At 38.9% G+C, this 52,978-nt stretch overlaps 4 protein-coding genes across 5 annotated transcripts; 2 read left to right on the top strand and 2 right to left on the bottom strand.

The window, feature by feature from the left end:
* Window positions 1-9,363: 9,363 nt before the first annotated feature.
* Window positions 9,364-13,520, top strand: LOC106354120. Of its 2 annotated transcripts, XM_048772233.1 has the most exons (4): window positions 9,364-9,867; window positions 10,072-10,940; window positions 11,022-11,618; window positions 11,903-13,520. In XM_048772233.1, exons 2-4 carry the CDS (start codon window positions 10,074-10,076, stop codon window positions 12,431-12,433), a joined length of 1,995 nt encoding a protein of 664 aa, XP_048628190.1. In that variant the 5' UTR covers window positions 9,364-9,867; window positions 10,072-10,073; the 3' UTR covers window positions 12,434-13,520. The 2 variants fall into 2 exon arrangements, with proteins under 2 accessions (XP_048628190.1, XP_048628189.1); XM_048772232.1 differs by lacking the exon at window positions 9,364-9,867 and having other exon boundaries at window positions 9,979-10,940.
* Window positions 13,521-14,508: 988 nt separating this feature from the next.
* LOC106449764 lies at window positions 14,509-17,890 on the bottom strand. Its single transcript, XM_048772239.1, has 2 exons — window positions 15,148-17,890; window positions 14,509-15,048 (listed from the first exon to the last, which is right to left on the bottom strand). The coding sequence occupies exons 1-2, from the start codon at window positions 17,126-17,128 to the stop codon at window positions 14,744-14,746; spliced, it is 2,286 nt and encodes a 761-aa protein (XP_048628196.1). The 5' UTR covers window positions 17,129-17,890; the 3' UTR covers window positions 14,509-14,743.
* Window positions 17,891-25,683: 7,793 nt separating this feature from the next.
* On the top strand, window positions 25,684-28,767 carry LOC106451598 (TPR repeat-containing thioredoxin TTL1-like). Its single transcript, XM_013893547.3, has 6 exons — window positions 25,684-26,773; window positions 26,847-27,042; window positions 27,123-27,632; window positions 27,707-27,911; window positions 27,984-28,090; window positions 28,174-28,767. The coding sequence occupies exons 1-6, from the start codon at window positions 25,956-25,958 to the stop codon at window positions 28,324-28,326; spliced, it is 1,989 nt and encodes a 662-aa protein (XP_013749001.1). The 5' UTR covers window positions 25,684-25,955; the 3' UTR covers window positions 28,327-28,767.
* Window positions 28,768-44,281: 15,514 nt separating this feature from the next.
* LOC106453731 (glycine-rich protein 23-like) lies at window positions 44,282-44,650 on the bottom strand. Its single transcript, XM_013895947.1, has one exon. The coding sequence runs from the start codon at window positions 44,648-44,650 to the stop codon at window positions 44,282-44,284; it is 369 nt and encodes a 122-aa protein (XP_013751401.1).
* Between the last annotated feature and the right edge of the window lie 8,328 nt (window positions 44,651-52,978).

Below are 52,978 nucleotides of genomic sequence, written 5' to 3'. Positions count from 1 at the left end.
GTGCATTAGTAAGACCAAATGGCATGACCAACCATTCATACAATCCTAGCTTGGTTTTAAATGCAGTTTTCCATTCATCACCTTCTTTCATTCGGATTTGGTGATAGCCACTTTTCAAATCTATCTTAGAAAAGACACATGAACCGTAAAGTTCATCAAGCATGTCGTCTAGTCTAGGAATGGGATGCCTATATTTTACCGTAATGTTGTTGATGGCACGGCAGTCCACACACATGCGCCATGATCCATCCTTTTTGGGGACAAGTAGAACTGGGACGGCACAAGGACTGAGGCTTTCCCTGATGTAACCTTTCTCCATAAGGTCTCCAATTTGTTTCTCAAGTTCCTTGGTCTCCACCGGATTGGTTCTGTAAGCTGGCCGGTTAGGTAGAGACGCACCCGGAACAAAGTCAATCTGATGTTCAATCCCTCGTACTGGCGGCAAACCCTTTGGGTTTTCATCTGGAAAGACATCTGAATATTCCTGCAAGACGTCTAGCAAATCACTCGGAACTTCCGGTGCAAGGTTAGAAGAAGTAGAAGCCATCAGAGATTCTTTGTACACAAGTAAAAGAAAGGGCTTTTGGGAGTAAAGAGACTTCTTAACCTGACTTTGTTTGATAAAGAAGTTGGAGTTCCGGATTGAGGACTCAGGTTTGTCCGGTTTGGACTCTTGTTCACGGTTCTTTTTGAGTTGGAGCTGGTCTTGATGGACCTCCAAGGGCGAGAGTGGTACAAGCGTGATCTTCTTTCCTTTATGGTCAAAGGAGTGCCGGTTTGTGTAACCATCATGGACGGTTCTTTTATCAAACTGCCATGGACGTCCCAACAGAACATGACAAGCATCCATGGGAAGAACGTTGCACACAATCTCGTCTTCATAACGACCAATGGTGAGAGGGATCGTGACTTGCTCCTTAACATACTGTTCACCAGTTTCATTGAGCCATTCCAACCTGAAAGGACGTGAAAGAGGTCGAGTAGCTAGACCTAATTTCCTGACAAGAGTATCACTAGCAACATTAGTACAACTCCCACCATCAATGATCAAAGAACAAACTTTTTCAGAGATTAAACAACGAGAATGAAAGAGATTCTCCCTTTGTTCCTTTTCATTGGTTTTGGGCTGAATACTCAAGGAACGTCTAGTGACCAGTAGTGGTCCGTGAGCTGGATAGTCAAAGCTATCTTCATCATCAAAGATCGGCTTAGAATTTGGATCAAAGGTCGGGTCATGGTCGTTGTCCGTGTGGCCGTTCGCGTGGCCGTCCGTTTTATCGAAGATGGGTTCGTCCCAAGCCTTCCTAGCCACAAGTAATGGTCCGTGATGTGGGTAGTCAAAGGACTCCTCTTCCTCGTCAAAGATAGGACCAAGATCCTCCTTGTCTTCTTGTTCATCTTCGGACTCAACTTCACCATTTTCCAAGAGAATCATCACACGCTGGTTTGGACAGTTCTTGGCATAATGTCCTAGCCCTTGACATTTGAAACATCTAATGTCTCTTGCTCGGCTTGAGGCGTCTACTGCCTTTCCTTTGTCATCACGAGTGGACACATCAGTTTTAAAGGCAGTATGTGTTGTGATAGGCGACTTACCTTTGTCTTGATAGCTTAGCTTAGGAGCATAGGCCGGTTTAGGAGAGTAGGCCGGCTTAGAAGTAGTGGCCGGTTTTGAGAAACTCCTTCTCTTGAGTTGTTGCTCGATCAAGATGGCTTTGTGTAGCATCTGTTCCACACTTCCATACTCTTGAAGCTCCATACGATCTTGGATGTCACGGTTGAGGCCTGAAAGAAAGCGAGCCATAGTGGCGTCCAAAGGTTCATCCGTGTCCGTTTTGGTAATCAAAACTTCCATCTCTTGATAATAGTCTTCCACAGATTTGGTTCCTTGAAGCAAACGTCTTAGCTTCTGGTGAAGGTCGCGGTGATAATGGGTTGGCACAAATCGTTTCCTCATCAACAAGGTAAGCTCATCCCATGTCTCAATCGGCCGCTCACCTGTTCTCCTCCTGTGGGTCAACACTTGATCATACCAGTTAATAGCATAGCCAGAGAATTCAGTGGCCGCAAGCCTTACTTTTCTAAGTTCAGAATAGTTTTGACAATCAAAGACATGCTCAATTTTTCTTTCCCACTCTAGAAAAGCATCAGGGTCGTTTTTACCATCAAAAGGTGGAATTTTCAATTTCAATCCGTTCAAACTATCATCAGTACGATTGTTTCTAGCAAATGGATTGACATCACCTGGATTTCGAGTTCTATGACCTCTTCTTGGTCGGTAAGCGGATCTGACCTCGTCCTCTTGGGCGTCCTCATCAGGAAACTCATCATCTGACCGGGTATTCCTTCGCGGCTGATTGGTTCTTGTCCTTGATCTAGGATGGGACTGGCTTACTTGAAGTTCGTCAAGCCTTTGATGGATCTGCTCTAGACCTGTGTTTATAAGGTTAGAAAAAGAATCATTCAAAGCTCGCATCTGAAGATTAGACAGTCCAGCAACTGAATTTCCGGGACGGTTTTGTTCTTCATGGCTACTCATGGTTCCTGAAATTTCTTAAACACAAAACGTTAGGATTAAAACTCACACTCTCAAGTGTTTGTTCCTCACCCACACACGTGTTTCTCTCGATTTAAAAGTGATCACTCAAGTTTCCACTCAAAGTTCTATGAAGAACAGATCTCGGAATCTGGATGGCCAAACTTAAGCAAAACACACGGGAACTTTAAAGATAGAAAGATAAGAGATTTGTTTTAAAAGAATCCGTTTTAACCTCCTCAAAGGCTGGATTTCTCCTCAGCCAGCAGGCTTCCTCTTCCACCACCAATCCACAAAGTAAACTCTTTCTTTTTTTTTTATAATATGGATCTTGCTTGTTTCTTTTTTTTTTTTTATAAGTGGATGGTAATGAGGGGCCCGGATTCAAGATAGACAGATGAAGAAGTGTTTAGAAGAAAATGGAAGATGAGAAGATGGATCGAGATAGAGAATACCAGAAGAGTGGCTCTGATACCACTTGAAGGACCCTAAGATCGGATTGCCCTCGACTGGATTCGTTTGGATATGAACTCCGGAAAGGAGAACTGATGGAACGTTGGGTCGCACAAGGGTTGCGGATGTTCCCTTGATATTCCCGACTTCAATGGCGCTTGATATGACTCACAAGTCCGCCAAGGAAGATCTCGAACTGGTTGCTTGATATGACTCACAAGACCAACTAGTTGAGAAGTGAATTGCTCGGATATGACTCACCAAGACAATCGAAAACAAGTTCTAAAGAGAACAGAGAGTTTAAACTCAGAAACTTAATCCAAAATGATCTGATTTTATTAATGAAATGAAACACTTATTTATAGTACAAGTAGGAGACAAAGGGGCTACTTGACTAGAAGTTTGAAAGACAAATAAAATTAAAGACATTTGACTAGAATTTTGAAAGACAAAGAAAAAGACTCTTCAATCTGCGGACTGGTCAAAGTGACCCTTCGGCTTGTTGAACCGCGGCCAGGAGCAGGACGGTCGCGGGCCGGTCCGTCTGTTCCGTCTTGTCCGTCTCCTGAACCATCTTCGACCATAATCGTCCTAAGTCTTCTGAAAGATGAAGAATCTGTGCCTTAGAGAGATTTGGATGATCAAAGTGCATGAACTGATCAAATGGATCGATCAGTTCGTCAATACGGTCGGTACGTTCCAAACGTGCGAGAAGAGAGAAGTCGCGTCCAGTTCCTAGTTCGGCTCGGCCTAAGTTGCTTCTGGCTTGACCGTCGGTCTGAGATTGGCGAGTTGTCCGAGAGAGAGATGATCCAGTACGGTCAGTTCGGCTGATAGGTCGAGGATCCAGTCTAAGCTTCTTCCCGTCCATCCGTGGATCGATCCGGTACACTGCTCGGCCTTGGTTGGGGCGATGAACCTCGGTTGGAATGTCCTGACCTTCCTGATGGTCGAGTTCCTCGGACTGAGGCACATCAACGTAGCGACCGAGCACGAACACGCTGCTCGGTCGCTACGTAGCGACCGAGCACGCACACGCTGCTCGGTCGCTACGTAGTGACCGAGCTCAAGCCAACTCTCCACTCGCTACATAGCGACCTGTAAGGCCTCAGAAAGGTCCTCCTTTGGGTTCTCTTTTGAATCCTCGTCGAAACGCTTTTTGTTTCGTCTCAATCGGAGTTTCCGTTGAGATTTTACGACGAAAACAAGTGGGACTCGTCTCGGCTTGCTTCCACTCGCTACGTAGCGACCTGTCAGACTGTCAGTCGCTACGTAGCGACCTGTAAGGCCTCAGAAAGGTCCTCCTTTGGGTTCTCTTTTGAATCCTCGTCGAAACGCTTGTCGTTTCGTCTCAATCGGAGTTTCCGTTGAGATTTTACGACGAAAACAAGTGGGACTCGTCTCGGCTTGCTTCCACTCGCTACGTAGCGACCTGTCAGACTGTCAGTCGCTACGTAGCGACCTGTAAGGCCTCAGAAAGGTCCTCCTTTGGGTTCTCTTTTGAATCCTCGTCGAAACGCTTTTCGTTTCGTCTCAATCGGAGTTTCCGTTGAGATTTTACGACGAAAACAAGTGGGACTCGTCTCGGCTTGCATCCACTCGCTACGTAGCGACCTGTCAGACTGTCAGTCGCTACGTAGCGACCTGTAAGGCCTCAGAAAGGTCCTCCTTTGGGTTCTCTTTTGAATCCTCGTCGAAACGCTTTTCGTTTCGTCTCAATCGGAGTTTCCGTTGAGATTTCACGACGAAAACAAGTGGGACTCGTCTCGGCTTGCTTCCACTCGCTACGTAGCGACCTGTCAGACTGTCAGTCGCTACGTAGCGACCTGTAAGGCCTCAGAAAGGTCCTCCTTTGGGTTGTCTTTTGAATCCTCGTCGAAACGCTTTTCGTTTCGTCTCAATCGGAGTTTCCGTTTAGATTTTACGACGAAAACAAGTAGGACTCTTCTCGGCTTGCTTCCACTCGCTACGTAGCGACCTGTCAGACTGTCAGTCGCTACGTAGCGACCTGTAAGGCCTCAGAAAGGTCCTCCTTTGGGTTGTCTTTTGAATCCTCATCGAAACACTTTTCGTTTCGTCTCAATCGGAGTTTCCGTTGAGATTTTACGACGAAAACAAGTAGGACGCTTCTCGGCTTGCTTCCATTCGCTACGTAGCGACCTGTCAGACTGTCAGTCGCTACGTAGCGACCTGTAAGTCCTCAAAGGGTCCTTCCTTTGCGTTCTCCTTTGAATCCTCTTCGAAATGCTTTTCGTTTCGTCTCAATCGGAGTTTCCGTTGAGATTTTACGACGAAAACAAGTGGGACTCGTCTCGGCTCCCTTCCACTCGCTATAGCGACCGAGATGACATCCTCACTCGCTATAGCGACCTGTCAGGCCTCAAAGGGGTCCTCCTTTGCGTTCTCCTTTGAATTCTCATCGAAACGCTTTTCGTTTCGTCTCAATCGGAGTTTCCGTTGAGATTTTACGACAAAAACAAGTAAACCTCATCTTAAACTCCTTGCCTTGTTTCTGCTCACCCTACCTCCATCTTTGCGTTCACTTTCGAATCTCGATCGAAACGTCTCTTGTTTCGCCTCGATTGAAGTTACCATTGAGACTTTACGATATAAAAAAAAAAAAAACTGCAAAGACCTATTTTCTCGCATGGATTCAGATTCATCGTATAAAACGGCAATGGTTAACTTAACACCTTAGCCGCCTTAACTATACGATTACGTTGGACCTTTTTACAAAAATCGACGTCTTATCTAAGGAGAAGATAACAGTCAAGTTCGGAAGATAAATGTCAAGTTTCAAAGGATAAACACCAATATCGGAAATGGCGAACATACACGAGAATAGGAAACAAAAATGAGCACGCAAAACTGAGAAGGGACAAAACTGCATCTTCGAGAGAACTAAGGTATTTCCGACTTGAAATTTTTGAAATCAGACTTGGAATTTTCGTAGGAAATTACTTTGAGGCTGCCATAGAACTTTAGGAAACGTAAAACCTAGGCGGATAGTCTAGCGAACTAAGTTTTAAGCGATCGTCCCGCTCGGTCGCTACGTAGCGACCGAGGGCTCGTCCCGCTCGGTCGCTACGAAGCGACCGGGCTCGAGCCAAAGTTCGGTCGCTGTGTAGCGATTGAACCTTTCCGAACGTCAATACGACACCAGTTCTTGCATTCTCGTCAAAACCTTCGAATGCTATCTCCCGAAGACCGTAGCAAGCTCAGTCCATGTTTCCCGCCATTCTAATTCATCGATCAAACTTCGCGGATTAGAAACCGCGGAAAACTCGTAGTAAACGTGTCGAGTCGGAAGACGGCCCAAAGGGACCTAAAACACGACTCGAGGCCCATCCTATGATTTTCCTAACCAAAAGCCCGTAAACCACAGCCTGGTTTACGCTTGGTCCACAAGGAAGGATAAATGTCAAGTTTCCGCGGATAAATACGGAAGTTTTGAAGATAATTGTGAAGATCGGGAAAAATGGAATATCTCCATTTTTATGCTATGACGGCTTAAGGGCAGAAGAGTAAAAGCGTAAACCGACCTTGGAGCTAGTATATAAGGAGTCCTAGTCGAGGAGCAAGAGGGAGAGAACTTTTTAGACTCGGAATTCTCTGCACTTAGAAACTTTAGGCTTTATTCTCGACAAGTTCGGTTTCTATGACTGGCACTCAATTACTAGACGAACTCGCCGAGGCAGTTCGATCTCTTGTCCAGCTCTATCAATTGAACTACGTTCGGCTTGATCCTCGAAAGGGGTACGTAGGCAGCCTTTAACAAGGTTCAGTTAGAAATCAATCAAAAACCTTTTATTTATCTTTTTCGTCTTTTGTTATCGAGCTGCGACTCAAATAGGTTTGAGCTTTTAGGCTGCTAGAACTAAGTAACTCGCTGACAGCCTTTGCGGCCAAAGCTTTTATGATCCCTTGTAATGATCGCAACGCTCTTACGCGGACTCGAAATAAGATCTAGTGTTTTCTCTAAACTCGTTTGTTATCTTTTCATGATTTCCGCATATATTCGATCACTTGTCGTTGGCTCTCGCAGAGATCCGGGACCTCTGGGAAATTAGGGTTTTCCTAGTTTCCTTATTTAAACAGAAATCGACAGTGCGAATTTCGGTTCCCACACTACTGCCAAGACAAATGTGAGGAGCATACTGGGAATCAACAATGAAGGAGGTCTCGGAAAGTATCTTGGTCTCCCGAAACAGTTTTCCAATAAGAAGAGTGACATGTTTACTTACATAGTTGACAAAGTTAAATCGGTGGTTCAAGGTTGGAAGCAGAGACATTTATCACCAGGTGGGAAAGAGGTCTTACTCAAATCAATTGCTCTCGCTATGCCTATCTTTTCAATGAATGTATTTCGACTGCCAAAAGCAATCTGTGAAGAAATAAACAATATCTTGGCGAGTTTCTGGTGGGGTTCAAGTGATAAAAAAGGTTTACATTGGTATGCTTGGAAACGGGTTTCAGTCCCAAAAAGAGAAGGAGGTTTGGGCTTCAGAGATCTAGAGAAGTTCAATCAGGCTTTGTTAGGAAAGCAAGTATGGAGAATTCTACAAAATCCTACATGTCTAATGGCTCGGGTTCTAAAGGCTAGATATTTTCCTGATGAAGACATACTCACTGCTACCTTAAAGAAGAAGGCATCCTATGCATGGAAATCGATACTATTTGGAAGAGATTTGGTACGTCAAGGCTTACGCTATATTGTTGGAGATGACTCTTTAATTAACATGTGGTCCAATCCGTGGCTACCTGTGCATCCTCCCCGTCCCCCTCAGCAAGGATTCAGCAAACTCAAGACGTAAAGCTTAACACTTACTTCAATGAGAACAAGACCGATTGGGACTACCAAAGAATAAGAGAAGTGGTAACTGAAGAAGATTTCAATATCATAGCATCACTTAAAATCAGTGGGAAGACAAGACAAGATTTATTGGGATGGCATTACAATGAGAATGGTTTGTATTCGGTTAAGTCAGGTTATTGGCTCAGCACTCACTTACCTACAAATCAGGAGATACTACCGGTGTTTGGAGATCCACAACTTAAACGGAAAATTTGGAAACACAAGATGCCTCCTAAACTCAAGCACTTTGTCTGGAAACTGCTATCAAGGTCTTTGGCGACAGGAGATAATCTTCAACGTCGACATGTTATACAACAGCCAGTATGTAAGCGCTGCTGTCAGGACGTTGAAACTGAACTTCATTTATTTTTTCAATATCCTTATGCGAAGATGGTATGGAGGGGGTCAGGTATTTCTAACATGATAATTAACGGTCAAACAGCGACCTTTGAGGAAAGGATGGACGCTTGTTTCTCATGTTGTACACCGGGAATGGCACATCTACAAGAACTGCCTTTCTGGATATTATGGAGGTTATGGAAGAGTAGAAACCACTTAATTTTCCAACAGAAGCAGATACATTGGAAGATATTACTTCAGTTGGCAAGGAGTGATGCAATGGAATGGAAGGATTATACTTGGGAGAGCTCAGGATTCATCAGATTGGGTAATGTTTCTTCATACAGTAGATCAGATCATAAGTTTTGGAGAAAACCACCGGAGGGATGGATAAAATGCAATGTCGATGGAACCTTCCTGAGGAATACAGTTGAGAGTAAAGCTGGTTGGGTGTTGAGGAATGATAGAGGAGTGTATATGGGTGCAGTTCAATGTGTTGGAAGGAAAGTTCAAAGTCCTTTGGAAAGCGAAATGCAGGCAATACTCATGGCAATTCAATATTGTTGGGGCAAAGGATACAAAAAGGTGATAATTGAAAGTGATTGCAAAAAAGCTATTGATATTCTACAGAATAGAATGCTACACTTCGATCTATATAACTGGACAAGAGAGATACACTGGTGGCAATCAAAAATGCAGGAGCTAAAAATACAATGGATTCCTCGAGAAGCAAATGGTGTAGCAGATAAATTGGCAAAGGAGCATAACCCTAACGCATCACCTTTCGTTTTTCATTCATATGTTCCAACTTGTATTTCTTCTATGCTACATGCTGATTATGTAAACTCAAGGTTAATTTAATAAAAGAATGACGTTATAAAAAAAAAAACTATACCTAATTAAATGAGTAATAGTATGATAATTTTTGTTAAATATAAACCCTAGGTTTTGATCTTCATGTGAAAACCAACAAGAGGTTAATAACTACGATGATTTTTTTATATAGTTGTATTAATCGAAACAAATATACCAATATGTTTCTACACATTACAACAAACATGCTAGAGTATTCAGTTACAAAAAAAAATACCCATATGAACTTGTTTTCCAATTTCTTTTGAAGATTTTTTTTTCAAGAAGTTTAAATCGCACAGCACCACTATTGTATTTAGGGAAAATTGGATAAATAGGACACTTTGAACTTGGATTTGTCACATTAGGATTTCTAGAAGATATTTTAGGAAAATAGGATTTTAGATCTTGTAAAATACCAAAGTACCCTTAATTTACCAATTATGTTGAATTTAAATTATAAATTATAATAATTTTCGTAATAAATTTTAATGTTAAAATTAAAATCCATAAAAATTAAAAAAAAAAAAAACACTAAATGGGAAAAAAGGAGACGCGGGATGCCGCAAACCTAATTCCCCTTTCTCCTTGTCTTCTCCGTCGTAGACTCGTCGCTCTCCCACGGCGATTTAGGGTTCAACGGTGAGAAGCTCTGTTCTTCGTCGGTGTTTCATCAGCCCGTGGTCTCTACTCTCGTCTCCGTCACCATCCTTTTCGATCTCACTGAAGACACAACGGCTGCGAATCGTTCTTCCTCTTCGTCGGGTCAAATCGATTTTCGAAGTGTTCTTCCATCAATTTCGCCTCTCAATCTCACAATTCTTCACAGAAGGTATTGGATTATATCTATAGATTCTCATATTAAACGAAATCGAAGTGTTCTTCCATTAAAGCTTGATTTTTTTTTAAAATGATTTGGCGTGTTTCTTAAACTAATTTTGTTTCACGGATTGGTTAAACATCTTATACATTATTATTTGTGTGATGATATTGAAACCTTTACATGTTGAACTAATAATTTTGTCACGGTTTGTAGCTATGTCTGAGGAGCTACCGAAGAGGCTTTTTAAGGAGGGCGAGGAGCCCCGAGTTACTCAGATCAACAACAACTGCAGGATCGACTACATAATCCGAAAGTTCCAAGCGTGGCTGCCAAAGGAGTTGGATGTCGTGAAGAAAGACCCGGTTTTTCATCAGATTTTTAAGCTCCATGAGAATGGTCTTGGATACTCTGCGAGGGTGATACACAGCTTCTTGTGTAGGGAGCTGGTGACTTTCTTACAGCACAAGCTATGGTTTGTCTTTGCGAGGAGACCGCTTCGATTCTCATTGCAAGAGTTCCACGCCGTAACCGGGTTTGAATGCGATACTCATATCTCACTTGAGGAGTTTGAAGAGTGGAAATATGATGGTGGTTTCTGGAGCAAGGTTTTGAGGAGAAAAGATGGAACAATTACACTCTTCAACCTGTGGACTAAGGACAAGGAAGCTGTAAAGAAATGGAGGAATGCAGATCGCATACGTCTTATCTACTTGGCGATCATTCTTTGTGTGGTATTGGCGAGAGATGAGAAGGCTAATATCCCCCTGAAGTACATCGCGGTGGTCATGGATCTTGACAGAGTTCGAAGGTATCCTTGGGGAGTTGCTGCTTATGACCTTCTCTGCAAATCCATAGCCAAAAATCGTTCCCAACTGAAGGAAAAGACCACTAGCTATGTCTTGGATGGCTTCTCATACGCCTTGCAGATTTGGGCAATGGAAGCGGTGCCAAAAATCGGGAAGCTTTGTGGAAAAAAGCTGGATAAGGGTTTCAAGGACGGTCCTAGATGCATAAACTGGATGGGAGCTGCGAAGGTGTCATATGAGGAGATCATTCGCTTGGAGGAGATTATTACACCCAAGGTAATTTTATCTATTTATGACGACTCTTTCCGGTTTGAAATGAGTAGTTAGTATCTAACTGTATTTCCCTTTCTTGTGTAGGATGACATCTACCCATACATCTCATGGACAGGAAATTATGATGTTGTCAAAGCTCAGGCGTTTCGCAGAGATGATGATGTGGAGGATGACAGAATCAAGGTTCTGATGGAGATGATAAAGAAGGGGCATGATTTTAGTGAGCATGTTTGGGAAACTGAAGAAAATGAAGTGATTTCTTTATCTCTCGATGACGAATCAGCTGTGAATGATGAAGCAAGCGTGAATGTTGAAGCAGCCGAGAGTGATGACGACTTTCAGACTCCGAAAGGATCAAAAAACGTTGGTTCTAGATCAAAGAGGGGTAAAAAGAGGCTTCCCGATCGTGGTATGGAGAAGAGAAAGCATAAGGTTCTCGCAAGTGGCGCAAAGCAAGCTCCTTTTAATGAAGACATGAAGGCTTTTATGACACAGTTGTTTGAGCACAACTTCTCTGGAATGGAACAAAGGATACAGAAACAGATGGCCGAGACATTTGAGCAGATGCGGACAGAGCTTAAACAATCACGTAAGGAAGCCAGCGTTGAAGTTGAGCTTGGAGAGCCTTCACCGACAAAGCCATCGACGAGCCAGGCACCGTTGAGGAGGTCCACACGCGGGGTAAACAAACACTAGTCTTCACCATCCTCTTCAATGTTATTTTGTCTTGTTTAAGTTCGTGGTTTGCGTGTCTGTTTGTTTTATTGGCATCTAAGTTATCGGCCTGAATTTTGTTGTACTTTATAAGGTCTCGGTTTGTATGTGTGCTTGGTGTGTAAGTGTCCTTGGTTTGTAAGTGTCTTGTTTGAACTTATGTAATGGTCTGGAACTTTTATGTAAAATAATTATGTAATGATAATGTATTTTGGTGTCTCAATTATTGCTTATTTGTCATGAAATAACAGGATGGTTCCGAGACTACATTCGATGTGAATTATAGTGAAGCAGATGATTTGGGTCGCGGGATAGGTACACAAGGGGTTGAAGGGCTTTCTCAGACGTCGTATGTGCCAGGCTTTGATCCATCTCAGGACAAAAAAGAAGAAGACTGGTGGACTCCAATGACTTCGGTCCGAGGTTCAGTGGATAATCCAGTAAAGAAAGAAAAGACAGAGATGAATACAGCTCCACCGCCGTCACAGTGGGAGAAATGGTGCAAAAGAAAAGGTCATGGACTTCAGCTTAGCGATTCACCATTGCCAGAAGATGCTTCTCCGCAGGCGTCACTTTATTATATCTCCGAAGAGTCATGGAAAGGATTCACGGAATGGGCATTAAAGCCTATACCTTTAACAATTGGTCCTACATGCTTTAATTTGTCTGTAGCTACAAGAGTAGTAAGTGCTGGAAAATGGCTTGGAAACGAGGTAATGAATCTTGTACTAACCTTTAGTGAATTTATCTTCCTAACACTTCTTATATGCTATATTACTTAACTTTCATTGTAAATTTTTAGGAGATGGATGCGGTTATGTTTATATGGCGTGTGAACACTACATTGAATCGTTGGGCCCCTCGGCGTGTTGCTTTCATGAGTGCTATGTTTTGCCTCCAAGTAGACGCTGCATACAAGAAGTTTTTACCAAACAAAAAAGCCTATCAATTGCCTGATTTCCTTCTTGGGTACGGCAGAGGAGAGCTTCCATCTCATGGGCGGACTGATCTAGTTTGGGGTGTTGATGTTGATCGACTCTACTTTCCTCTGTTTGTAAATGGTAACCATTCAGTTCTTTTTACATCCTAGTATACATTTCTTCGTTTACAAATTTTTGTGGACTCGAACGCAGGTAATCACTGGGTTGGTGTCTGTGTCAACATCATTGAAAGAAAAGTGGAAGTCTTTGATTGCGGTCGGGGAAAGAACAGACAGTACGTTGAGAAGTTTGCTGCTATCATTCCTAGGATAGTGAAGTCCGTTGCACCACAAGAAAGACAGAAGCAGCTACTCCTCTCATCATATTCTATCGTGGATGTGCCTATGAAGTTGAGATTGAACAAAAGTTGTTGTGATTGCGGTGCATACGCTCTGAAGCACTTGGAATGCTCGCTGCTTGGTCTTGACGTCAGTTTAGTGGATGATGAAATCATTATGGGTTGTAGACAGAAGATTGGAGTGGACTTATGGGAGGCTGCACACGACCCCATCTTTGCTGAGGTTATGACACGATATGTGCCTTCACCATGGGAGAGGTCTGAGGTCTTTGACCTGGAGGATGATTGATTAACTGTGATTTTAGTAGTTTGGTTTGTTAGAATTAGAAAACAACTTTGGCTTTGGTATTTGATTTGAATTAAGAAACAACTCTAGCTTTGATTTTGTATAAATTATGAAACAACCCTATAAAGAACAAAATCATAAAAACTGAGGACCCAAACCCTAAACAAACCCTTAACTAAAACCATAACCATAGACATACCCTAACCAAACCCTTAACTAAAACCATAACCATAGACATACCCTAACCAAACCCTAAAACCATAATACAATCATGATTCTTAATCATACCCTAAACAAACCCTAAATCTGTAATTCATAGTCAAACCCTTAACCCTAAACAAACTCTAAAACCATAACCGTAGACATACTCTAACCAAACCCTTAACTAAAACCAAAGTACAAATTAATCCAACGCCTCAAACACACACCTATTTATTGATTATTTTTGTACATTGGTCACTATCTAAGTACGTCCGTCCACTATGTTTGATAGATGTTTAAACACTAATTTAGAGGGTTCAAAGACAAAGTTCTTGTGGTGTTATCGATAAATTTAGTGACTTTTTCTGCTCTGCCTTAGCTAGAATACGCGTTATGGGAGTATGAAACGACGTAGTTTTGGTTATTTTTTTGACCTAATCTCTTTTCTTCCTCATTCTTCCTCGATAGAGAGATTGCAGCGGCGAAAAGTTGGAGATCGACTCCCTCATGTCTTCAGTAAATTCTTCATTCACTACAAGAGATCGCCTCGCGAAACAACGGGGAATTCCCACAAGATGCAATTGCGGTGAGGCAGTGAATCGTTTCACTTCAAAAACAATTCAAAATCCGGGAAGATTATTTCATTGTTGTCCTTTGGGATCTCAAAAGGTTAGTCATGTTATCATATAACTGTCTCGTTGTTGTCCGATGAGAGTAGAATTAGTCAATCTAATTGTGTATTGGATGTTACTGATGAAGGACAAAACCCACTTGTTCAAATGGACTGACAAGTCAGTTGTTGAGGAGATTGAAGACTTCCAAGACCTGTTTGACGTGTTACTCGTTGACAATTCCGAGTTTCAGAAATCAGTGAGAGCTGGTGAGGCCATGATGACACGCCATGAGAGTAGAATTCAAGAGATGGAAGATGCAATGTGCCATTGCGAAGAGAAGACCTCGGAATGCATTAGGGAACTTAGGGGCATAAAAGCTTTGTTTGTGTGTTGTTTGGTGATGGTCTTCTTGTACCATATCTATGCATGATGTTCAACAAAGGCAGCGACTTCGCGCACAACTACTTTTATGTGCTTCCTCAACTTGTTGTTTCTTTTTTTCAAAGTTAAGACCATGTTTCTTGTTATTTCGAGGTGATCATCATCTTCTGAAACGAATTATTTTGCAATTACTTTGGTTATTACTAGAATAAATCGATTTGTCTCTATAGTTTAGCAAATACCAAATTGTCAAATAAGTTCTTAAACAGAAGATCAAATTGTTTCAAAAGCAATAAAGAAAAAAACAGAGACAGATGCAGACACATAACAAACTAGATGGGTAAATCGCATGTTCCTCTCTTGTGTCCTTCAGTTCCACAACGGCTACACTTATGCTTTTTATTCTTCTTTGATCCTTGAGAAGATGCGATCTTGTCTTCTACTGATTCATACCTTCTCTTTACTGGTCGACCAGCACTCTTTCTTGTCTTTGGTGGTAAAACCTTTGCAAGTTTAACCTCAGCAGGGACATTCCATTCTGACTCTACAACTGCTATTGGATTAATGGAATCTGCATAGGCGGTTCTCCACGCTGCAGTGCTGTATAAGGCGTCAGTGAATCTGTGCACTTCCATACCTGTCAATCTCAAAAAAAACTTGATCAATATGAAGTCTATATGATGAAAATCCCGAAAATAAATAATTCTCAAGTATTCATGTGTTTATACTTCCATACCTCGTGAATAAATTGCAGGAATGGCGTGTCGGCAAGGAATTTTTCCTATATCATACTTACCACATGTGCATGTTCTTCTTTCCAAATCAACATGACAATCATATATGTCTCCTTTTACAACCGATCTGAAGTTGTCAACCTTGTAAACCTGGAATCCTTTTGCCTTCACAATTCTCCTATCAATCTTTCTCTCCACCTTAGCGGTTAAAGGATCTAGATGCTTTGAGCTTAACAAGCGACGCTCATAGAACCATCGAGTCAACAGTTCTCTTATACTATCAAGCAAAGGAATAACCGGATATTCTCTAGGTATTCTAAGAACTGAATTTATAGACTCTGCAGGGTTCGTGGTCCTAATGTCATACCTGGAGCCAGGGAAGAGAGAACGAGCCCATTTGCGCACATCAGCCTCCCGTAGATATCTTCCAAGCTCAGGACTCATATCAAAAATTTCGGTGATACGTTCTTGAAATTCAGTGTATCTATATGCCCGTGAAGCCTTTTCCACCAACGCAGTCAATCCTTTTGTCTTGAAAAATGAGACCACATTGGTCAATAAGTGATGAATGCAAATTCCATGTGCTGATCGAGGGTAGACAGTCCCAATAGCTTTAGAAATAGACGCATTTCTATCTGAGACAAAAGCTAGGTCTTGACAATCAGCAATAACCACTTTCAACTGTCTGAAGAACCACCCCCATGAATCGTCATTCTCTGAATCAACAACCCCAAATGCAATCGGATACAAATTAGAGTTACCATCTACAGCAGTAGCAACAAGAAGTGTCCCTTTGTATTTATTTTTCAGAAAAGTTCCGTCAACGACAATCACCCTTCGCATTGCATTGTAGAATCCTCTAACTGATTGCCCAAATGACATAAATAGATACATGAATCTTCCCTTCTCATTAGTTTCATAGTGAGTATGCGTACCAGGATTTGCTTCTTTAATCATATGCAAATATGCTGGTATTTTAGAGTAACTGCGATCTGGTATACCTCTAGCAGCTGCAATAGCAAACTCACGAGCTTCCCAAGCGTGCCAATAAGTAATCTCACAACTATGCTCCATTCTCATAAATTGAATGATGTCATTCGGTTTTGGGCCATCGTTTGCATCATCAAATCGATGTTGTATCAGAGTCCCAATTGTTCTTGCTGATGCTGTTTTTCCGAATTTCCTTTTCTTTGAAGGAGCACATGAATGTCTTCCATCACATTGGTTGATCATGAAATATGTAGACCCATCTATTCCTTCTGCACGCACAGTCCAGTTGCACAATGCATCCTTACATCGAATATACCACCATTTTCTCGTGGATTTGATAACAGTGTAATCGAAATTATTCTTCATCGCCAAAATTTCCATTGTTGCCTTCAGAACCCCTTTACTTGTGAAAATTTGATCCTTCTTCACGAAGTCTCCTCTCCAAGCTCGACCATCCTTATCACTGTCTCCATTGTTTTGACAAAGTTCAATGTTTTCACTCCTTAAAGGACCGCAACCATCTGCAGCGACATGATTCGTTCTTTTAACAAAAGACTCCTTTGACGGCTTGACAAACTCTGCTCGATTTATCTCAGGAACTTCTTCATCCTCAACATTACTTGAATCACAAGGCTCCTTATTCAAATCGATATTGACTCGTTCCTTTTGATTTACACCAGAAACAGAGAACATCACACACAAGGTAGTAGACGATTCCCTCTTTGCATAGCCCACAAAATTAGATGCTTGCCGATCATTGGTGATAATAATAGGAGGATTCCCTTTTTGATTCAACAACGAATAACTGAACTCGGCATTAATGGCATTATGGTCCACCCCATAATCCTCACACACCATTATCTTGAGCTGCTTCAACGTAGTAGTAGTTGCTAATGTTACCATTCGACCACGCCTTTCTTTGTCTACCACGAAACTCCAGTCATCACCGCGACTACACATCCATTCACCCGATTTGACATAGATTAGAACCATGTTGTATTGATAGAGAAAAGAGAGATGATTATGTCGATGAAGAAGAGAGAAACACAAAGAACGACGACAAAAGATCGTGGGAGAAGGAGAAAAACGTGGGAGAAAATATTCTTGGAGATATTTAGGGAAGATTTAGTTTAGATTTAGGAAACATCTTTAACCGATTATGGAAGTTTCCATATTTTTCGGATTTCCTGTAGAATGTATAACCTATGTAAGTCAGAACACAGTAGAGTAGATGTGAAACATATTCTTCCCTAGGCGCCACATAAGGTAAAAGACAGACCATATCATGGCTCCAAATATAGATAGGGTATATCAACGCATTGTGGCTACATGTCGTTATCAAGCTAAAGGTATAAGAAAGACATCTTTCTTGATTATAACGTAACGTAACCTAGCTTTGGTTAGAATATATAAGAAAAGATAGGTTACGTTGTATACCAAAGATATATCTATGTATAAACATTAGTAGCCGAATTCTAGACTAAGTAGATGACCAGAATGAGTATTGTAACTGTAGCTAGAAGATGAAATAAAATATGATTCATTTTAAAAAAAAACAATTTAAACATATATATTGTCATACTTATGTTTCCAATAGTTTTGATATTTTTTAACATTTTTAAAATTCAGTTTACTATTTTTTCTATTAAAAAAGGGTAAAATATGTCCAGAATTGTCCAAAATATCAGAAATCCTATTGTGACAAATAAAAGTTCAAAGTGTCCCATTTTTCCAATTTTTCCTCGTATTTATCACCATCATTCATAGCCATTTGCAAGACTTTTTCAAAAAAAAAATGCATTCATAGCCATAACTGCTATAGACAATGAACAATTCAATATTTATAGGACACTTGCATTTAAATGAAAATCCTAAGCTGGATTCAAGATTCATAGAACACTTACTCTGAATACAACCCACAAGATTATATGTAGAAACGCATTTTTCCCCATCTCTGTAGAGTCCTTAAATAAATCCATCTCAGTCCATTAATATTTCACGCAGATTATTGGTTTTACGTGTTACGAAAACACCTCTTTTTAATGAAAGATGACATCAACATTCATGTTTATCACTATTGAGAATTTGTTTTGGCTAGGAGATTGTCCCAAGTGTCAACGAGATTAAAGAATCTACTCTATTAAAAAGGGGAGGGAGGCTTTTGAATTAAGTATTGTTAGCTTCTTTTTTTTTGTTACTTGGCTTGTTAGCTTTTTTCTTTTCATTTTCTTTAAACACCTAACTTGTTCCAAAAGAAACCACCATCTATTTTATACATGATGGCATCTTTACAAAATATACGCACATAAATACGTGTGGTTCGAAGCATATGAAGAAGTATAACGCAAGGTGTCGGTATATTCTCTATGCTTAAAGAAAATGTTACGGTTGTAAAAAAAATGTTACGTAGAAATGCATCAATTTGGGCATTATATGGTTAAATCATACTTTCAAAAAACATTGTTATAACTTATATATAAATACATTGATTGGTTGAGGGGGTAACATAATATATATGTTTGATAATACATTTTTATAAACAATATTATCTGGATAAAAACATACACAAAATAGTAATATAGTATCATGCAAGTGTCGGTCTACCAAACCCACTATTCGACTGCCATAGTTATAACCGCTCCATCATCAATAAAGCTATACTTTCGCATACGTATAAGTTATAACTGACTCAAATGCTTTGCTTTTGTTATTTGATGTGTATATATACACAGAACACACTTTAATTGCCAGATCTTTAATTAATTTTGAGTTTTTGACATTTTTTTTGAACTATACAGGGATATCATAACCCCACAGAAGTAGTCTACACTAGTCATGTGTTGCCACGTGTCGGTTCTTTGTCTCTGCCGATGCATAAATGTTAATTTTTCAGTGACTTTACCATATTAAATTTTTGCTTTCAAGTTAATCACCATCAAACCACAAGCTCTGATTTCACCGGGGTTTTGACATAATTGGTCGAAGAGAAAAAGTGGAAGCTCATATGTTAATAACCGAATCTGTCCGAGCTGTTGAAAATTTACAATGACTACAAGAGATGTATATATCTATATCACAAGGTACTATTCTTTCCTGAATTTTCTCATCATGTACATGTTGATGATGTAAAACTCACATCTATTATTGTTATCTTTTGGATTTGTAGTAGAGATTTTAAAACTTGGTTAACTAATTTAAACGTTAAAACTAGCTTTATAAGCTGAAACTAGTAAGTTTAGTTCAGATTTTGATAATGATAACACAATGATCGATATGTAATCGCATTTAGATATGATATGTACATGTAGGCGTAAATTGGGTATATACGAAAGTGTTTAACAAAGATGGAATATTATTCGTTTCAAAAAAAAAAAACATGGATCATTATAAGGACAGAGGAGACCAGAAGAAGAAAGAAATCTCGTGCGAAAGATGCCAATAGAGATGCGTTGCAAGTGCAACCTACGAGGCACTTATTACATTGATGTGATTATTGATTTCTTTATTACATACCCAAATCTATCTAGCTTTTTGTTTATTAATAGATTTTAATTTACATTACTTCTTTACACTATATAAAAACATTTTATCTCTGTATAACTTTAAAAAGATTACTTCATTTAAATTATCTCGAAAATTATTAAAAAATATTTTGATCATTACTTATATATTAGACTGAATAAAACATGTTATTACACATAAGATTGTTCACCATTAAATAATATTATTTAATTATATATATATATGTGTATATATATTTATTTTACTATAGATATCTTTTAAAATCTTATATATATTATCAATATTTAAAATATTATTAAATGACCCTCTTGCATTTATGCACAGATATAAATATTACAATGTATATATATATATATATATTATCATAATTTATTATACTCTTTTAAATATATATGTGAATTTTCTCATAAATATCAGTTCAGTTCAGTTATTTTTTAGAAATATTAGATCACATTTATTCTTTTCAGTTATGCCGTATTTGTTTCAACTTTAAATTAACCTTTTATTTAATTTTTTTTGGTTTAGTGTCTTCGATTTATAATATATTTTCTTCAGATTATTTATAATTTGACATACCTTAATTTTGAAAATAAATAGAAAATAAATGCGATTCGAAGTTGCACAAATGAACATAACTGAAAAATTTTAAAATTTCAACATATATATATATATATAAATTTCTTACATAAAAAATAAATAGTAATAATTTGTTAATATATCGTATTCACTTGTACATTAGTTTTGAGTCATTTGTATGCACAAAATTAAATAAAGTATTATAAATAATACTATGTTACTACTTAGACATTTGTTTTTAGTATAAGAATTTGAATCCACTGATTTACTCATTATTTGGGATATTGAGAGGTATATATTTGTATAAATGAACCAGAGCTATTTAAAATATTTTATCTGATCAAAATTATACTAATAGAAAAAAATTATTTATATTTTAAAATAAATAGCTAAATTATTTTGTGAAATTATATATATATATATATGTATTTAAAACTTATAGATATTTTATGCTGTTTTATGAAAATTTAAAGAAAATAAAATTTAAATTCATTATGTATGTAAAATCTATGTATTCTACAGAATAGTTATTTTTATTATTTAGGGGATTTTCTAAAAAAAACACAACGAAAACTAAAATTAATTTTTTTAAAGAAAAATCAATTAAGAAAAAGTATACATTAAGTGGATTTTCCTGTTGATGTCATATTTTTAATTGATTTTGAAACATTAAGTTCTCAGATATTGTCTTCTACCCCATATGTTTTCTAAAATATAAGTATATATATTTTTTTATCTTTCACATAAATTAAAATAACATATTAAATTTTGATTATCAATGTATTTCTTTTGTAATTAATATAATTTTAATAAACACAATTATTATTTTTGAATTTTACAATATAAAAGTATGTATTAGAAAAAAATTAAACACATAAATCTTTTCGAAACAAAGATAGAGAAGAGAGAGCAAATGGTGATTTATTATAGGTTGTTGATATATTTGTTATTTTTTCACCCTAATTATTTGTGGTTAATTTTTATGTAGTAAACAATTTTATTTTTATCCTATTTACATTAAAATTTATCATTTTTCATAATTTATAAATAGAAACTTGTTTTATTTGATTTGGATACAAAATAAAAATAAAATTTTAATAGAACTTTAATTATTTTTAAAGAAATTTAAACTTAATTTTTCACAATAATAAAATATTATGATTCACTTGAATTTTACTCAATTTTTGTTAACAAAAAAATCAATAGTATAACATAAAATACTCCCTCCGTTTCAAAATAGATGATGTTTTAGAGAGTTTTTGATGTTTCAAAATAGATGATGTTTTCATATTTCAAGGTATCTTTTAACTTTATCAAAAACTGTGTAACCAATTATATTTTGTAGTATATTTTGTGATTGGTTGAATAATTTTTAATTTATATTTTAATGATACTTTTTAGATAAAAAACAAGTTTCTTAATATCTGTGTCCCAACCTAAAACTTCATGTATTTTGAAACAGAGGGAGTAGTAAATTAGGGTGTTGAACAAAACCCATTGTATGATATAAATTAAAATGTATATTGAATTATTATGTAGATGAAAGAGAAAATAATGTGTAATCTTAAAAGGTAAAATTTAGGATGTTGAATATACAAACCATTGTATATATGGCCATATTCGTTTACCTATCGCGCGACCTGCAACCTGCAACTTGTGACCTGCGACTGATCGCAGGTTGTTGTTCGTTTTGCTGTCGCATAACTTGCGACCTGTGATTGGTCGCATGTCGCTTCGTAGGTCGCAAGTCGCAGGTTGTTGTTTGTTTTGATGTCGTGGATTCCATTCAAGCCGTCCGAAAAAACAGTGACTAAAAATTAAGAAAATTTTGATCACGTGACTGGTCGCAGGTCATAGATCGCAGGTCACGCGACACGTAAACGAACATAGTTTTAGTCGCAGGTCGCAAGTTTAGTCACAGGTCGCAAGTTGCAGATCGCGCGACACGTAAACGAACTATTCGCATGTTGCAGGTCGCACGACCCGTAAATGAACATGGCTAAAGTGTTTTAAAGTGTTTGACTTTGAAACATTAAAACTTGTTCTCGAAATTTGTATTATTATAGGAGTGAACTTCTTACAAATAACCTTGAAGTGAATTTACGTGCCTGTGACTGTGACTTGTATGACATTCTCTTCATTTTCATTTAGTTGCTAATACAATGAACTTATCCATCTAATGATTCTAATCAATAAATCAATAAGAAGTAAGAACCAATGTGGACACATATGTCGGCTTTTGGAAACTACTGTTATTTTCTTTATTCGCTGTAATCAACTCTTAATTGACCTAACCAGAAATAAACAAAGGCTTTATGCTAAAAATCAGTTAGATAAAAAACAATTATGTATTAGTACATGTTTTTTTTGATGAAAGACATTGTGTTTCTAGGACACATCACAAATACACATAGATTGTCTAGAAGCGTTGACGTCACTTCCCATAAGGCGCGAGTGGGCCTTTAGGATGTTGTAAGCCCCGAAGTACAGAAAACGGAACAGTACCAAAAGCGATTTTTTTTCATAAATATACTTATTTATAATATACTAGTTGCATTTCCGCGCTTCGCGCGGGATGTATTATATTCGGTTAAACATGAGTTTTGTTTGTATATACTTATTGGTTTAGTTATTTTATAAATTTATTCTTTATTTTTTAAAAAATTCTAACATATATACTATTTATCATTAAGTATATTTTTGTATTTTTAGATATGTGCTGAATTGGTCTCAAGAAGTTGAAACTATGCATGAATGTTCAGTTTTCGGTTCAGTTCATGTTTCTTTTCCTCGGTTTTTATTTTTTTGGTTTTAGAATTATAGGAACCATTCAATTATTTATGAAAGTTTCTTTAGTCTTGGTTTGGTTATTTTGGTCTTTAGTTTAGTTCGGGTACCAATCATAAGAACCAACTAATATCCAATAAACTTTTGGTTCCAATTCGGTTCTGATTTTTGGTTAATTTTGGATAATTCGCATAAAAATCAGATCTTTTCAGTTTTGGGATTTAATATTGGATAATCCATATAAATTTTAATATTGAAACAAATACTATTTGGATAATTCTGTTATTTCGGGTAACTTAAATAATTTTAAATATTTTGGATAAATAAATATTCAGGTATTTCATATTTTATTAATATTATTTTTTGGTAATTTAAGATTAAATATAATTTATAATTTAAGTACTCATTCATTTTTCTGTTCGGTTCTAACACGGTTTTATTTTTTCAGTTTTAGAAATATATGAACTGCTCGGTTATTTGTGAAATATTTCAGTTTCAGATTCATTTTTTTGTGGGCTTCGATTCGGGTTTTTCTTCTTAATTAATATGCTGAGCATAGTTGAAACCATAGTGACAGTGCATGTTTTGTTATTTTTTGTTTGCACATTTTTATTGTATTTATTTATTGCATATGTTCAGTGGTGGCACATATTTTTTATTTCAATTTTTCAGGTATTTGGTTTATAAATAATTTTTTAATTTTTTGGTAATTTTATAACTAAATAGAATTACTATTTTAGGTTCTTATTTGGCTCTATGATACGATTTTGATTTTTCAGCTTCAAAAATATATAAACCGATCGATTGTTTATGAATTTTGGTTTAGTTTTGGATTGTCTTTTTTTGTTGACTTCAATTCGGTTTTTGGTTTTTAATTTATATGCACGCATAGTTGAAATGTAAGTGGTGTCACATGTTTTGTTATTTTTTGTTTGCACATTTTTTTATTGTAATTTTTTATTTGTTGCATATTTATTGTTATGGAAATAATGTGTGTTGAGAGACACAAAACTTAACCCTCATTGTAAATATGTTTTGGGCAATTCTGTGTGATTATGTTTTTTTTGTGTTGTGCCCAGGGGCAAAGCCACTCACAGAGTTAGGTGTACACGTGCACCCATAAAAATTTGGATAATTAAAATTTTGTTGGTTAAATCTGCATAATGCTATTAGATAATGTGGTTAGAATCATCTAGTGCACCCACAATTAACCCATGTTCGATCCTTAGATAGTGTTTTGTATATTTTAAATTAAATGTGCACCCAGTCTAAAAGAGTTCTGCATTTGCCGCTGGTTGTGCCTTTATTTTGAGAGTGAATGTTATATTATGATATCTAGGAAATCGTGTTATAGAAAGAATTTTATGGGGTTGATGTTATTTCATGTGATACTTTATACTTGCCATGGTCCATGAACCGCGAGTCACCAGAGAGCCTCGTGAAATTATCAACCATCCATCTCACCTTCTTTGCGTTTACCTTTCATCTACCAAGAGCATGTCAACGCCCACGAGTTCACCTTCTTTCTTCGCATTCCAAGCCTCCCCAACAGGAGCAATCGCACCTCGACTGGTTTAGGACAACATTCGGCTTTCAATTCAGTTAGACGTAGGTCACTGTGGGCAGATAGAGGATGTGGAATTTTTTTTTTTGATAAGAAGAGAGAATGTGAAATGATTTGATAGAATTTGTGATTTTTAGTGAATCCAACTATGGTATTTATGGTTATAGGTGTAGTTTTCAGATGTTTCCATGGCGGTGTGAGTGAACTAATGCGAGAGAGTGGAGGTAGTGATGAGAACGACATTAATGAGATCATTATAGTGGTTGACTGAATTTAGAGGAAAGGCGTTATGTAAACCGACAGTTTTTGTTGGCTAATTTGTTCCGACAAGATCGAAGAAGAAATACTTTTGGACCGAGATTCTGGAATAATGATAGGCCCAAACAAATAAATCAAATGCAACATGATGCTTTCGTAAGTAGACGACCCATTTTTCAGAAACAAAGAGTGAGGAAACAACGCCACGTGTCACATTTTGGAATAACCTTCGCTGAGGTGGCGCATTGTGGAGCCTTTCTAGTCAACTTTATTAGTATAGATAATGATTTTCATAAAACAATATTTTGATTAAACGATAAAGAGAAAAACTGAAAGATAAAAGCAAAAGACAAAACTATAGACATGTCTCGTGAAGCAATAAGTGAAAAAGAAGTGTTATTCTTTGTACACCATTTAATACAAAGCTATTTCCTACTCATAAATCACAATATGATCTTATAAAATGGGCGAATAATTTTTTTCTTATAAAGAATAATATATATATTTGTATTACTACTCAATACAAAACAGACATATTTATGATTTCTAAATTTAATCCGGTTAATTTAGAATGTATTATTAACTTTGCTTCCGACTTTTAATATTCTTATAACATGCAACATTAATTATATGGAACTATATGATATAGAATTTTATCCATGACTTCAAAAGTTCGTTAATTCAGTCGTGTCATGTATTAAATTTATTAATACCATTAGCTTTCCAAATTTTATTTTATTTTATTTTTCTATGTAAAATAATTCAACCTTTTTCTTTCAAACGAAATAAATAAAATAAAATATATGTTTATGTGTTATTTAATTGTCAATATTCGGTCTGCTTCTCCTCCATCTTCACTCCTCTTCTCCTTCTTCTGTGAACATTCTCTCTCTAGACACTCACATTCATTCTTTGCTTCACTCTTTTAAAAATCACGAGATCCCCATCTCTTTCGCTTTTCCTTCCCATGCCTTTGTTCAGAGTATCCAATCCTCCTTTCATCTCCACTCTTCTTCGCCGTCTCCATTGACGACGCTAATACCAAGAAACCTCTATTAGAGTGTTCCTCTTCGATCATTCACTTGGTTCGTTTCTTCACCGGTTTTAAAAAAAATGTCACATTCAGGTAAACCGGTTATTGAATCTAACAACCGTCTCCGTGATTCATTAACCTCCGACATCAATAAACCGGACTTTCGTGAGCTGGATCTCGGTTCGCCGGTTTCTCCGCTTCGTTCTCAGCCACGTGGACTCACTACAACCACAACCACTACAAGCAGCAGCAGCAGCTCTAGCTCTTCCGGATCTGTGACCGGTCGGATTAGACATGCTCCGGTTACCGGAAGATCCGGTTCGGTTACTGGTAGTCAATCCGGTTCGAGATCGGACTCGGTTACTTCAAGCTCACAACAACCACTCATCTCCTCCTCTGCTACTTCTCCATCTACGGCGGCGGCGAATGTACTTCCCACCGGAAACATTTGTCCCTCCGGTAAGATCCAAATCACCGGAATGACACAAAGCCGCTCCAGAAGCGACGTTCTCGGATCCGGCACTGGAACGTACGGCCACGGTAGCATAATGCGAGGCGGAGGAGGAAGCAGTGTCTCTCCGGCGAAACCCATCTCCACCAGACAAGCACTGAGCTCGCCGGTTACTGTCGGTGGCTCCAGCAGAAGCAGTTCGGATCCAGAGGAAGTGAAGAGAGTAGGCAACGAGATGTACAAGAAAGGTCTGTTCAGTGAGGCTTTGAAGTTGTACGATAAAGCTATAGCTTTATCACCGACAAACGCTGCTTACCGGAGCAACCGTGCCGCCGCATTGACGGGTCTTGCTCGAATCGGTGAAGCTGTGAAGGAGTGTGAAGAAGCTTTGAGATTGGATCCAAACTATGGAAGAGCTCATCACCGTTTGGGTCTTTTGCTTATTAGGTAGTTTCTTGTCTGAAACTCAAAAGCTGTTTGCTGCTTTGTCTGAAACTTCATTGTTGTGTCTCGCTCGCAGATTAGGACAGGTTGATAGTGCGAGGAAGCATCTTTGTCTTCTTGGGAAACCATCAGATCCTATGGAGCTGCGGAAGCTTGAAGCAGTTGAGAAGCACATGAGCAAATGTGCAGATGCGAGGAAGCTCGGTGATTGGAAAGCTGCTTTGATGGAAGCAGATGCAGCTATTGTTTCTGGAGCTGACTTTTCTCCACATGTAAGAACTCAACTTAATGTCGGATTAGATAGAATCAGAACCGGAATCAAATGTTATGTCTTTGACTCTTAAACATGCAGCTAGGTATGTGTAAAGTAGAAGCACTCTTGAAACTCCACCGCCTTGATGATGCACAATCAAATCTTCTAGAAGTTCCCAAAGCAGAGCCGTTTCCAGCACATTGCTCGTTCTCTGGCATAGCCTGTGAAGCTTATACGTACTTTGTCAAAGCTCAGATCGAGATGGCTCTAGGAAGGTTTGAAAACGCAGTGATGGCTGCTGAGAAAGCTAGCAAAATCGATCCACGGAGCAACGAAGTTGCCATGTTACACAATACTGTCACATTGGTTGCTAGAGCTCGTGTTCGTGGTAACGATCTTTATAAATCGGAAAGATACACGGAAGCAAGCTCAGCTTATGCAGAAGGCCTTAGGCTTGATCCGTGCAACGCTATTTTGTATTGCAACCGAGCTGCTTGTTGGTTTAAGCTTGGAATGTGGGAACGTTCGGTTGAAGATTGTAACCAAGCGCTGCGTTTCCAACCACGTTACACAAAGCCTCTTCTTAGGAGAGCTGCCTGTAATAACAAGGTACATAAGAAGCCGGTTCTTTCGATTAGTTTGGCTTGTAGTTTGTGCTTGAGGTTTTCTCTGTTGAACTGTAGATGGAGAGATGGGCAGCTGTAGTGAGTGATTACGAAGCGTTGAGGAAGGAACTACCTCATGACAAGGAAGTTGCTGAATCTTTATTTCATGCTCAAGTGGCATTGAAGAAATCTCGAGGAGAAGAAGTTTTGAATATGGAGTTTGGTGGTGAAGTTGAGGAAGTTTATAGCCGTGAACAGTTTAAAGCTGCCATGAATCTACCAGGTAAAGAGACATGACATATAATTGTCTAGTTGTCAGTGATATATTTTCTTGATACCTTGTTATTGAACCCAGGAGTTTCGGTTATACATTTCTCGACGGTCTCTGATCATCAATGCAAGCAGTTATCTCCATTTGTAGACTCGCTATGTACTCGTTATCCTTCTATACACTTCCTCAAGGTAAAGTTACATTACTCAAAAAGTATTTCATAATAATTCAACTTAGGAAGCTATTGTCTCTAAACCTATCTTTTTTTGGTTAGGTGGACATCGATAAATGTCCTTCGATAGGTAATGCAGAGAACGTGAGGGTTGTACCAACAGTGAAGATATACAAGAACGGTACTCGAGTAAAGGAGATTGTTTGTCCAAGCAAAGAAGTATTGGAGTACTCTGTGAGGCACTATAGCGGTTAATACTAGAAAAATTCACTCTTCTAGGACTCCTCATTACCCTTATGAAACTTCTCAAATAATTCCACTTGACTTCTTAAGATGCTTCATTAGTGTAGAGTGTCAGCTCTTTATGATTTGTTCATTCATTCTCCCCTCTTTATTGCCCTGTGGATCTGTCTCTCTTCTCTTCTTTCCATTCATTTTTCTCTGCATAGGCTCCTTCGTCTAGTTTCACTTGTTTAGGTATTGAGAGATGATGCTAGTGGTTGGAGATTACTTTGTGTACATAAGAGAAGTTTGTATGTGACTGAGGAAAGGGGCTTTTACTGTAACGGGCAAAAGAGGACTATTTGGATCCTTCATTTTTTTCCTTTTAGAGTTAAAGAATGTGAACCATCTTGTCATTTTAATTCTCATCTTTTTCACAACATTTTCATCAATAAATAACATAATTTTTATTCATTTTCTACAATTGCATTTTATTTTCGTACATTCTAACCACATTCATGAATAACTCCATCTAAAAATACTAGAATTTTGTATATAATCTAACTTTTGTAATTAAACACTATATTTGACTGTTATTATTAACTTTCAATTAAAGAAAGGGAGATAGGTGATTGATATAAAAGTTGGGTTTGTTATAATACTTTAGTCGTTACTGTACAGAAAAAGGAGAAACGGATTAATTAGAGACTGATTTTGTTTGTGCCACAAGCGACTATTGTTAATTATGTTAGTTGCCACTCTTTAAAGGGATTGAGAAGCAGAGAGAATCTAATAACTTATTGCAAAAATGAAAATAATTATTAGCATAACGCTCATAAATAAAGATAACCTTTTTTTGTTGACAATTTTCTCAAATAACTATTTTTAAGTTTTTAGCTGAAAAATAACCCTCAAAAATAAAATGATCAAAATATTTTTTTTATATTAAAAATTATATATATATATATATATATATAAAAAATTTGAAATTCATCCCCAAATTTTTTACTCATTAATTCTAAATGCATTTTAATAAAATCTTTCTGATCATTTTTTTAATACTATTTTTGTAAAAATAAACTAAAAAGGTTATCAAATGAAGTTTTTTCTTTTTTTTGAACAACTGAAAATGAATAAAAGTTATAAACTTTGCGGTCGTTTGGCCGGTGCTATACTGCCTCGGTTGTAGTCGGTGGTGCCCTGTACTCGTGGTCTATTGACACCTATTTATTCGTTGAATTTTTTTTTTTCCAAATTGAAATTCATTCGTAACTCAAGTACGACAGTTCAATACATAAACTGGCATATACAAAACATCCCCAGAGACAAGAGTCCAAAGAACAGGCAGCTAGAATCCACACCGGAGTAGCTTTTGAAAACCAACTTAACAAAGCAAAGCAACAATACATAGCTACACAAAAGCATGCAACAAACCAGTGCAAAAGACCTCCAAGCTAAATAGTAGGTAACAAGAATCTGGATATATCGATGCTGCACTCGGCACGCCACACGATACCATCCACATGTAGAACCCGAAGACTCCGTCACGCCTTCTCAACCCGGATCTATCGCTGCCTCCTATGGCCTGCCAAACGATACCATCCCCACTTCTCAAATTCGTTGAATTTTATACTAGTATTTTTCCTTTTGTCGATAATCATTTTCTTTGGCCTTCTTCAACTTTTTTTTTTGTCAACGGCCTTCTTCAACTTTTAGCTAATATTTGAGTAATCATAAAAAAATAAATATTTCTGAATATCTTTTTCTTCCTTTAAAATCAGTTGAGAGGCGCGTGACTGCCAGTCACCGACTTTTTCGAGTGTGAACTTTCTGACCTATGAGAGTTAAACTAAAAATGTACTTATTACGCATAAAGTACGTCTTTTAGTAAAAAACAGGTACACCGTACATGTACGCTATAAATTCCCGGCAATAAATACAGCCGTTGGGGCGTTACCGAATCGAAAAATGCAAGGAAGGCGTGTGTCTATAGAGTATAGACGAGACCTAAACACCGTGTCGTTTTCTTGGCACCACTTTCCTTTTTCAACGGCCTCTTTTAGCAAACATGTCTGCCGTTTTCGGGACCACATACGGCACTAAGTCGACATGTGTGAAAGTTGAGTAGACGACAAAGGACAAAGAAGCGTAATCGAAACAATCAAACCGAACCCAACGGAAGTATTACGAGGCAAAACTAAACCAAAATGGTTATTAATTATTATTTGAATCAAACCGAACCAAAATCAAAGCGCTTGGTTAAGACAAACAAACAAGCAAGAAAAGATTCTCTCCCGCTCTGTTTTGTTGCATCCGAGAAAAACAGAGCATGTGTTCATGATCTCGAAAGAGTTATTAGTACACAACGATCGACACTTTGACGGTGGATTACATAAAAAAAATCAACAAAAACAACAGTGAGCACCATTCAGAACAAAAACAACAATGCTCTGTTTCAGAAATCAAGAATGCTCTGTTTCAGAAATCAAGAATGCTCTGTTTTTTCTTGTAACCTGGAGGACGAGTTTCTTGGTTTCTTCGAAGTTGGCTCTGAGTTTTTCACCAAACGGCCACAGCTCTTCAGAAACAAGAAGCCTATCGTACAAAGCAGCGATACCTGGATCACCTTTAGCGAACACCATTTCGATTAGATCAGTGGTGACTCTAAAGAAAGGCTAATGCTTGTACATATCCTGAAGCATGTGGAGGTTGTTGACGTCTTTCTCAACCACGTGCTTGATCGCTGCTCCGAATCAAAGCCATACACCATCAATCTGTTGGGAAAGTTAGCGGATAATATTTTCTTCGAGAGGTTAAGATGGAATGTAGACGGTTTTTGTTTGAGATAACCTTCGTATTTTAGGAAAGGGATTTTTCTACTAAAGCTTGTGTTTGGAGATTTCTTGGAGATTTTTAGAACTCTTGCTGAAATGTTTTCTCTCTATTATTTTTCTTGATTCTGGATGATTACAAGAGAACTAAACACCCCTATTTATACTAGTGAGGGGTATGTACAAGCTACTTCTAGAACTTTCTTTTGATCTTATCCTAAACACATTCTACACACTTCTTCTTCTTCTACACAATTCTTCTTCTATACTTCTCCACCTTTTTCTAGATGTTTCTTCTTCTTGGGCTAAGGTTTGATTATGATTTAATTAGTTTTGGGCTTAAGGAGGGAAATCCAACAAATCTCCCCCTTCCCGACTTAGCCCGAAACAGTCGCCATGCCCGTGCCTTTGCAGCAATCTTCAAATTTCTTAAGCGGTAATACCTTGGTCATAAAATCTGACCAGTTTTCATCTGTGTGTACCTTGTTGAGATGTATGAACTTCTCTTCAAGAACTTCTCGGATCCAATGATGCCGAATGTCGATGTGCTTCGAGCGGGAGTGAAACGTTGGGTTCTTTGCTAGGTGAATAGCACTTTGGTTGTCACATAACAAGTTGTACTTGTCTTGCTTCACTCCCAATTCATGTAAGAAGTTCTTCATCCATAGCATCTCTTTGCACGCTTCCGTTGCTGCGATATACTCTGCTTCCGTGGTAGATAAGGCAACACACTTTTGTAGCTTCGACTGCCATGAAACAGCTCCCCCTGCAAAGGTAGTTACAAATCCTGATGTTGATTTTCTTGAATCTTTATCACCAGCCCAATCTGCATCGGTGTAACCGTTCAACACCAATTTTCCATTGCCAAAACATAGACACTTCTTCGTTGTGCCTCGTAGATAGCGTAGGATCCACTTAACTGCTTTCCAATGCTCCTTTCCTGGATTCGCTAGAAAGCGACTCACAACTCCTACAGCATAGGCAATGTCGGGTCTGGTGCACACCATAGCATACATGAGACTTCCCACGGCTGATGCATATGGGGTAGTCTTCATTTCCTCTTTCTCCTTCTCACTTGTTGGACTTTGCTTTGAACTTAGCTTGAAATGTCCACCAAGTGGAGTGCTCACCGGCTTTGCTTTGTGCATGTTAAATCTCTCCAACACCTTTTCAACATATCGTTCTTGGGACAACCATAAAAGCTTCTTTGGTCTATCCCGAGTGATCTTCATTCCAAGAATCTGTCTCGCTTGCCCCAAATCTTTCATCGCAAAACACCTTCCCAAATCTTTCTTCAATGCGGCTATCTTGTTGCGATCTTGGCCAACAATTAACATATCGTCAACATAGAGCAATAATATGAGAAAGTCGCCGCTTTCATACTTCTTTATGAAAACGCAATGATCATTCTTGGTTTTCTTGAAGTTATGATCCACCATGAAGGAGTCAAACTTCTTGTACCATTGTCTTGGGGCTTGCTTGAGGCCGTAAAGACTCTTCTTTAATCGGCACACCAAGTCTTCTTTTCCTGGAACCTTGAATCCTTCAGGTTGCTCCATATAGATCTCCTCCTCGAGTTCACCGTGTAGAAAGGCCGTCTTGACATCGAGTTGTTCAATCTCCAAGTCTAGAACTGCTGCTAGACCAAGAACCACTCGGATAGAGGACATCTTCACTACTGGAGAGAATATTTCTTCAAAATCTATGCCTTTCTTCTGGTTGAATCCTTTCACAACCAATCGGGCTTTGTATCTTGGATTTGAGCTTCTCTCCTCATACTTCAACCTGTACACCCACTTGTTCTTCAAGGCTCTCTTTCCTTTTGGTAGCTTCACCAGCTCGTAAGTGTGATTATCATGCAAGGATTGCATTTCATCTTGCATGGCTTCAACCCACTCATCTTTATGAGTGTCTCCTATGGCCTCTTCATAGCTTTGAGGCTCCCCCTCATCTGTAAGATTGACGTACTCATCTCGATAGTATCTTACAGATGGTCTTGTCTCTCTTCCAGACCTTCTTGGCTCATGTTCTTCCTCTGGCTCCACTTGATCTTCTTCTTCACCTTCATCACCATTCGGATCCATGATGGGATCCCCTTCGCCATCATCTCCAATCACTTGTTCATGATTTTGGGACTTATAAGAATCTTCATTCCTTACAACCCTTAGCTTTGGTTTCTTTAATTTGTTGATGTCTTCGATTGTTTGATCTTCGAAGAAAACAACATCTCTGCTCCGGATAACTTTTCTGTTAACCGGATCCCAAAGCCGATAGCCGAAATCATCTCTTGGTGACCCAAGATAGATGCACTCTTTAGTCTTGGAGTCTAGCTTGGCTCGTTCATCCTTAGGGATATGGACGAACGCTCTGCACCCAAACACCTTCAAATGGTTGTAAGAGATCTTCTTACCCGACCAAACTTCCTCCGGGACATCGCCTTCCAAAGGAACTGATGGTGTGAGATTTATGACGTCCACTGCAGTCTTTATGGCTTCTCCCCAAAATGGCTTGGGTAGTTTAGCGTGAGAGAGCATGCACCGAACTCTTTCTGTGATCGTTCGATTCATTCTTTCAGCTAGCCCATTCAGTTGCGGCGTCTTTGGTGGTGTCTTCTCCATTCTGATTCCATGAGCTTTGCAAAACGCTTCAAAGGGACCTCGATACTCTCCACCATTGTCAGATCGAACACACTTGAGTTTTTGACCCGTACTTCGTTCTGCTTGGGCTACAAACTCCTTGAAAGCATCGAGAACTTGATCTTTTGTTTTCAAAAGATGTATCCACACCTTTCTTGAATGGTCATCAATAAAGGTGACGAAATATGATGCACCTCCATTGGATTTCTCGGACATGGAACATACGTCAGTATGCACAAGATCAAGAATATGCTTTCTTCTCATAGGCGTAGACGATCTTCGGAAAGCGACTCTATGTTGTTTTCCGGCTAAGCAATCATGACATGGTGAGAGAGAGAGACCTTTCATATCGGGAAGAAGTTTCTTGCGAGAAAGTATGTTTAAACCTTTCTCACTTATATGCCCGAGTCTTCGGTGCCATATATCCATGTCATCACTTGCGACATTTACTTCTTCCTTGCAAAGCTTGGCTTGAGTCACATATAATGAGCCTTCTTTACTTCCTCGAGCCATGATCAAACTTCCTTTGGTTAGCTTCCATTTGCCACTGCCAAAGTGGCTATCAAACCGGCATCATCAAGCTTCCCGGTTGATATGAGATTGAGTCGAATGTCGGGAACATGCCTTACATCCTTGAGAACTATCTTACATCCTGTGTTTGATGTAAGAATAACATCCCCCTTTCCAACGATCTTGCTTCTTCCTTGATTTCCCATTTGAACATTACCAAAGTCACCACTTTGGTAGGTTGTGAAGAAGCTTCCATGAGGGGTGACGTGAAAAGAAGCACCAGAATCAACGATCCATGAACTATCATCAGAGCTAAGATTACATTCTCCAATGAGATATAATTCTTCGCTCTGGTCTTCCACAATGGTGGTAGTCTTGTCTTCATGCTTCTTTGTAGGATTGAACCGGTCTGGTTTGATATTACCGGTTTGTTTGTCTTTCTTGAAAAACCGACATTCCGACTTCATGTGACCCGGCTTGCCGCAATAATAGCAGGTAACTCTTGGACGTGACTTGGATCTTCCTCGAGATTGGTCTCGTCCTCTGCTTCTGTTGTGACCACGAGTCTCTTCTCTACCCCGTCTATCAACAATGTTAGCTTCTGAATAAGAGCTCGAACCTCGCTCCTTCCTGCGAACTTCTTCATTTAGAAGGCTATCAGTGACGGTGTCCATGGTAAGCTTTCCCTCCGGTGCTGAATTGCTTAGAGTGACAACTAGTGTGTCCCAACTCTCCGGTAGTGAACTAAGGAGTAAAAGGGCTTGCATTTCGTCTTCAACCTTCATATCAACTTTGTTAAGTTGATTTACGATCCCCTTGAAATTGTTCAAGTGCTCCATCATGCTCTGGCCATCCTTGTACTCTAACTTTACCAACCGTCGAACAAGAAGAGCTTTGTTTCGAGGTGTTTTCTTTTGAATCATGGATTCAAGTTTTGTCCATAATTCAAAAGCATTTGTGTAGGTAGAGACATGTTCAAAGAGAGATCGGTCGACATACTTGCGTATTACGGCAACCGCTTTTCTATTAAGAATCTCCCATGCTTTATCATCCTTTCCTTCCGGCTTATCCTTCATGATGATGGGCTCATGCAAATCTTTGCAATAAAGATGATCTTCCATCATCGGTTTCCAATAAGAGAAGTTGTCCGTCGTGAGCTTGAACATATCACCTTCAAAGGTAACGGTGGCCTCCATCTTCACTTCTTCAAAGATAACCGGTAACTCGGCTCTGATACCAGTTGTTGGGAAAGTTAGCGGATAATATTTTCTTCGAGAGGTTAAGATGGAATGTAGACGGTTTTTGTTTGAGATAACCTTCGTATTTTAGGAAAGGGATTTTTCTACTAAAGCTTGTGTTTGGAGATTTCTTGGAGATTTTTAGAACTCTTGCTGAAATGTTTTCTCTCTATTATTTTTCTTGATTCTGGATGATTACAAGAGAACTAAACACCCCTATTTATACTAGTGAGGGTATGTACAAGCTACTTCTAGAACTTTCTTTTGATCTTATCCTAAACACATTCTACACACTTCTTCTTCTTCTACACAATTCTTCTTCTATACTTCTCCACCTTTTTTCTAGATGTTTCTTCTTCTTGGGCTAAGGTTTGATTATGATTTAATTAGTTTTGGGCTTAAGGAGGGAAATCCAACACAATCTTTTAACGTGTTGACATCACTATCAGATCAGTAAAAGGAGTATACGCAACACTTTAAAATCAACTCTGCGGTCTCCAAATTCGAAGGTAATAACACATTGATGAGCTAAGATTAAGTGACGTGATGGAAACATAGGAAAATAGAAGCTTTAAAATTTAGCTTGCCTTGGAAGTATAAGTATATATTAGCAGAATCTTTCATCAAGAAGTTGCTGTTTTTGTAGATTTGACTGTCCCATGACCATGAGCTCACCCTCTGTTCACACAAGCTCCTCTAGGCCTAAGAAACGTTACAAGTGAGAACAAATGGACGGCTTGTGTTGGTGATAAGCCGATGCACATTGACAAAACTTGCAGGAGAGTGGACTTTGAAGAGTGAAAACATGAACGCCTTTGTAAGTATATATGGACGAATGGGAAAAAATAATGTATAATCAAGGAGAAAATATGAGCCTAAAGAAAGTTAATGAAGAACAAGAGATATAATGCTCAAGAACAAGAGAGAGAGAGAGAGAGAGAGAGAGTAAAGAAGGATTTGTTTTCCTTAATTCATTTAGTTCACAATGTTACAATATTTAAAGACTCAGAAATGGGATACAAATAAAGAGATAAATAATAAAGAATGATGCTGCAAGATGAGCTGAAAGGGACAACACCTCAACAGCTCTTTCTTCCTCTCTCCTAATTTAGAACTCCAACTTGTTTCTGATCTTTCCAACGGTCTGGTTGACTTGTTTATGTCAATACTCCCCCTCAAGCTTAACCATAAGATATGGTTGAGCTTGAAACCCATGAAAACATCCCTCATTAAAAACTCTTGTGTGAAAAACCCAATGGGACAAAAACACACAAGAGGAAAAAGAGTAGATGCTTCATGGCTTAAGAGGATCATGATCTAGGTAAGTCTATGAGTCCCAATCTTGGATGGATGAACTCACAGACTTTGGTGCTTGCTCCTTTAGTGAAAATATCAGCTAGCTGGTCTTCACTTCTAGTGTAGCAAGGTAGAATGATCTTCTGCTCCACAGCTTGTCTAACCTTGTGACAATCCACTTCAATATGCTTTGTCCTCTCATGAAACACTGAGTTTGAAGCTATATGAATGGCTGCTTGGTTATCACAGTGCATTGTAATTGGTGTTGTTGTCTCTATGCCCAAGTCCCTTAGCAAGTTTCTGATCCAAATGAGCTCGCTAGTCAGCTTCCTCATTGCTCTGTATTCTGCCTCAGCACTTGAACATGATACCACCTTCTGCTTCTTGCTCTTCCAAGTAACCAGATTGCCTCCTATAAAGGTGCAATAACCAGTAGTAGACCTCCTATCCACTCTATCTCCAGCCCAATCTGCATCACAATATCCTACAATCTCAGTGCTCTTGTTGCAACCCATCCAAACACCTTGACCAGGAGCCTCCCTTAGATATCTCATGATCCTCTCCACCATATTCCAATGGTGAACCTTTGGTGCTTGCATATACTGGCTGACTTGATTCACAGCAAAGCAGATGTCTGGTCTTGTAATGGTGAGATAGATCAGCTTCCCAACCATTCTTCTATAGAGCTTAAAGTCGCCAAAAAGAGTGTCCTCAATCTCCCCCTCACGCAAGACTTTGTAACCCTCTTCAAGTGGTGTCTTAGCTACTCTTGCTCCAAGCTTTCCTGTCTCATTTAAAAGATCAAGTGTGTACTTTCTTTGAGATAAGAAAAGCCCCTCTTTAGAGCGACATATTTCTATCCCTAGAAAGTACTTTAGCTCACCCAAATCTTTAATATCAAAGCTAGATTTAAGAAAAGCTTTAGTAGAGATGATACCTTCCTTGTTGCTTCCTGTGATGATGATATCATCCACATAGATTAGAATCACCACAATTCCTTGCTTGCTTGTGAGGGTGAATAGAGTATGATCAGCTTCTGATTTTACAAACCCTCTTCCATTGAGAGTTATACTCAGTTTGTGATACCAGGCTCTTGGTGATTGTTTTAAACCATAGATGGCCTTCTTTAATCTTAGGACATTTCCTGGCTTGACCATGTCTTCCATACCAGGTGGTGGTCTCATGTAAACCTCATCCTCTAGCTCTCCTTGTAGAAAAGCATTCTTAACATCCATCTGCCATAAATCCCATTCCAAGTTCACAGCCAAGGAGAGAACAATCCTTATAGTGTGGAGCTTAGCTACTGGTGCAAAGGTATCCAGATAGTCTTCTCCATAGATTTGTGTGTATCCTCTTGCAACTAGCCTTGTCTTTCTCCTTTCTGGCTTTCCATTTGCCAAGTACTTGATGGTGAAGAGTAGGCGACTGGTGACTGCTTTCTTTCCTTTCGGAAGCTCAGTTTCATACCAAGTATCATTTTTTATCATGGCTCCAACTTCATCTCCAACAGACTCTCTCCACTCATCATCCTCCATAGCTTCTTCATAAGTCTTTGGAACATATTCTTGATCCAGGTTGGTGATGAAAGCTATATGCTCTTGAGGATAGCTTGCAAATGAGCAGGTTGCTTGGATAGGATGAGCCACTGCATTACTGTTGAAGTATACTCTGGTGTCGACCCACTTGGATGGTTTCCTCACTCTAATACTTCTCCTCAATGGTTGAATCTGCTCTTCTACCACTGCTTCTTCCTGTCCTTGATCACCATCATACTGATCTCTACTAGACTGATCAGATTCAGCTCCATCTTGATCATGAACTGATGCTGAATCATCTTCTGGTGTTTCTGGTGTTGATTCATGCTCATTGCCCCCCTCATGATCAGGATGGACTGGCTCAACAACCGGTACTGCTTCTTCATTGGTTACATCCACTGGTGTTGATGGAGAGGTTCTAGGCGCCTCACTGCTCTGAGGTTTACTGATTCCTAAACTTTCCAGGATGATCTTCAGGTTGTTTTCTCTATCAGATGGTCCATGTGAAAGATCCCTAAGGTTTTCCCAGCTCTTCTCATCATAGTACCCCTTTGATTCCACAAACTTGACATCCCTTGAGACCATTACCCTTCTTGAGTCTGGCAGGTAACACTTGTATCCTTTATGTGTGTGAGAGTATCCTATGAACATAGCTTTGATACTCTTGGGATCAAGCTTGGTCCTTTGCTCACCTGGTAGCAACACATAGCACACACACCCAAACACACGCAAGTGATCAATAGGAGGCTTAGTTTTGTTCAATACCTGAAATGGAGAGGCATCTTTGAGAACTTTTGGTTGGGATTCTATTGATGAGATAGCATGCAGAAACCACAGCATCTCCCCAAAATCTTTTTGGAACATTGGTGTGAAACATCATGCTTCTTGCAACTTCCATAAGATGGCGATTTTTTCCTCTCAGCCACTCCATTTTGTTGTGGTGTGTATGGACAGCTTGTCTGGTGAATAATTCCATGTTTTGCTAAGTGTTGTTTGAAGGCATTGCTAGTGTATTCTCCCCCATTATCAGACCTAAAAATTTTGATCTTGGAATTGAAATGGTTAGTTACATAGTTTTGGAAGTTAATAAAAGCTTCTAAAACTCTATCTTTACTTTGAATCAATGTGAGCCAAGTATATTTTGATTTCTCATCTATGAATATCACAAAATATTTATGGTTTTCTCTAGAAACACAAGGTGCAGTCCAAACATCAGAGTGAACTAGATCAAAACAATTCTCATAAATAGTCATAGATGAAGGAAAAACAGATTTATGATGTTTACCAAGAATACAAGCCTCACAAGTTTCATTTTTAAGAGATAGATTAGGTAACATCAGTTGCAAAGCATGAAAATGAGGGTGGCCTAATCTAGCATGCCATAACACATCATTAGCTAAAACAGAAGTAGAATTAAATGCATAAGTAGAATCTGATCTAAGCTTGGTATCGTCAAGGAAATACAGCTCTCCCTTGCTCACACCTTTGCCTAGCATCTTACTTGTTTCAATATCCTGAAAGCACACATCATTAGGACTAAAAATAATATTGCAATTTAAATCATTAGTGGCTCTTTTCACAGATAAAAGATTAGAAGTAAAGGTAGGCATATAAAAAGCTTGAGATTCTTTATCAAACAGATTCAGATTTCCTACTCCTTTAATTGGGATTCTATCACCATTTGCAATCACAACACTTCCTAGAGCTGGTTTAATATCACTAATAAGTCTAGCATCTCTAATCATGTGATGAGAAGCTCCTGAATCAATGATCATTGGCCTAGCAGTGTGTGATTCATTATGAATAGAATTTAAAACATTAATACTTTGGTTACCAGAATTTGCATTGAGAGCCTTGATCAAGGCTTCAATGTCTGACTTCCTGATGAATGCATCCTCATGAGATGGCTGAGTCATGGCATGAGAGTTGGAGGCACCAGTGTGGGTTGTAGAGACCAAGGCTCTCCCATCATCTCTCATGTGTATGTAGCTTGGTGATGGATGCTCCTGAGCTCTTGCTTCATGGGCTCTGGCCTGGTTGTATTTGTTGGCTGAGGCTGGCCTGAGATGAGGATGAAGGATCCAGCAGTTGGTTTTAGAGTGTCCTTGCTTCTTGCAATGTTCACAAGTCACTGTTTTGTCTCCTCCTCCCCTTGGCTTGAAGTAAGCTTTGTTAGCTGATGCACTTTCCATCTTCTCAGCCTTGTGCCCCATAGAAAGGCCTCCTTTGCCACTTCCAAAAAAACCATCTGAGCCTATCTCCTTTTGAAGTTGAGCACACACTTCATCATAGCATGGAAGCTCCTTGTCTCTCAATATATGTTTCACCACATCATTGAAGTTTGGGCTGAGTGTGAGAAGCAGTCCAAAAGTCTTGTCTTGCTCACGCCTGGCTTCTAGTGTGTCAGGATCATTGGTGCTTGGCCTTAGCATCTCTAGCTCAGACCACAGCTGACTATACTTCCCAAGATGCTTGGTGAAGTCTTCTTCTTCTTGCTGCAAGTTGTTGATGGCTCTCTTCACTTCAAAGATTCTGGTGAGATTTGAAGTGTTGCCATACACCTTATGTAAAGTATCCCACAACTGTTTTGTGGTGGTACAGTGTGAGTAAGAGTCCATAAGAGGACCATCAAGAGAGCTTTGCAAGGTAGACAGCACCATGAGATCTTCCTGAACCCATTTGCCTTCATCTACCACTACAACCTCCTTGCCATCTTCTCCTTGGGTGATTTGTTTTGGAGCTGAACCTGAAGAGACATGCTCCCAAAGACCTCTACCTCCAAGGGCTGTCCTGGCCATCCTAGACCAGGTAATATAGTTTCCTGGTCCCTTGAGTGTGACTGGAATGTGAATTGCTCTGTACTGCTCCATTTCTCTCAAGAATATTTTGAAATTTCAAACTGGATTTGAGAGAAATTAGTTCTGGAACTGAGAGATCTCAAGCTTAGAAACAAGATAAACTCTCAAGAAATAAGATTAGAGACAGAACAGAGTGAGCACATCCAAGAAATTTGAAGAAAATACTCAAGAAAACTCAAGAACTCAGATTTATTATCCACTGGATAAAAAAAATCTGTAGAGAAATTTGTGAAATAAAATAGAGAATCAAGAGAAATGAAGTAACAGAGTGAGTTTTGCGGAAGTGTTTGAGGTAATCTGGAGCTTAAGGCTCTGATACCAAGAAAGTTAATGAAGAACAAGAGATATAATGCTCAAGAACAAGAGAGAGATAGAGAGAGAGAGAGAGAGAGAGAGAGAGAGAGAGAGAGAGAGAGAGAGAGAGAGAGAGAGAGAGAGAGAGAGAGAGAGAGAGAGAGAGAGAGAGAGAGAGAGAGAGAGAGAGAGAGAGAGAGAAAGAGTAAAGAATGATTTGTTTTTCTTAATTCATTTAGTTCACAATGTTACAATATTTAAAGACTCAGAAATGGGATACAAATAAAGAGATAAATAATAAAGAATGATGCTGCAAGATGAGCTGAAAGGGACAACACCTCAACAGCTCTTTCTTCCTCTCTCCTAATTTAGAACTCCAACTTGTTTCTGATCTTTCCAACGGTCTGGTTGACTTGTTTATGTCAATACCTTCTCATCAAGCAGAAGCATGTCAACTCCCTCCCTCTTTGCTTCACGTCCCGAGGTACCCAGAAACGCATAAGAGGCGTTACCACTGCCTGAGAACAACGACTGGACTTCAAATCAGTAATAAATATATGGGATGGTACTATTGTTGCAGGTTGTCTTTGTAAGGAAGCAGAAGGGTCGAATCAGGTAACGCTGTGAGATTCTGAGTTTGCTGCATCTCTATTTATAGTGGAACAAATTAGGGTTTAGCTATAGAGGTTAGGAAAGGGGTAATAACATTCAACGTCATGGTAGAGCTTAAATGAGATAATTAATGGTGAATCGTAGTGAGACCATCTCCAATACTACACTATAATTTTCTCTATATTTCACTCTAAAATAGAGTAAATTATAGAGTTGGATTTGCTCCAATGGTTCACTCTATAATAGAGTAACTCTATTATAGAGTGAAATATAGAATATTTTTGTTTTTTCACTCTATATTTGGAGTAAAAAAATAAGATTACTCTATATTTCACTCTATTATAGAGTAACTCTATTATAGAGTGAACCATTGGAGCAAATTCAACTCTATAATAGAGTTACTCTATTTTAGTGTAAATTATAGAGAAAAAATAGAGTCCCCTTGGAGATGCTCTGATTTAAAGTTTCAATACGGAAAAAGCGTTAAGCAGAGCCAGTGGAATATAGGTGAATCGAAAGGTCGACCACCGTCGAATAAAGAGACATGTTATTTGGGCTTTTTATTCAAAAGAAAGACCGGGCCTTGTCATCTCAACACAAACATAAACGGCCCAAATAGTCATCAAGAAAAACTGCTCATGGAAATAGGAGATGGACACGTGTAAAGATCTCTTTTTCCTATTTTCTTAGGTGGCAAGAGGAGAATAGAATAAAGCTCTACTTTATATTAATAGATAGATAGATAGATAGATAGATAGATAGATAGATAAATAGATAGATAGATAGATAGCTAGATAGATAGATAGATAGATTTTATTAATTTAAAACATGTCTAACTTTTAGTTACCTTCTTCGCATATCATTTATCAAAGCAGAGAAACCAATGTTCAGATACGGTTAGAGCCAACACAATAATTGTCCTTTTGGAACATCCAAATAAAATTGAAACTATAAAGAGAAGATTAGCATGGATGAAACCAGTGTTCTTCGAATTTTCGTTTTCTGAAGTTGTAGTTATGTCTTGGATGAACATCCGCAACATAACTTAGATATATCTTTTCATGAATGTTAATCGAGTGTCAAACTCAGTTCTGTCTTTGAAAACTTAAAACTCTAATTTCAGTTTTTTTTGGGTTCAATCGTGCATGTTCTTGTTCGAAGTATCACTTCATGAGTTTTTATACTTTAATTCAAGGATTGATTTTGCAGAATATACCGGCGAAATTGACGGCGTTCTTTGGTGCAACTCTGATGATTGGGAACATAATTCCCAATTATTTGTTAGATTTGCTCACAAAATTGAATTTTTGTTTAACAAGATTTTACATATCTATTTAACCTGATACCTGTTTAGTTATATATATATGCTACACTATTGTTCATATTTGCAAATTACAATGTGTCAGGTGGTCTTGCGCTAGTTCGGTTTTGATGGAATATAATATGTACAACCCAACCCGATCTGCTCATTGCCTGCGGTGTTGCAGTTCCCATGGTCGGAGATAAGCCTTTTAACTTGTGCGTACATCCAAACTAGTCTAGACATAAATGTTCTGAAGCAAGTGTTTGCGGTTGAACTTTGCTGTTTTGACCCTATCCATCATGATTGACACACATAGATTAATATATATCGTATATGTTAATACCCAACTTTTTTCAAATATTTTCCCCAAAAGAACATACCAAAAGAATATGGAATTTGTGGAAATTAAAATAAATGGAATGATAGGAATGAAATACAACAAAAAATGGAATGAATTCATTCCATTCATTCATGATCAAATTTGTTATGAAATAATCTTCTTTGTATTTTTTCTATTTATTTTTAGAATTGATGGAATGAGTATTCCATTCCATTTATGTCAAATGGTAATTTTTTTTATAGAATTAATGGAATAAACCATTCCACATCATTTCATTCCAAAAATTTACAATTGAGTTGCAGCCTATGTAGATAACATTCAATCAACCGAATCAAATGAAACATTCTAACAAATCCAATCAAAATATGTTTTACAAAAATTATCTACCTAAATTATTGATAGAATCGTAAAGTTGTTGATAATAGTTTTTATAAAATGGATCTCAAATATTAATTATGCATTTGTGTATCATGAATCCAACACACAAAAGATGACATCTATTGAGCTTCTTAATCTTCGTACTCATAACCTAATCTTATCCACCACCACATCCGCCGCCTCCGCCACCGCCACCATCGTGATGTCCTCCTCCACAGCCACCACCGCCACCACCGTGATGTCCCCCTCCACCACCGTATCCTTGATTGCTAGAAACGGAGGCTGTGACTGACGCAGCCGAGAGAAACATGAGACCACCACCAATACCATTGCTTCTTGTCTGTTTCATCTTACAGCCGTGATGTGCGGAACTAGAGACGGGAGGGAGAGATGCAGCCGCTGGATAAAACGTGAATCCACCAGCATCTCTGCTTTTCTGGTTGATGGGCTCGTTAGTGACTGTCAGGATAATAGTCAAAACAAAGATTCCACTACAAACTATCAAAATGATACCACGGGTTTCCATGATCGGTCTCTCTCTCTATGTTCTGTTTTTTTTTTTTTAAGATTGTATTTATAATCGAAAAATATCAAAGTCCTAACATGGTAATAATGTAGGCATCAAGTTGTAGATTGAATTTTGTATTTGTTTTTTTTTCAAGAAACCATGATATTATCCAGTAAAAGGTGGACAAATAAATTTCAAACTTAGGCAAAATTTCAAAATTGTTCCAAATTTTAGCCAAAAAAGATCATTATTATTTTACCAGTTATTATTTTTTTATTAATTAAACTAAACAAATATCATACCATATTTCTGTGGTTTTACTTTTAACTTACGAGTTGCCCTTTTTCTTCCTTTTTGTGTGCAAATAATGCTATTATTTTTTCAAAAATAAAATAAAATAAATGCTATTATCATTATAAATTCTTTTTGTCATTATAAATATTCAGGTAAATATAATTCCTTTTGTTTCAAACAAAAAATGTTCTGCTTAGTTTTACTTACTTGCATTTATTATCAATAATTTTTTCTGTTATTTATCAATTTTTAATTTTTTTATCTTGAATTTTTAATGTTTTTAAGATTATGTTTTAGAATTTTCACACTTTTTAATAAAACATATTAAAACTTAGCTATAAATGCATAGTTTTTTGTAATTTTATATTTTTTATATTTTTAAACCAATAACATTTTAAAAATGCAATTTAAGTTCTTGAACTTCACAATTTTTCAGTTGACAAAAATTACAGTGGAAGTATAAAATATGTGTATTTTTGAAACAAAAATTTTCTCTAGAATATGATTTTTTTAGAAACGGATGGAGTATAAAGAATGAAAAGTAGAAAGTTTTTTTTATGTCAACCGAAATATAGAAAGTTAGGGTTAACTTCAATCACCTTTGTTTTTTTTTTTGGTAGGAAACTGGGAGCAAGCTCCCAATATTTATTCAAACTTAAACTTCAGTCTACACATGAGTTAGTCGTGGCCGGGGAGGTCCAACAACATCCTCTTGCAATACATCAACAACCTCAATAGGTGCATTATCTAATCTATGAAAACCAAACGGAAGAGAAAATACAAGGTTAGCTAACCCATCAGCTAAGCGGTTTGCTTCCCTATACACATGAACAATACGGACTAACCAGTCCCTCGATATAAAGCCATGGCACAGCCGTACCAGGAAAGACAGCGGATGCATATCCCCAATCCCTGTCGTAAGAAACTCCACCACCACCTTCGAATCAACTTCTACCTCCAGTCTCCTAATCCCTTTCTCCCAAGCAACCACAAGACCAAAATATACTCCCCATAGTTCCACCAACGGAGCTCCACATCGTCCTATGTTTACAGCAAAGCCACTACACCACTCACCTTCCTCTTTCCGCATTACTTCCCCCGCAGCTGCTGGCCCCGGGTTTCCATGTGAAGCCCCATCTGTGTTCATCTTCATCCACCCCTCCAGAGGGGCAGTCCATCTCACCAGTATTTCGGTCATGTTTCTCACGTTACCACGCCCTCTCTCGATCTAATTTGCTACTATCACTTCCTTACTTAAGTTCCGTAAGAAACCTACTCTGTCCCTCCAGAATCACTAGGCCTGGGCGTTTTATACTATACCCGAAGCCCATAGTGTAGCCCGAACCAAAGTATCGGTTTTGGACCGGTAGCGGAACCAAGGAAATAACCAATTGGACTTTGCAGCCCACACATTTCGGCTATGGGTCGGGTCGGTTTCAACCCGAAGTCAAGACAGGTTAACCAAACATACCGAGAATTTTATATACGTGTCTCATATATACATACATTCATTTACACATATACACAAAACAAAAACTCTTCGTTGAACACGTGAGCCGTGAGGCGTGGCCGACGAATTCTAGTTCCCAAAACAAAAACTCTTCGATTATTGATCATCATCATTAACAATCTCAAACTGGCCACTATAAATGAATTACCCTCTCCATCTTCTTCTTCGCACGAGCAATCGAGAATCCAATCGGAGGTATCTCTCTCTTTTTTCAATTCTTCTTCTTCTTCTATTTTTTTTTCAGTTCTTTGTTGAATTAACTCGAATCGATTATGATTTTGGTTCGTAATAGTTACGAACATATGTTTTACAGATTTGTTATTGACCAACAAACCCAAAACAAAAATGATGCCGGAAACATTCAAGCACTGATACTACCGACATGAGGAAGGAAACAGAGAGGGCTAGTGGAGCGACAAGCAAAGTGAAGCGTATTCTCCCTACAAGATCCGACGTTTGGCACCATTACACGAGGACTACAGAAGATCGAAACAAGTGTGTATGCAACTACTGTCAGAACACATTTTCGTGTCTCACAAGCTCAGGGACATCCAATCTAAGGAGCCATCTTGAGAAATGTAAGAGCCATCTTGCTTGGTCGGCTGGACAAAACGATCAGCAGCAAAACATTGATGATGAAGGGAAACTCAAGAAGGCAAAGTTGACTGACACTCAGTTGAGAGAAGCGACAAATCAGATGGTTGTCATAGGACAATTGCCGTTATCATTTGTTGAAAGCATAGCATGGAAACATTTTTGTCTCAAGGTTAGTAATGTCTTGCTTGTAAATTGTGACTAATGTCTTCAATTTTCATGTTTAATTGTAACTAACGTCTTCTCTTTTCTATGTTGTAGGTTAAATTTGGGTACACTCCTCATTCAAGAAGAACTGCGACTAAGGACATTATCAAGATATATGTGGAAACGAAAGATGCTCTCAAGAAATGATTCTTGTGTAGTAATCAAAGAGTGTCTTTGACAACGGATATTTGGGATTCTCCAACTACAGGTAATCATTTATACATTTGACATCTTTTGATTCTTTTATACATACTAGAAAGCTGATCATGGGGTTCTTAATGTACAATGTTATAGGTGCGAGTTATATGGTCATCACAGTTCACTACACTGGTGCTTCTTGGCAGCTAAAGAAGCTGATCATAGGGTTCAAACACATCACGGATTACAAAGGTCAGACTATAGCAAATGTTCTTCTAGAGTGCTTGTCTGAATGGGGAATAATAAATTTCTTTTGCATAACCGTGGATAATGCTACTGCCAATAGTTCAGCTTTGAGGAAGTTTCAGAGTAGTTTTGCTTTAGGTTCTGATCAGACTTTTGTGTTAGATGGAGAGTTTTTACACATGAAATGTAGTGCCCATATCATTAACTTGATAGTTAGGGATGTAATGGCTGAAATAGATCAGAATGTGGTTTATATCCGCAATGATATTTCCTATGTTAGATCGCATACTAACAGGTTGAGATCTTTTGAGCTAAAAGTCGACTCTGGTAAGATTACAAGGGGGAGCCTACTGTTGGATGTCAAGACACAGTGGAATTCAACCTATCTAATGTTGACAACTTCTATAAAGTTCAAGGTGGCTTTCGATAAGATGGAAGCAGAAGACAAGCTCTACAACGATCATTTCAACGAGTTTGAAAATGGAGAAAAAAGGGTAGGACCTCCTCAGCTAAAGGATTGGAATGCTGTTGAGAAGTTGTGTCGATTTCTGCTCATCTTTTACAACTCGACACTGGTGGTCTCAACTTCAACTTCACTCACTTCCCATAGGTGCTATGGTGAGATTGTAACCATTGCGACTAATCTGGTAGGACTTTCCAGCAGCTCTGATTCGGAGATGAGGTCTAAGGTGACAAAAATGCTCAAGAAGTTTGAGAAGTATTGGAATGGCATGAAGAATATTAACATGATGTTAATTGTGGCCACTGTTTTCGACCCCAGCAACAAATTGGAGCTTGCAAAGATGTGTTTTGAAGAGTTATATGAGCTAGATACAACTGACTACAAGGAGATGTATGAGTCCTTGATGTGTCTCTTGAGGAGTTTGTTCAAAGAGTACAGTTCACGACATGGAGCCAGGGTTGATCCAGGTGAACAATCATCTCAGTCTGACCATTCAACTCAGCCGAGAGACCAAAGTGTTGAAAGGATGGAGCTTGTGGACGACTTTGTGGGTTACAAAAGAATGGATGTGAGGTACAAGCAGAAGCTAAACGAAATAGGGGTTAGAGAAAAGAAGGATGAGCTGGAAACATACCTTAAAGAAACTGTGGAGCACCCTGACCTGATGATTGGAACAGAGTATGATGTACTCTCATGGTGGAGAAAGAACTCAGTTAAGTATCCTGTCTTGTCTGAGATTGCTCGGGATGTTTTAGCATTACAAGTCTCGTCAGTTGCTTCGGAGAGTGCCTTTAGCACTTCTGGTCGGCTTCTAGAACCACACATGAGCTGTTTAACCCATTACATGGTGGAGGTTTTGATGTGCACAGAGCAGTGGATGAAGCAAGACATTAAAATGGAGTCAAGAGTGCTTTCAGATCCTCAAATACTAGCTGAGCTTGAAGAAGTTGACAAGCTTGAAAGAGGTAAAATCCCATACTTTAAATCTTCTTTTCTTATAATATGAATGTTAAGTTTTTAGTGATTGGTTTGAACTTTGTGTTTTCAGAGTGTGGAGACACAATAGTTCCAGAAGAAGACTAAGGCTTTGGTGTTGCTTAAGAAGATCATGGCTACATGAAAACTTTTTTCTTTATCTCGGTTTGAAGTTGTGTTTTTTTTCCCCGGCAATTTGAACTTGTTTTCGGCTTGAATGTTGTTTCTAAGTTTAGACACAAAGATATCTTGTTTTGTTGTGTCTAAAACTTGTGTTTTATTGGAATTTTGGTGTGTTTGAACTTATGTTTGCCTCAATGAAATGTTCGGATGTTTGGTTATATATGATTGTCTCCGGTTTTTTCGGTTAGTTTGGTTATATATGATTGTATTTGGTTGTTAAAAACCGAAACCGGACTGATCCGAAAGTGTAATTGGACTTCACCGGATTTTTAGTGCTTCACCCAAACCGATCCGAAACCGGTTGCTTCCGAACCGATACCAAACCAAAATTTTGGAAAACCGAATGGTACTTGTACACTCAGTTCCGAACAACCGATATAACCGAACCGAAACCGATCGGTGGACCGAACGCCCATACCTAATTCTCACCAAATACATTACCACATATCCACTTCCATTGTCATGTCCCCGATCCTGGATAGGATCGTCCGGACGGACTGCGGTGCAAGGAAACGCACCAGTCAGGTCACATGACCTAAGGACAAGCGTGTCATGGTCCTGAATGAGGGTTAAGGGCATCAGTCAGCTGAGACTTAACCAGGATACGATGGAAATAAGGGTAAAGGAGATGGGTGAGTGTTTAGGCAGCTGGACGAGTGTTGGCTTGAGTTCAATCAGCTCGGTTCAGCTGGTATTCAGTTCACCATGATCTGTTCAGCTCACAGGAGCTGGTAGACTAGCTCACTCAGATGGGAACAGCTGGAGGTCAGCTCAATCCGGTGAACGGTGCGTTCTGGTTCGGATCAGTGTGGGCGAGTCCGGGACGGTTACTGGGCGAGCCGATGGTCCGGGTGCAGGACGGTTCGACCAAATGGGTCTTAGTCTTGGGACATGGAGTGGCCAAGCTTCCAGAGTGTGAGCTGAGGCTCAGTGATCGATTTGCCAAAGGAAGAAAAGGGGAGAAACCGCCAATGGGCGGTTATGGGGCGGTTATGGGACGGTTTTGGGAAGAAGGGATGTGATTGGTTGGTAACTGTTCGCCCAGGCGGTTGGGGACAGTTTAAATCGTTTTCTCCCTCTCATTTCTGCCATTCTGGTCGATTTTTACTCAACTTGACACAGAAACACAGAGAAAATTGAAAGAGAGACAAACCTTGGATTGGCCGATTTGATCCAAGAGATTGCTCTTGAGTGTTCCTGGTGTGTTTGGGCGTGTGATCAAGAGAATGGATTTGAGACAGAAAGACAAGGAGAAAGACAAAGAATCCAGAGAAAAATACAGAGAGTTGGTCGGATTCCCAATCCAAGACCCATGGTGGTGTGAAGGCCATAAAGAGAAAGTTTTGGGGCAGATCAAGGGGGAAGTTGAGAACGACCCTCTGAACGGTTTTGATCATTGTTGACAACACCCAAAGACTTATCTGGAGCCTGTGAACACACGCAAATGGTGAGGAAAGGAGGGAGTTGGCCGGAATCCATTCCCAAGGGCCAATGCAGCCTTAAAGGGAGATTGGTGTGGAAAGCAGTTTCATGGGGAACAAAGAGGGAAGTGATGCACGACCCTTGGATGGTGATTGATCATGGATGATCATGTCTAAGGCTTCCTATGTGTCTTGGGAACACACGCAATTGGTTAGGAGAGGAGGGGGAAGGCTTGACTCCACTCTCAAAGGCATGAACAGCCTTGAAGATGGATGCAGTATAGAAACTGGTTTCATGGAAGTTCCATGGAAGGAGTGATGGGCACGAACCATGGTTAGATCTTATCAATACTGGGAGTATGTGATAAGGGTTTGATGAAGGCGTGCTAGGAGGAGCATGGACGCCCCTGATGAGGTAACAGGTGGGGACTGCAGACCATTGGACATAGTCTGGTACACTATGGGTTGATCTGGTCCAGCAGTTACACCTTACTCTGTTTTATGATTATTAATCATATTATTCCTTGTTCTTATGATTGAGATTGATATTAGACATAGTAGCACTGAACCATGGCTTGGCCGGTTCAGAAGAACCCTCCATGGCCTTGGTTTGGCAGCTAAGTCTGGATCTCCTACTTCCTGATGGATTTATGGTGATCTGATTTGGAATCCTCTTAGTGGTGAATTATCATGAATTATCATGGTATTTGGGGATTTTTATCTGATTGATTTCGAGATGGTCAAGGTGGCCGGTGGGGCTGTCCTAGGTCGAGATCCATAGGATTGAGATCGGTTCTTGGAATTCTGACTTGACCATTCTCTTAGTTAAGATTTATCATGAATTATCATGAATCCTAATGAGTTTTTAGGGATTGATTTAGAGATGGTTCCTTGGGCCGGTTTGGCTGATCTTGGCCGAGATCTATGGGATGGAGGCCGGTTCTGGGAAATCTGATTGGACCATTCTCTTAGTTATGATTTATCATGAATTGTCATGAATGTTAATTGATTTTTGGAGCAGGGTTGCTTGCGGTCGAAATTGCACCTGAGGGCATATTGGGGTCAGATCCTTGTGTTAGGATATCTGATCATATGTTGTGTGCTGGAACATATTGTCACTTATGATATTGATCATAAGGAATTGCTGGTTATCAACCTTGGTGTTGGTAAGGCAGGCCGTGTGTGGTCTGATCATTGGCAAGGATGGACGACCTGATCCTTGGATGATGGATCAAGGTGTCTGATCTGATTGATCAAAGGATGCACCGGTGGTAAGAGCAACACTAATCAGGTTCAGTGGGACATGGTTCCATGACTGATTAGGAAGTATGAAGACTCATCAGTTCTGAGTCATGTGGGGTGGTTGGTTGATTGACTCAGGATCTGATGGGCATTGTTAGTCTTTGTGAGGACTTGATCTGGTTAGTCCATGAGAGGACTTGGTATGATTAGTCCATGAGCTGGACTTGGTATCATAAGTTGATAAGGCAAAAGGATGTGGAACAGTGCATGAACCGGTAAGGGCCAGATGCATGTCCTTAGCTGATTGAAGACTTCCCAAAGGTTACTTATGTCTGTGGGGATGGTTGGCTGAATGACTAAGTACCCAAGGGAAGAGTTTATGCAGGTATGATCTGTCAATGTTGCATAGATCTAGATAGAATGGCTTAGGGGAACAGAACCTCTGATTGTATGACTTGGTCTAGGTTCAGATTCGACCTTGGAGCTAGCTGGCAGTTGTGTTTACTGACCAGTAGCTGAGGTGATCTGATCAGACAAGTGTTAGATTGGATTTAGTCCAATGGATGATAGATGTTATTCCGCTGTGCATAAGTTGAAATGATCTAAGCTAGGGAATGACTAAGGTAGTCTTGAGCTAAGATCTGAGTTAGCCCTCGCCTATGGGCGATGTTTTTAAATAAAGGGCAAAATTTTTAGAGGTTCGGTCAGTGTATAGACCGAGCGACGTGAGGCATCGACCGCGGCCTGGTCGGCCGGGATCGGGTCTTACAAGTTGGTATCAGAGCATGCTTGATCCTGTTAAGGACAGTGCTCAAAGATGTTGAGTTCCAAACCGAAATTATTTCTGAAAACTGAGATGACTTGGAACCTTAGTTGTGGTGAGCCAAGTGAGAGTTGAGGTAAGTTTGGGTTTCATGCTTGTGAACGGGGAAGTTCCAAGATGAGCCGGCTTAGCCAAGATACACTCTTCCACGGCAAGACCCTGAAAACATAAAGGTTAGTTTATCTAGTTATTTGGGAATAATAGACGGATTGGATGATGGACGCAATGCAAGATCTTTGTATGGACGACC

This window comes from Brassica napus, unplaced genomic scaffold, assembly GCF_020379485.1.
Source record: "Brassica napus cultivar Da-Ae unplaced genomic scaffold, Da-Ae ScsIHWf_1506;HRSCAF=2102, whole genome shotgun sequence".
Lineage (NCBI taxonomy): Eukaryota > Viridiplantae > Streptophyta > Magnoliopsida > Brassicales > Brassicaceae > Brassica > Brassica napus.
Note: the sequence above shows the minus strand (reverse complement) of the source record. Positions and strands in the feature narration are given on the sequence as shown.

Excerpts from the sequence above, each read along its gene's own strand:
- LOC106354120 (XM_048772232.1), top strand. The coding sequence starts at position 10,020 with ATGATATTGAAACCTTTACATGTTGAACTAATAATTTTGTCACGGTTT. Across the intron at positions 10,941-11,021 it reads AGGAGATTATTACACCCAAG|GATGACATCTACCCATACAT; the intron begins GTAATTTTATCT and ends TTTCTTGTGTAG. Across the intron at positions 11,619-11,902 it reads TGAGGAGGTCCACACGCGGG|GATGGTTCCGAGACTACATT; the intron begins GTAAACAAACAC and ends ATGAAATAACAG.
- LOC106449764 (XM_048772239.1), bottom strand. The coding sequence starts at position 17,128 with ATGGTTCTAATCTATGTCAAATCGGGTGAATGGATGTGTAGTCGCGGT. Across the intron at positions 15,049-15,147 it reads TCCTGCAATTTATTCACGAG|GTATGGAAGTGCACAGATTC; the intron begins GTATGGAAGTAT and ends TGAGATTGACAG.
- LOC106451598 (XM_013893547.3), top strand. The coding sequence starts at position 25,956 with ATGTCACATTCAGGTAAACCGGTTATTGAATCTAACAACCGTCTCCGT. Across the intron at positions 26,774-26,846 it reads TTGGGTCTTTTGCTTATTAG|ATTAGGACAGGTTGATAGTG; the intron begins GTAGTTTCTTGT and ends TCTCGCTCGCAG. Across the intron at positions 28,091-28,173 it reads CTTCTATACACTTCCTCAAG|GTGGACATCGATAAATGTCC; the intron begins GTAAAGTTACAT and ends TTTTTTGGTTAG.
- LOC106453731 (XM_013895947.1), bottom strand. The coding sequence starts at position 44,650 with ATGGAAACCCGTGGTATCATTTTGATAGTTTGTAGTGGAATCTTTGTT.